The sequence below is a fragment of the Lytechinus pictus genome, chromosome 16, assembly GCF_037042905.1.
Source record: "Lytechinus pictus isolate F3 Inbred chromosome 16, Lp3.0, whole genome shotgun sequence".
NCBI lineage: Eukaryota > Metazoa > Echinodermata > Echinoidea > Temnopleuroida > Toxopneustidae > Lytechinus > Lytechinus pictus.
In genome coordinates this window covers 13815101-13871837 of record NC_087260.1, presented here as the reverse complement: position 1 = coordinate 13871837, position 56737 = coordinate 13815101, and the positions used below count along the sequence as shown (strand labels likewise).

At 36.2% G+C, this 56737-nt stretch overlaps 1 protein-coding gene across 2 annotated transcripts; it reads left to right on the top strand.

Moving 5' to 3' along the window:
• The first annotated feature begins 1213 nt into the window (after nucleotides 1-1213).
• On the top strand, nucleotides 1214-27416 carry LOC129278789 (renin receptor-like). 2 transcript variants are annotated; one of them, XM_064111658.1, is made up of 9 exons: nucleotides 1214-1336; nucleotides 9665-9795; nucleotides 12470-12604; nucleotides 13718-13819; nucleotides 14360-14554; nucleotides 15298-15447; nucleotides 16903-17007; nucleotides 21602-21661; nucleotides 23448-27416. In XM_064111658.1, the coding sequence occupies exons 1-9, from the start codon at nucleotides 1276-1278 to the stop codon at nucleotides 23673-23675; spliced, it is 1167 nt and encodes a 388-aa protein (XP_063967728.1). In that variant the 5' UTR covers nucleotides 1214-1275; the 3' UTR covers nucleotides 23676-27416. The 2 variants fall into 2 exon arrangements, with proteins under 2 accessions (XP_063967728.1, XP_063967729.1); XM_064111659.1 differs by lacking the exon at nucleotides 21602-21661 and having other exon boundaries at nucleotides 1226-1336.
• The last annotated feature ends 29321 nt before the right edge of the window (nucleotides 27417-56737 follow it).

Below are 56737 nucleotides of genomic sequence, written 5' to 3'. Positions count from 1 at the left end.
TGAAAACATAACTTTCTTATTTTACATCCGATTTTAATGAAATTTTCAGTGTTATGCTTGTTGGATTTTTCTCTTCTTAATCAAATCAATATTTTGTTGGGGTGGACTTGTCCTTTAACAAGTTTTGGAAACAAAACGATACTCTTGCCAAGTATTTCCTGAATTGACCATCTAAAAAAGTACAGCGATATTTGTATTGCTATGTCACGGACGTCGGTCATCGGTTTTACTTTTACCTACATCTTAGGGTTTAGTACAGCCCCACCTCCCACATCTCGCGCAAATCTTACTCTCAACACGTAATGATAACTCTTGGGGAAAAAAGTACATCCTTTATTCCTTTATAAAACATTTTAGTCTTAATTTTTTCACCCTCGCAAATTTGACCCTAATTAAACACTTAATAATAATAATATTCCGCATTTATATAGCGCCTAATACATGGGAACGACATCTCTAAGCGCTTTACAGACATTACCCCGGTCATCGGATCCTTGCATGCCCGCATACAATGTATGCACCTTCTCCACTCCCTGGGGAGCGTTCCAACAAGAGTTCCAAGACTCAATTGCTAGCTGGCATACTACATATAGGCTTTCACATCCTACCGGATACCCATTTAACACCTGGGTGGAGAGTGGCAAAGTGTGGATTAACGCCTTGCCAAGGGGCGCTAGGCCATGGTGGGATTCGAATACACGACCCTCTGATTACAAGCCGAGAGTCACTTGAACTGCTACACCACGACGCTTCAACGCGTAGCTTTCCTAGCGTAAATAGATACCTTTTTTCATTATTTTAGCATTTTTGAAATCTTATTACGTTACGTACGTAACGTGCCCTATCTTGAAAAAGACATCTTTTATACGTTTTTTTTTTTGGTCGCGCATGGTATCCACTCGTCAATGTAACTGCCCCCCCCCCCGGGTTTTTTTTTTTTTTTGCTTTTGTTTTTATTTCCGATCCACACAATAGGCCCTGACGGTGTTGCATTTGCAAAAAAAAAGAAAGAATAATAGGGCCTAAGTAAAAGAAAAAAGAAAAAGGGACTCCACCGAATCTTCCGTTCCAGCCCCGTTCCAGCACGTACACGACCCTCCATGAAAATGAGGAAGGGAGGGGGAGGGGGTAGGGGTATTACATCCGGGCCGCTGTGATAAGGCCTGAACGGATGCGTACGGGTCCGCAGGGGTCCCGTGATTTAGTTAATGGGGATTCTCTGTGTTGTTACTGCGCGTGCTGCACTGCATTTGAGATCTCATTTGCACAGTCAAGATGGCGACTTCCATGAGTGTATTTATTTTTGTGACTTGTTTGTCATTGCTTTGCACCTATGGTAAGTAAAACATGGTTCGTTACACTTGCAATAAAATTTTTCATTCATTCGCTTTTTGAAATTAACATTTTTAAAGGAAGTACTAAATTTTCTTCGTTCACTCGCTGCAGCCGGAGGAGTCGAGTTGCTCCACCGGCACCGACTACGGTACCGTACCCCGAAGCTGCGGGGCGGGGGCGCGGCCGGTGAGGCTTTGGATATGGATCCGACGAATTTTCGCGGGGCCACGGCCAGCCTCCCTCATTTTTTACTTAATTATTTTAAATAAAACAATTAGATCTACTTACATCGATTCTCTTCTCTGTCATTTTGAGAAATGGAACCAGGCATCATCACTTTGTTTTTCCAACTTCCAAGCTCTTTTTTTCATGAAAAATTAAAGAAATTTGTCAGTCATCAGACATCACATTGTCAATTGTCAAATTATCCGCTGTTTTTTTCAGAGGAGTTTTTCAACATTTTCTGATTCTTTTTGTTCTTCTCCTATGTTACCTCCTACACAGACGGATGACTGCCATTGGGCTCGTACTCGTAATGGTGGAGCAAACAAAGGCCGCTTAACTAGGCCTAGGCCAGCGCTAGAGTCCCTAGACCAAGGCTCAGCTCCACATTAACTTTTTTTGGTGGTGGCCCGTTCGGGCCACCAAAACCTTCAAATAATTTTTTTTGGTGGCCCGATATTGAAGTTTGGTGGCCCGGAAAATATAAAGAAAAACATTAAACATTCTGAAATATTAATTCTGCAGCCACTACCACGTACCACTAAGTTACTTTCACTTTGTACATCTTGTGTGTAAACCTTGTTTGCTGTTTTTTACTTTGCTAATTGATTTGTGGTAAAATAGAAATTGTTCTATCATTGTAAATATGTAATGATTGAAAGAGAATAAATGAATTGTGTGGACTTTTTTTTTAATCTCCCTATAGACACAGACTCAAAATGGTAAAGTAAATAAACAGTGCATAACAAACTCAGATAGATGTACAAAACAATGATTTTTCCTTTCTTCCTCTTTGAATCCTAAAACCTAGATTATGCAGGCCCCAAATCCAGTTTATTTTTTTTCTCTTTTGCAGCATATTATAGCAGGAGAAAATCACAGAAATATATGCTGCAATATTAGAACAATGCATAAAATGGGGAAACAAACCAAAATAATTTTCAAAAAGTATATTACAAAAAGAAAACAAAAATAATAAAAGAAATAAGTGAAATAAAACAAAAGAAAGAAAATGAAAAAGAAAAATAGATTTAGACTAAAGAAACAAAAGTAAATGAAAGAAAAATGAATAAAACAAAATTAATTTAAAAATGGGGAAAGGGGGAAAATTAAGAAGCCATTACAAATATTTTTTAAAGTCTATTCTGACTGGAATATAATTAAAAGCCAAGCAAATAATTTTCACTTATCTTTTGGGAATGGCGCATTTCTATTTTTATATCCTTTAGTTTGTATTATTTTTTTTTAGTAGAAACATATTCTTTAATCAGGCATATTCAATGGGAAGGGGTATAAAAAAAAAAGAAAAAAAAAAAAACTGCAAAAGTTATATAGATCTGGAAAAAAAAGTGTGAAAAAAATCATTCCCTATATTTGCCAAAATGTTGGAAAAATTCACATTTCATATCAATAAAATGCCTTCCCAAAGTATAAACTTTCTCAACAGTGGTTTAAGAAGTCATTTATAAACAAGAAAGAAAGAAACTGTTTATTTTTGGCTAGAAAAGACACAGCTCCGAAAGAAACAAAGTATCAACATACATACAAATGCACACATGGGACTGTGATGTACTCACCTATGGGTTTTTATGTGTATTAATTCATTTAGAAATCGGTCTTTTTGAGTCAAAAGAGAGGTCATAATTCCTCTTTTTAATGCTTGCAAATAATCAGGGTACACCAGATTTTTAGTAATATGGACTGTAGAAGGGCATTTCATTGGCGTAAAATGTGGCTTTGACTTAAATTTTCAGAGTTCTGTGGAAGATTTCTTAGCAGCAACATTTCATATCGCAGCTCCCTGAGTCTGAATACCGGTAGGCTGCCAGCGCACAGCTAGCTGCGCATGGCTTCATGCAAAGCTAGCTCATTCCAGCCTGCCGGCGCGGCCGGCTGGATAACAGCTACTGTATGCTGTAGCGGTAGTACTGTCATGACTATGCAAAATTTGTGTGTGTGTATTTGTGTGTAGATCAACAAAAAAGGCGCATGACAACTGGCTTGCAATTTGAGTTGTAGAAAGTTGATAAATGCGTGCAAAATCGGGAGAAAAATTGTGCTACTTTAAAAACTATTGGTTGCCCGATTCGGGCCACCAAGACTTAACATTTTTTCAATAATGGTTGCCCGAGGTGAATTTCTGGTGGCCCCGGGCCACCGGGCCACCGCTAATGTCGAGCCTTGGCTAGACCAAAAGCTTCAGTCTCTGTAAATCTGTAATTTTGGTTGTTCCGCTGAACTGCGTTGGCTCACTCACCAATGATACATGATTGTAAAATGTCAGAAATTGTTGAATAAATCCCCAGAAACGATGGTTATTCCTGTCTAGGCCAGCGCTAGCCTTGACTTGAGGACTCCATGTCTGATATTTTTAATATTTTGACATAGGCCTAGATCTAAACTTCTTCAGACATGGAGCCTTGGCTTGACACTCTTTCCATAGACGCTGCAGCGAGACCTACATGTACACACCCGGATGGATTTCCCTAGGAAATCCATAGTTAGAGGGTGAAATCGGTTTGTAGGGGTGAATTTTATATATCTATGAACCTTCATGCGTATAAAGGTATAAAAATTATTTCACTATAAATGGTGAAAGTGAGACGTTTCTTACCAGACCAATCTCATGTAGATCCCTCGATCCGTTTGTTAACAAAGCGAATACAATAGACCTGACCCTTGAACCGCTTCGTTATGACGTACATCCGATTAGCGATGCCGTTTTGAAGAACAATTTATAGGTAAAAATTATTACTTTACAAATACTGAAATTTAATGCGTTATTTTAATTAGTAGTATTATACTAATTATTTATGATCACGTATTAAATTTTTGTATTTGTGAAATCACAGAGTCCTCAAGGCTAGGTATCAGCAAAGTTCTTCTTCGATCGCCGTCACGTATGCTCAACTGTACATACTACATGTACATGTAGTTGCATTGACAGTGATTGAAGAAGAACTCGGCGGATCCTGATCTGTTTGTCATAAAAATTCGTTTTTTTCCAGCATAATTTTCGCAAAGGTGGTAAGCTGAAATTTGATATAAATTTATCTTTATTATTTCTTCCCTTTTACCCTGTCAAAAAGCAAAAGATTTAGGATTAGGAGTAATCGAGGGTGCAAAAGTGCCCCCTTTCTCCATAGACGCCTTAGTTAAGCGGCGGTTGTTTGCTCCACCATTATGAAATAAAGCAATTGCTGAAGTGTGATCTTTTGCTTGGCTAGCTACACGTATTGCTTGTGCTTGAAGCAATTGAATGCTAGCAATTGCTACTTTTTATACATCTGACCCAGTATCAATGTTCTAGTCTAATAACATACTTCTAGAATAGTTAAGGCCTAGTTTTAGACTAGAACAGTATGTGATACTCTGTAGTTTTCTATACTAGTAGTAGTATTCTACAAACTTACTCCTCCTCTCCACTCTAGTGGCCAGCCTGGATGTGCTGCTGATATGTGGATGTTTTTTTTTCAATTTTCAGTCAACTGCAAATTCTCAGTTGTCTTGCTTTGACTGCGAATGCTGTGTTGGTGCAGGGTCAAAGGGGAAGTTAACCTTAGCTGAGGCCTGACACAAAGTTTATTGTGAAAATAGCAAGAATAAAAATGATAAAAAAATCACTTGTGAAGCTTTGAGGAAAATGCATCAAAGATTTAAAAAGATATTAAATTAGAATTTTTATAATTGGATTTGTGACATAATATACTAGCAGCTACATGTATGTAGCTTCTCAATATATTGTGTAGTAAAAAAATTAAATGAATGTAACTCATGTCATTGATTTTCTCAAAAAATGGAATTGCTTTTTATTGTACCTCCAGTGAAAGAATTTTTATTTAGTCATGAAGACATGTCATGAACCATGACAAAATGGAAACTTAATTTCCAAATTTTATGTTACATGTACATGGGGCAACTGCTTGTCTTATATCGTCACAAATCAAAAACATGAAATTCTGATATTTGATGATTTTCCTCAAACCTTCACTAGTAGTTTTCATTATTTTTCTCTGCAATGCCTGTCATTTGAAATGCTTTGCAATGCAGTGGCCCCCATAATAATAACGGTAAATTTACCCATGGTAGCCACTTCAGTTCCGTAAACTGTTCTCCCAGCGGGCCCTGTAATTATTATTATCCGTCTAAGCTACACATGTAGGCTACCGATTCAGGTGCGCATAGCTTTTTGAGGAATTATTTCCTACCCGTACTCATTTACCTGTGGAGTGTGGAGCGTTGTGGCCCAGTGGATTAGTCTCCGGACTTTGAAACAGAGGGTCGTGGGTTCGAATCCCAGCCATGGCGTAATTTCCTTCGGCAAGAAATTTATCCACATTGTGCTGCACTCAACCCAGGTGAGGTGAATGGGTACCTGGCAGGAATTTATTCCTTGAAATGCATGTGCGCTGTAATCTTAGTAATTACGGCTGCCAAGCTACAGCTGGGGTAATAATATCCAAGTCCTTTGGAAGCGCATAGAGACATTATTCATAATCGTGATATGCGCTATACAAGAACTGTTTATTATTATTATTATTATTATTATTACCTCACCTGGGTTGAGTGCGGCACAGTGTGGATAAATTTATTGCTGAATGAAAACACGCCACGGCTAGGATTCGAACCCACGACCCTCTGAAAGGCAAGAGTCAGAACCACTCGACCACGACATGCCCATGCAGACATATGTACATGTATCTGTATCTATCAAACATGCATTGTGCAATTGTCATAAAGGGCTGTCAAATCAAGGCCATAACACTGTGACACATTTAAGACTTTGAGAGACATTGAGAAACATGTAAGTTGGTATTAAACATTGTCATGGCAATTAAAACAGAAAAATTTAGAAACATATTGATAATGTAAGTAGGAGAGGGCAAATGTCTGGATTCTTTATACTGGTAATGCAGATAAAAACATCTTTTGCTCTGGATTTTCTCAAAAGTCATGCATTAAATAGCAAAAATTATGGTGAGTATTTGTGCTCTGTAGTATTGTCTGATATTCGATCAAAGTATTGATTGTACATGTAAGTTCTTGAAATTGCCATCTAAGTACAGTGTAGGCCTATGTATAGTCAAACAACCCATTCTGACATACATTGGTCGGGTGTACAATATTTTGTGAAAGGAAGCTTTGAGACAAATTTAGATATTGCAGAAAAACTTTTAACATTAAAATGTAGCTTTATACTCAAGATTATGATTTTTGCTTCATCATTGCCATGTGCTTTATTAGTGTACACTGTAGACCTGTACATTTTCTATTCAAAAGCAACTTGTTCAAAGAATCTAAATATGGGTAATGTTGTTACATTACATATACTTTGAATAAAAGTTGTTCAATATTTGTTTATTTGATAATAACCTCATTTTTTGCCATCATAATAATTTGTACGCGTGTAGACCCCCTAAGACCAAAGTACATGTACACGTATGCATTACCAGTCCATAGCAAATTCATTCAGCATCATTGTCGTTGCTAATTGTTCTTGTATATTTCAAATCTCTCCATGGCCTGATCAAAAACACCTTTCTAAATTACAAATTAATTTGTATGCGTGTAGACCCCTTAAGACCAAAGTACATGATGTACATGTAATTGTATTTCCTCACAGAACACATCCAGACATTTCATAGAATTTATTGAGTTTATGCTCAATTAATTATGCATAAAACAACCCCAATTTGAGGGGGAAAATAATGAATTGTACATTATTACTGTTTGCATGCGCTTATGACTGCTTGTACATGTATTACCAGTCCATAACACATTCATTCAGCATCAATGTCGTTGCTAATTGTTCTTGTAACTTTCTTAATCTCTCCTTGGCCTGATCAAAAGCACCTTTCTAAATTAATCCAGGCATACGGTACATGTACTCTCCATCCTGTAGTTCCCTTAATTCTACAAATCAAAAGTTATTTTTAACTGTCAAAAAAGAGAAGAAAAATTTTTTTTTGGGGGGTGAAACATCTACATTGTACATCTGTAGGCCCTTTCAAGCTCTACCCCACATCTTTAGAATTCTCTTCCAGCTTCCATTCCCAATACCACATTGTACTGTACAGATCATAATGAAACGCCTACAGTGTACATGTATCTAATGGGAAAAAGTAGTGCTGGAACTGAACCGCCGAACCGAACGCAAGTTCGCCAAACTTGTCACTTCCAAACTGAACCAAACACGAAGGCTTGGTTCAGTGGTTTGGTATAAAATGTCATGCTCATTAATTTTGCCAAGTGTCAACGAACAATTTCAAGATTAGTAGGGAACACAATGAATTTGAATATAAAATAAACAAAAAATAGTAAACATGTTCCTTGGTTAGTGATAATTGCAAAAATAAGAATTCCACACAAAATATTTTTTTAAATCCACTTAGAAAACTTCTGCCATGTTTTTTATTCAGTTATAGATTTTAGGATATTTCTAACTACCGGGATGAATTTATTATTTATTTTTCATAAAATGGGAGGACATTTGAAGCTACATGTAAACTTTGTGTTAAAGATCTAGTGAATAATGATATGACAGTAATAAGTTCTTTCCTCACAACTGAGAAAGTAGGCCTATTGGTATTTGTTTTTCACCTTCTGAAATATTGATATTTATATTAGAAAGTATAAATAAGAATTGAAAGAATAAGGTTAGAATTTTTTTCATAACCTATGTTTTGTTCATATTTATAAATGTCTTAGCATTGAATGAGTGTACTATACAGTACAGTTTAAATCCAGGAAAATGTAATGAAATCCTAAAAAAACATTTGATTTTGATTTGCGTAATTTACGTTACAGTATTTTGTGCCCCCTTCCCCAAACTTTATCATTTACTTGATCAGAAATTTACGACTGAGAAATTTTGAGGGAATTCATATTCAAACTCCGAACTATATTGTTTGAATACGGTTAAGATCAAGTCCACATGTTTTCACAGCATTCAGTTGGAGTTGGTAAATGTGTAGTCAATGTGAAACTAGCACTATTTCCTGTATTATTCATTTACCGCTGCAGTAGAATTCACTGTGCATCCAGTGGCATTGGTCTTTGACTGGAGCTGGATCTTTGTCATATCTGTAGGAAATGACACCAAGCAAAAGAATGTTCAGTTTCCTTTTGAATAATAGTTTTGTAATACTGTATACTAATACTGAATGTTAAACATCCGTATGGTTACATTCATGTGTAGTTAATATGTACATGAACATTGACTAAAATTTTCTCCTTCTCCTGTTTCATCATCTTTTGAATAATAAAATTGAAATGAAAATTTCAAATTATCTAAAAATAAATCCAAACATTTTGGGCACAACATTTTTTCAGTAAAAGTACATGTAAATGCTAAATACATTTATTATTTCTATGTGTGTGTCCATCCCATAAAAAAAGGTTGATTTGACTCAAGACAAGAAAATCACTGATTAGTATAGTTAACGCTGAAAATTTCATCAAAATGGGATGTCAAATAAGAAAGTTATGAAATAATACATTTGTACTTATTTTAAAAAAAATGGTCACATGTGTATGCATAACTCAGTATTATGCTAATGGGAGAGTTGATGATGCCACTCACTCATTATTTATTTTGTTTTTGTTTGTTTTTTATTATACAATATTTCAATTTTTACAGAACTGATTATAAATACCTTCTCGATTGAACCACTAAATGTTAATAAAGAATTGTAATTTCACATGTTCAGGGTGGAATAAACCTTTTTTTTTCACATGACAATGAGGATAAAATTGAAATATTTCATATAGGCCATATAGTCCTAAAAAAGAGATAGTGAGTGGGTGATGTCATCAATCCCCTTTGCATACCGACCAGGATGTGCATACAGCAGTATAACTGTTTATGAAATTAAGCAAAACTTATGTCATAACTCTCTTATTTTGCATCCAATTATGATGAAACTTTCAGTATTATGCTTGTTTGATTTTTCTCTTTATTAAAATCAACTTGTTTTTTTGGGGGGATGGACTTTTTAGACTTTGATCTACACTCAATACTTTACCTTTTTGTGCAATGTAGTACTATACATGTACCTGTACAGTTTGTTTTAATGACATTTTTTTTCCCTCTTTTTTTTTTCTCCAGTATTAGGTGAAGGAAGGTTTCTACTAGCCCATGTTCCAGAATACCTCAAGGTTCAAACAGATGAAGGTCCTATCAATGCCAATGAAATCCCAGATTTATTCCAATTAGCTTTAGGATTTTCAAGTTCAAAGGTGAGATGATGAAATTTTGTCTTTTTCAAATCATATTTATTTCATATCTTTTGATCATAAAACATAACATAAAATACTATATCTCTATACAGCATAAATAATACAACAAATGTATGATTTGAATAAAACATGATGAAACTATTACACCTAAATTATTTCTCCCATCTACATGTACAGTAGGGGAGACCGGGGTTAGTTGGAACATTTTTGACAAAAATAGCGGTAAAATCCAAATAGACTTTACTCGAGAAACAATCAGTATATCAGCTTGAAGCATATATCGCAGGGCTTCAAATGTACCCCATAAAATTTTTAACTCTATTATGGTTACTGAAAAAATCCACCTTTAACAAGACCATCGCAAACGTTCCAACTTACCCCCATATCGGGGTAAGTTGGAACATGGTATGGGGTAAGTTGGAACACTGCATGGTCAATTAAGAATTATACTATAACTACTTAAAACTGTAATATTACATGGTTTTAGCCTATTTGCTTTATCTTATTCAAGTTCAAAATATTAAAGTGTGGGTTCATTGAACTTTATGTTTCCTTTTATACCGCCACTCACACAAGCAGACTGTGTAGTAGAATTCTGAATATTTGGGTGCATCTGAGTTTACATACAATTAAGTGTACTATCAGCAATTTTATGTACTTCTGCATCAAATTTATAAGACAAAAATTAATTGTTTATATTGTTTTCATAATTAATTATACAAATAAGCATATAAAATTTTCCCTAAATTTGTTTTTTTAAAAAGTTTTTACCTTTAACTCTATATATCAAGCTAGTAGAATGCTAATTTTTGGTGAGAGTATCGATTTTCACAAAACAAATATCCACCAAAAAATGCAAAAAATACAATTTCTTATGTATTTTTTGTCTTTTATTTGTTTTTTTTGTTTTTTTAAACCTTTGTTTTTTCCGATGGACTTTGTCAGGAGGCTTTTGCGATCATAAATAGCATAAGATTAATCTATTTGTACCACCAAAAGTAAAATAATTAATCATACATTTATGACTTTTGGTTGAAAAACACAATTTGCATTGACCTTGTACATGGAATCACGTTTTTGAACAATTTTGGGTCCGAACATGCACATACAATTTGTTGCGTAATTTTGAAATCGCGCACACAGGCATCGCAAATTTGGTCTCAAATGATGCGCAAGACTTGAAAGTAAAAAGTCAGCGAGCAGTGTAGTAAAAAATTTTGTGCGACAGCGTAGTGACGAAATTTCTTGAGGGGGGGGGGGCTCAAATTGACACCCCCTATTTTGATAAGGGTTAATATTGCATTAGGTGCCTACAATAGGCCTTAAATGCACACTCAGACCCAACTGATAAACAAAACAAGCATGGTATACAATACATGTTCAAAAGAGTGTGAAATACTTTATATAATTTTTCATCAAATCCAATGTTTTTATTCATAATTATGTTTGGGGTAAGTTGGAACATGTTCCAACTAGCCCCTTCAACTTTGTTCCAACTAACCCCGGAGGCCCATTAGACGTTTATAAGCTTACAGCACAAAAAAGGGACTTCACCATGGCATATCAATAACCTCATTTTGTAGCTTGGTATAAGTGTCTATTATACCCCCAAACTGGCCAACTTGATCTATAAACTTCTCCGAGATAATCGAACATTTCTGAACAAGAAAAAAATTACTCAGAAGGTAAAAAAACTAAAATTTGTTTCTAACTTCACCAGGCTTGTTGCATATGTGTTGTCTGTAATATGGTGGATGGCTGTTGATAATGACAATAAATTGAGGGCAGTATTGCAGAAATTTATTTAAAGACGTTAGAGAAAATTACAATGTTTCAACTTACCCCATGTTCCAACTAACCCCGGTCTCCCCTACTATCAAATGATAACAAATTTATTATTTTTAAATGATGTATTAATATCATTAATTTCATGCACACTTCCTGATGTGCTCATGACAGAGAACATTGATAAATTCTACTTTCATTTATTTTCTTGTATCTGCACTATTGTACATGTATTTTTTTTTCATGGTATGTGCTGCAAATATCATTTATTACATTTATATGAAAAATGTTAGTTCACTTTTCTTTATTTATTTGAATTGCCTACAGTTTATAAATGAATAATGCTTGGCATCATGGGAGATACTTGTAATAATACATTTTGGGATAAAAATATATAACCCTTCATATTTTTCATTTACCTCAATTTTTGTTCACATTACAATGTTTAAGAAGTTAGAGCAAACCTGTTACATGTAAGAAGGTATACCTCATATTTTTTGTATTAATCCTAAAACCCTCTTTGCTTACTAACGCGCACATGTTATTTAGTGGGAATTAGTGCACGTCCTTGCCACATGCAATAAAATCTTAAGTGTAACTCTAAGTTGCACTTAAATGTTTGTGAAATACCCCCCCCCCTCCAGTAATGTTCTGTGATTATCAGCTCACTGCCCTGTTGCTTGAAAGCGACATAAAATCGGAACTTTGCTGTCCAATATTAACTATATGGTAACAATGCTCAACAAGTAATCAAGATCAAAGTTTTGTTGAAATTTAACCTTGAATGGAAAAGACACTATATGCTACATACCCAGGTGTAAGATAAAGATTAGCACTTTGATTAAACTAAACTTTCAATTACATGTATCTGTATCTCTTTCTGTATTAGCCTTTATCATGGCATGGGATGTCAGCCGGAAGTATCTTCAGAAGACCCAAAGCTGGTGTTCTAATCACTGTAGAAGAGATTCAAGGCACAGATGCTCTCAAACCATCAGCTCTTCAATCCATTCCTATAAAACAGGTATGCTACTAACTACTAAGGACTCGTATCAACCCGTTCAGCAACATGTGTTATCACTTTTTCATTGGTAACGCAATCAGAAGCCAGTGGCGATCAGTAAAACTTTATTCACAGGTTATCGCCACTTGTGATAGTTACACTAGCATATTTTACATGTAAACACCTCATCGAGTGTTACAAACCACAATGTGTATTTTCCATTGTGACATATGATTACCATGCATTGTGCATTTTAAAAAATTGCTTGCAATGTACATGTAACATCTTGCCCACTTACTGTAACTCACTATTGATTACCCATTCAATTGGCACTCTATATGCCGGGGCGAACATCCGGGCATTTTTAATCTCGAGCCCTAACAACTGACTGGCAGATAAAAACAATACTGTAGCGGCCCGTACAGCAGCACAGCGTTTGGCATGCCTACATGTACAATGCATAATACACAAACATCGCATTCATACTCGTGATAATCGAGTTTACCCATTTCATTATCTGGAAGTTTACAAATCTTTCTCAAATTTTCAGTGCTGTTTCTGACATTATTTCATCGTGTTTCTGATACTTTGTTTTCATCGTACTAATCTCAGTGCTGTTGTCGTAAAGCAGATGTGACGTCACTCCGCCCTTGCCTATAGCATAATTGTAGTCTGAATATTCATTAACTGTGTGTGGCAATCTACTCATGATAAACAAGCTGTCAGACATTTGTAACCTTTGATGATCTATTGCCAATGACCAGTCACTTGTGGTGATAACATGTAAAATGGAACATAGTAGTGCCTCTCTCTGTTTCAGAACACCCACTCTTCTTGCTAACCTAGATGGTCTGATGGGAAGAAAAGTCAAAATCTGACTATTTCTTCTTCAGAAAATCAAATTTTCTTGCACACAAATTTATCTACAGCTGTATTACATGTATATTGTGTTCTTTTCTGCTTGAAAATACACTTCCTATCCCCCCCCCCATACCTTTGAATGTTTTTGTTTTGTTTTGTTCCACAGAAAATCATTTCCCCAACCATCCAATATCTTTGCTTCATGTTTTTTACCACAATTGATCTGTTTATAATGGTATTTACTGTATTATTTTTTTCTTATCATTTTTTCAGGTGCAACCTGGTAGTCTAACTCTAGACTCTGTAAAGGATAATATTATCAACATGTATGGAAAAAGCAAGCCTGTTTCAGTAGAACTAGTAGCAGGTGCTGAGGTATGGTCATGTACATTGACATTAAATACAGTGCATCCCATAAAAAAGGAAATCCATTTTCAGGGATACATATCAAGATTATTAACTATGTTTTGGTTTCATATGTGGTATTGTTATTGGTGAAATCTCTTCTGTGATTAGAGACCAAATATTTTATGGGTAAGTCACATAAGTCAGATTAAAACTAATGAAAATTGAGACCTAACAAAAAGAATTTTCTCAGAAATTTTTGTGTGAATCTGCATCCATTCTCAATAATGTTGAAAGAAACGACAAAACGTAACAAAGATCAGCACACTATAGAAATGCTAATGAGCCGTCCATTTTGGATAAATGTGTGTGCATCCGAAACAAATCGTGACCAACTTTTCTGTGCAGCTTGATGTTGACATTTCAAAACTCTTCTTGCTCAGCGATTCATTAAATCTTTTATCATATTTGGTATTAAAATGAAGAAGAAAAGCTGAACTACTTACCGTAATGATGTATTTCCTAGCTCATTTGAATTTGAAAGCAAATTTCTGCCTGTAATCATTGCAGTTCATTCGGTCACCAGAAGAGTTCCCAAAGCTTTTTGAGGGTCTTCCTCCACTCAGGCTCGACAGGATGATGCCCCTGCTGAAAGGAAGTACATCGGTGACCCTCCAACTTTCACCTTTGACCCTAAACCTGACCCACCAGTCTGATGTCAACTTCTTCAGTGAGCTTCAGATAATGCAGGAAGTCCTACTAAAGGTACAGCAAATATGCATTAGATCCTGATAACGCTGGACGATATTTTGATATTATCAAAATTATGCTCTATTGAAAAAATATTGACTAGACAATAATGGTTTTATGATTATTTTGATATATCGCGGTAACGTGATTGCAGTTATGGAGAGTTAATCACTATTTATTGACCACAATGCTGCTTTGTATTGATGTAAACCAACTGCCGAACTTTGTGAGTTGGTACCCAAATGCCTGCTTTTCATGGACTAGCACTAATGGACACCTTGCTTTCATTTCCCCTTTCCCCGCTCTCACAGAATTGCAAATCATAATGAACGTATATAATGAATTTTCAGACTCTGTAATATATATATCATGTTATCAGCGATAATCGTCAAACATTAAAATACACATGTAAGATATCCAATAGATGTCTTTCGTGTTATTGTTTTCCTTCTGTGATAATTTCTTTGTCATTCCCTGGTCTTTATTTTCATCATTTCAATTGAGCACTTCTCTGTGTTACAAGATTCTATTCATGGTAAAATTTGTAATGGATGTGATATCAGCCAACAATGATTTGTACATTTTATGTTTCAAGATGTGTATAGATGAAATAAGTGTAATTAAACCAGGTTCACACACACAACCACGTGTTCATCATTTAGATTGAAATATATGCGAATATCCTTGCACATCTGTACACCCTCTTGCAAGCACCCTAAAATTTCAATCTCTTATTTCTCTTGCTTTCTTTCTCATAGCTGAAGGCAAACAGGGCTGTTGTTGATGATAATGTGCCAGACGTCTACTCCTTTGAGCTGTCAGGGTTCAGGGCTCTGCAGTCCGAGTATGGCCCAGACTCGGCTCAGGTCGCTGACGCTATGAACGTTCTAGCTGACTTTATCCAACAGGTAACTTACCAAGGGATCTCACTTTCGGGTTCCATGGGGGGAGGGGTATCCCAATGTTTGGATGGAAGATCAGTTATTTAAACCAGAAAAACAGTGGGGATGTAAAATGTTCATATACATACTCATTTGAGCTGTCAGGGTTCAGGGCTCTGTATTCTGAGTATGGACCAGACTCGGCTCAGGTCATTGAAGCTATGAACGTTCTAGCTGACTTTATCCAGCAGGTATTTTACCTCTAGATCTCAGTTTGAGGTTCCAGAGGGGGGGGGGTGCCCAGATACCTACTTCTTTGAGCTGTCAGGATTCAGTTCTCTGCAGTCTGAGTATGGACCTTTGATAGGTCATTGATACTATGAACGTTCTAGCTGACTTTATCCAGCAGGTAATTTACCTTTAGATCTCAGTTTGAGGTTCCAGAGGGGGAGGGAGGGGGGGATGCCCAGATACTTACTTCTTTGAGCTGTCAGGATTCAGTTCTCAGGTTTCAATCTCAGGATTCAGGTCTGAGTATGGACCTTGTAGGTGGTTGATGCTATGAATGTTCTAGCAGACTTTATCCAGCAGGTAACTTACCTTTAGATCTCAGTTTGAGGTTCCAGAGGGGGGGGGGGTGCCCAGATACCTACTTCTTTGAGCTGTCAGGATTCAGTTCTCTGCAGTCTGAGTATGGACCTTGTAGGTCATTGATGCTATGAACGTTCTAGCTGACTTTATCCAACAGGTATTAAACTCACATACATGTAGAGATCTTAATAGTTTGGGGTACCAGAGAGAGGGGGGAGGGAAATCATGATAATATTTAGCTGGAAGGAGAGTGATATTACGGTAAACCAGAAAAACAGTTTGGCGAGAGGGAATGTTCAGATGTACCTGAATATTCATTTGAGCTGTTAGGGTTTAGGGTTCTGCACACTGAAATATAAACCAGACTCGGCATTGATGCAATGAACGTTCTAGTTGACTTTATCCAACAGCTAAATCACAAAGAGATCTTAGTTTGGGGTTCCAGAAATGGGGGGGGGGGGGCATCCTAATATTTCATTGATACTATGAATTACAGTGCTTAAAGTGATATTTTACCAGATACATGTATCTTCCTGTAGAAGTTCAGGACACCCAAATAATGTATCTTCTAATTTATGCAGTTCTATATTACATGTACAGCTCTGTGATACCAACACCACAATATTACTGTCATATTTATAGATACCTGTTCATAAAAGACGCCGAAAGGAATGTATCTGTAATATTTACATTTGCAGCCTGTTTGTGGACAAGTTGCTTATATGAAAGGTTAGATGAATCGTCTGTGTATGACATTTTCAATTTGTTTATGACTTTAGTGTGCATATGAACTTTCTTTTAAAAGCTAGGAAGCATATTGAAATACAGTTTGAATTTGTTTATGATGTATTAGAAACATTCAATTGCTTTTCTGTGGTGAATTTCAAACAGTGGGGACGTGATATGATAGAGCTTTACGGTGAGGATCTGTTTATGGGCGTGGCTACCGTTCCCATGGAAGCGTTCATGCACAGACAGGGACGATCCCTCATGCAGGTAAGGTCAATCAAGTTCATTGGTGATTGGTCAGATACACTGGTTTATTATTGACGGGTCTGAATATCACTTGCTATGCGTTGTCATAATCTGCAAACCTAAATTGATCTCTTTTTTTTTACTGGCACTATAAAGAGCATGTACATGTATAGCAACCTTCATAATTGACTGTCTTAGGAGTGTTTCATAAAATTGTCCGAAAGCAACACATAACTTTGTGCACAATAGGGATCATATTCTTGTGCTAAATGAGTTACCCCAATATTTTTTTCTTGTTTTATCATTGTGGAAGTGGATTTGCTTTGACCCTTTCCAGTTTTTGACAGATCATTAACTTCATTCAGATGGGTTTTTTTACTACAATAATTTTAGTCAAAAAGATCTGCGGAGGTGTCTCACAGTGACTCTTGAGTCACTCTTAAATTTCAGTTGCGTTCAGTTTATATCAAATCACCACATTGGTCAGATCATGCGCATATCCGTCAATCAAATTATGTGTTAAGAATCATGTGCAAATTGGTAGCTGGCAAGAGTCACAGTGATTAAGAATGTGATTTGGCCTCCCAGAGTAGGCCACCAGAAGTTGTGTGTGACACATTTCTAGGCACGATAAACAACACACTGATGTAGCACACATAGGCCCACATTTGATTACACAGAAAGGAGGAATATGGATCTATAGAACTGTTGCGTGTCTTTCAAAGATAAGACATGGGATAAGCTCAAATACTCAACCTCTCATACATGTAAATGTGTGCATCCTATCAAAGCTTATCATTAGATACAGGATCTTGAAGTGATTTGTTTGATATATTGAACAGTGTCAGTTCCCACTCGGTTTAAAGAACATTGTTCCAATTTCTGATGCATAGTGTGCATCCGCTCAAAGCTTATCATCTGATTAGGATCTTGAAGTAAATTGTTTATATTTTGATGTACAGTACAGTTTCCACTCGGTTTTTGATACAGAATATTGTTTCAAGCCTTGATGCATAGTGCATCAATGGGTGATTTCATTTTCATGTTCAGTGTTTACCTTTTGGTGTTGGTGTTAGGTCAACTTTTACATGAGTATTACACCAAAATAAAATGAAGATGGTGCTGAAAAAATTAGTCACTAGGTGTTGGGCTGTCAATATTTTGATCCGGGGCCTGTTTCTTAAAGGACTTGCAACTGTTGTAACTTTGCCATAATGGCAACTACCATGGTAACATGGCTAAGCAGCCAATCAGAATCAATTTTTTCATGATAGTTGCCATAATGGCAAAGTTACAACAGTTGCAAGTCCTGCAAGAAATGAAAATGGGTACCGGTAGGAAGTAATTCCTTAAAAAGCTGTGTGCGCTATGAACGCCTAGCTTAGCCGGGTAATATAGGAGCGCCTTGAGCACCTAACAAGGTGGATATGTGCGCAATATAAATACCCTATATTATTATTATTATTTATGAAACGGGCCCCAGGATTATTTGTGTAAACTCAGAATAGGTTTTCAAGCTATGAAACACTATCCAAATTGTGCTTCTAACACCAACACTGGACTTGAAATCACCCAGTGTGCTTTCTAAAAGTTTTCATTCAGTAATTCCACAGCACCACCACATTAAACCATTTATACACTTCTCTTATTGTTTTATATGATTTTTGTTTTCACATACGTACTTACCGGTACCATTATTTTCATTTATATTCCTGCATGACACATCTCTTTCGGCTACTTTGCATAATATAGATTTTCTATACATTTTTAAATTTGTGATTTCTTCTTCTCTTTGATCAGTTTTTTGTTGTTGATAATTTAGCTTTTCATCAATTCTGATTTGTTTGCATGGTCTTTTTTAATCACATCCATATTTCTTTTTTTTAATTCTTATATATCTGGTTGGAGTTCATTGTGCAGTTTCAACCCACGATGATTGTTTTTATTTCCGCATGTGTTACTTTGTTTGTGTCTTACATTAATGCATTCCATTAAACTGCAATTTTAGTACAATTTATTCCTATTTTTTTTTGTTTCCATAATTCACCTTTTCATGCATTTTTTCACAGATTATAAATTGGAAATCAGCATGTATTTTTTTCAGTCTGCATATTTATTCCTGTCTTCTTATTTCATTCATATACATGTATGTACATTATAACTTGTTTTAACTTTATTGGAGCCAATTTAGCTCTTCTCCAAATAATCTTTTATAAAATTTTACAAATTTAACCTAGATGTACATATTTGAATGTACAGATCTTCAATCATTGCATACACCAATCGAAATATTGAATGTTGAAATAGTTTGTTGTCAATCTGTATATATAAAGTTCCAATAAATGTAGGGTTGTCACTTATATTGCATGCAGTGAGCTGAAGCACCATCTACTCTTAGATATTACATGGGATGTAAATACAAAACGACTTACATGCATCAAATACATTTTATCAATAATCATCCTTCTCCATAAACAATCTCTATTCTAAATTGTTCTTTTTTCATATACCTTTTCCATGTCAATATGAGTGTAAGTGCTTTATTTTACTATCATGGCATATTGGCATTCATACCAATTCATATAGGATTATTCTACATTCATAATGGTTTTTTTTTTCAATCCAAGTGATGGTAATATCTAAGAGTAGATGGTGCTTCAGCTCACTGCATGCAATATAAGTGACAACCCTTGAAAGAGTTCTCTACAAGAATAAGGGGACTGTTTTCAGACAGTATGAGGTTGCCACGATTGCCATAAATATTTCTAACATACAGTCTTAAGTCACCGTTCAAATGTCATTTATGGTCAATGAACGTGGTATTATGTCATTATATGAATGGTGTTTTTGTGAATGATTATTTTATAGTAGTTTTCAAAGTAAGCACTGCTGCTATATTAAATCACGTAATGCAGGCGAGACTGCCAGAGGCGTTCCACTTGTTTTTTTAATCCATCACTTCATTCTTCCTAATTTTTTCAACCATTTTCCATATGATTGCTGAGTGCTAGATCATTGCTAGTGTGTTAAAACGTCATTTCCCCAAATTTGAATATTTTATGGTACAGAGGCGTCGGAGCAAAGGATTATCTGTTGTTATTGGGGGATGCAACAATATACAAATAGCAAATAGGCATGAGTGCGATGGTGCGAGATTTCGCATGAGGTGAAAGAAAGATGCTCTATTCAACGAGGCGTGAGCCGAGTTGAATAGAGCGTTTCTTTCTTTCACCGAATGCGAAATCTCGCACCATTGCACGAATAAGAATATTAGCTATTTGTGTTGTACAACGCCCCGGAATTTAGCGAAAATATGAAAAAACAAAGAGTTTATCCCTATAGTAGTCTATGAAAAGGGAGCAAAAATACCGAAAGCAGAAAGCAAAATCCCACAAGCGCACATGACCTTGGGCAGCCTTGCGCATTTAGCCAGCTGGCTTATACGCGTATTGTTCATTTTTACCGAGCGCAATGAATTAATATAACTTCTGAAGGTTTCCATGGCGAAGAAGAATAGTGTAGTAGGTTTCACGGTACACCATGTATCTTTCTTGGGCATATGTTGGTCCTGAAAAGGACCACCCAATCTCGACGTTTCGACAAGTGTGTTCTTGTCGTCCTCAGGAGAATGAGCAAAGTTTGTAAAAGCAGGCCTTATATACTCTGTCGAAGTGCCGTATGCACGGTATCTCGCAGGGTACATGTCTCTGATTGGCTAGATAGGTCACACGACATTCACATATGCGGACGTGGGTGACAACACACAAATTGGGCGCGCAAAACCAGCGATGACCGGAAATGCTGTCAGTTATTATTCCCGCTAGGATTAGCATGAATGACAATAGTCACCACTTCCGCCCATGCACTGCAGTGCTCACACGTGTGTGGAACGTCCGGGTAGGCTAATTAGGCAAATTAGCCTCTTTGTCTAGAACGGTAAGCCAGATATTGTTGAGTTGGAGGCCGCTGTCTTGAGGAACAGTGTTATGTTCCTCAATATCCAACGCTTCTCTGACTCTCCGCTGATGCCAGTAGGGGACACGGGTGACCAGTCTACTCTCATCCCAAAAAGCAATGAATTAAATCGTATTGTGACGTCACCTCCTAAAGCCGTGCAACGGTACATTTTGGATGGTACGTCTTTTGTGCAACGGTACGAATGTTTGACATTCAGCCTCCCATTTGCTCACGTACAACAAGCTAAGTAGGCGTTGTACAATATATGCCCCCCCCCCCCCATGAACAAAGGATGATCCTCTGCTGATGCGCATGTCAGGTTAGCTTCGGAAAACTGTATGTTAGAAATATTTATGGCAATCGTGGCAACCTCATACTGTCTGAAAACAGTCCCCTTATTCTTGTAGAGAACTCTTTCAAGGCAAAATAATTTATATATGTCATAACTCAAAATCCAGCTTATTCTGAGCTGTCTTTAAACCTTCCTCATTTTGATATTAAAACTTTAACATCCCAGCGATGATACAGGTACATGTACTTTCTACTATAACTGCACGCATTCAATTACATGCTAATAATTCACAATTAAGATTGAATTTTGGACCATTCACACACCAACCCATACAAATACCCACAAGATTTCTCAATGATCTTACAGGCTACAAGCACAACAACAGCAGCACCTACAAATGCTCCAACAACCACCAAGGTTAATCCAGTAAGTATTGTTTTGAAAAAAAATGTTAATTTAAAGAAAGTGTTGTAAAAAAAAAAAAAAATTGTCAACCATGGCTTCACCTTTTGACATGGATGCCATATTTCAGACAGATTCGGATTAGAAATTCCAACTATATAAAAGTGGAATCAATGTTTAAACAAATTTCAATACATGCATTTGCTTATCTGGCTTTGCTGAGTTTGGTGCCATCTATTGTAATGATATGAAATTACAGGTACAGATGCATGTACTACAGTAACACTATTGCTGTACACAAATTATAGGATTCATGGGTCTTTTTTATGTGAAAACACTGACATGTATTTCCTTGGTATTTTGTAATTATTTTTCCATTTAAATAAATTCATTTATTTATTCATTCATTTATTCATTTATTTATTTTGGTTTTATTTTATTTATTTATTTGATTTTAATGATGTGAAATAGAAATGGAAATTACATGAAAATGATATCAATAGTGTGAATGTGGATGAATTAAGGATGGATGCTGACTGTGACTTTAACCAGTTCAAAAAGAAGTTAAGGTAATTTATGGTGGGGTATTATTAATGCAGGGTTGGTCAGAAAGAGAGTAACGTTGGTATTTCAGATATGAATATTTTTACCCGACTGCAACAGTGATGGTGCAAGAGACAAATCAAATAAATAACCAGAATACAGGATTGCTTTTATAAGTTCTCTAAAAGGCATGTTAATAGTAAGGATATTAGACATCTTCCAAAGGGCACTTGCACGTCAACTAGAAGTCAAACCAGGCTGACTGGACTTCGAGACCACCCTGTCGATGACCTGACCTGCATCAGCACGTGATGGGGAAATCAAGTCTTCAGCAATAATATCAATCAGGAATTTTATGACATTCTTTCCTCTTCCTTTTCATTTATCAATATTGCAGAAACCGACCACTATTGTGCATATCGTGGTACCTGTATAAAGTATTCAGTATTCAACTTTAACTTTTTTGTTTTTTCTCCCATTTTGCCCATCTGTTGTGATACCCCCCAGCTTGCCTGCCCACCTCCCTACATATATAGCAGGACCAGACTCTGCAGAAGGGAAATAAAGATCAAAATGTTGATACTTATATAAACAACATAATACCCTAATATAGAGGGGAAATGCTTGCATCTGACAGAAATGTATGTGATGCTAAGACACGGCTCTATTGTATTACAAGATGTTTGTCAAAGGTTTTTTATCAGTGCTGCAAGATTTCCGTCTATTACACCCTTATAGATATATCCGACTCCAATGAGCAACTGAAAAAAAATAGATGATAATTGAAGAAACATCAGACTCACTATTGGTGATGAGATTCCATATGAGGATTCCATTATGTGATATGTTCCTGATGAGCATGATTAATTCATATTTACTGACTTGACTGACTTAGGTGCATAGGACGGTGTGTCCCTTCGCTCTCCTACGGGTGATCCTTTTCCATTCAGTTCTACCCTGGGCTAGGTCTTCAGCATCCAGTAGAGGGAGACCCACATCACATCTGACTTGGTCCTTCCATCTGGAAGGGGGACGTCCTGGTGGTCTCCCCTCGTCAAAGTCATTTCTGTACGCCTGAACTGGAAAGCGGTTTTGTGACATACGGCATATGTGCCCGAACCACCTCAGGCGTTTTTCTGTAGCTTCCTCACATATTGTGTTCGTGATATGTAATCTCCTCCTGATGTCCGCATTCCTGACTTTGCATATTTCCTTATTTACATCTATAGTTAATTCATCTTTTTCATCTTCATGTATATCTCAACAGGCTACCACTGCTGAGCCAACCCAAGCCCCAGCCACCAACATCACACCGTCGGCGCTGAACGTGGCACCATACTACGACGAGACCTTCCCCGTCTTCTTCAACATTTTCCTCTGGATGGGCATCATCCTGGTGATCGCAGTCGTGGTCGTCGCCATGATGCTGGGTAACATGGATCCTGGTGACTCCATCATCTACAGAATGACCAGTCAAAGGATCAAGATTGACTAATTAATCTAGATTGTTGAAATAGATAGGCTTATGTATTATCATATAGGGGGTATTGTTATTAGTTAAATTGGAAGGGTTTCTGGTAGATTTTGTTTACATGTTATCCCTGGGGTTCAGTCTGTTATACATATATGTTTAAAATGCCAAAGAGATTCACCTTTGTAATAAACAATGGATTAACTCCCATTGGACTGACTAAAAAGAGAGAAGTTATTACCCGATTAAAGATGCTTGCCTGACATTGCAAGTGAAAATCGGTGGTAGAAAATTCACAGGGGCATACATGTATGCAAGTGGAGAGTGCATGCTTCACACACTGAAGTCTAATTTATATCATGTCTTGTTGAGGAATCTTGTTCAGGCAATCTGGTAGAGTACATTACCCTATTTTGTAGTACATTACTCTTAAGTACGAGAGGCATCTGACCAGACTGTACATGTAGGAGAATCACATTAATTTTTCAATGAAAAGTATACATGTAGTAATTAAAATGTGCAATTCTGTCAATTTTTTTTGTTATCAAGCACTTTCCTGCAGTGATGCAGGAATTTATTCATTATTTAGCTACAATGTTGACTTTGTTCATTCTCTCAACTTCTCCAGTATTATGAATAAAAACATGTGCATTTGTGCTGGTAAAGAGATGATTTATATTGCCAGAATCAGAATTTATTACTAGTTGCTTAGCATCAGAAAGGGGTAAAATACAAATATTGAGGACAGAATGTTTAAGTCATTGCTCATTCATTGTATCCATATTAATCCATATCCATATTAATCATGATTGAGTAACAGGTGTCTCCGGCTACTAGAATATTGGACGAATGCAATAATAGGACAGGTAAATAAAAAAAAATATTTTGTACTATGTACTATACTATAGATGGGATGCTTTTAAAAACAAAAGTTTGTGCGTGCCGCATCCTCTTTCAAGAAACCTGTAAAGTGTCTTTCACTACAGCTTTCTCATTCATGTATTCTCCGTTGGGTTGTTTTTGTTGAATTGAAGGAAAAAAAGCGGGATTCCCTCAGAAAGATGGGGTCAGCTTTTTGCTGGAGCACCTGATAGGTATTCCAACCATGCTCTAGTATTGATATGCATTTCATGGCTCGGCCGATTAAACCTCATATCTCCAAATTTGAATGAAGCTTAGAAGAGGCTGTATTTTAAAATATAGCGATGTTGGCAGTCTCATATGAAAACGGTCTCCTGATTTCTGTGAAGAACTCTTTCGAGGCAATAAAAGGTTGCTACCCATGTTAAAGTATAGGTTACACTTCGTAATTCCGAAGGTTCTTTATTCCGAAGGTTCGTAATTCCGAAACACGTAAATTGCCTATACCTCAATGTTCGTTAATCCGGAAACGTAAAAGGGTTCGTTAATCCGAACATTTGTGGCGTTATTCCGAAGGTTCCTTATTCCGAAGGTTCGATAATCCGAAAACGAAATAAGGTTCGTTGTTCCGAAGGTTCGTTAATCCGAAAACAAAATAAGGTTCGTTAGTCCGAAAACGAAATAAGGTTCGTTAGTCCGAAAACGAAATAAGGTTCGTTAATCATTTCGTTTTCGGACTAACGAAGCTTCGGAATTTCGAACCTCATTTCGTTTTCGGATTAACGAACCTTCGGAATTACGAACCTCACTTCGTTTTTCGGACTAAGGAACCTTCGGAATTACGAACCTTCGGAAATATGAACCTTCGGAATAACGAACCTTCGGAATATCCGAACCTTCGGAATAACGAAACTTCGGAATTACGAATGTATGCGAAAGTATAACCCTAAAACTAGCTTTTTCTGAGCTGTCATCAAAACATTTACATTTTTAGGTACGAGGTTTTATCAGGGTATTGTGGATAAATTTTTATGGCTGTCATAGCTCTCTTTTCAAAACAGATTTGATTTGGTCTGAAAGTTGATATCCCCTAACATCTTATACTATATCTACTCTGTCAAACTACCATTTCTAGGTTACACTACCAGTATATTTGAATTCATTGCATATAATGGAATTGTACTGAGAAGGATATTTCTATCATATCATATTTTGACATTTGATACCATATATACATTAAGTTGTGTGTAATAATTTTTAGTTAGGTATAAATTATTAGGATATATGATCACAGACATGTACACTGAATGATAAGACATGTCTGTGAGGTTTTGTTTTTCTTATTTTTTTTTCTTTTTGCATGCATTCTAATTAAAGAAATAAGTGATGATATTTGAATGGTTCTCAGTGGATAGTTAAATCAATGTTTTTATGCAAGTATTTTTGTTAACAGTTAAACCTTATATAAGATTCACACAATATATATGAGGATAAATATGTGTATATCTGTGGTATATGTACAATATATATATACCCATACATCCATCACTGGCCTAGCAAATGAAGTTTGAGCACCCATATCAGGCTTTTGTAATTTACGTCTTGTGCAATTCTTTGAAAAATATATATTTTAGTGTAAATGGTTGGCCCAAGTAAAAAAAAAAACATGCTTACAGTATGTGACACATTCATATTTCCATTCTTTATTATTTAAAAAATCTTATTGTATGAGGTGTAGTCTTTATTGTTGATTCCTTTGTAATTTCTAGTAAAAAAATGTTGAAGCAATACACTATTATGTACTTGTGTACATTTGTTGATTCTTTACGTACACAGATTTAAAGCCAATTGATACATATGTCAATATTTGTAAGTGTGTATGTTAATGCAAACATGAATCGAAAATTCATTATTGGAAGGTAAATTTCATGTTTGAAGCTATATATATATACTAGTCAGCATTCCATTTCTCTGTACATGTTTATCAGTTGTCATCATAAACAAAAGTAATTTTTGGTGGAATGTAATCATCACGTACATGTATCTAGGTATTATGTCTTAATATTTGAAAACACATGGAAAGTACTATGATATTATTCGCCCCTGTCACATATTACCATGTAATGATACATTCTGGTAGATAAAAAGATTCATTAACTTTGATAATTATTTCCTACACTAGTTTATGGATGTATTGGGATCCTGGGAGATGGTGCTAGATTTGATAAGTCCACCCCACATCTTACGACTGGTGTACAATCTAATTTGGAAGAAACATAAATTTGCAAATTCTGATTATGAGAAAATGGAATGAACTCAATTATTTCTGATTTGAGGTTCTGATTATCTATGAGAAAACAAATACATGTATCAACATTTTGATTAATTTCAAACCTGAAGTTCGGAGAAATGGCTGAACTGGCGTTGAATCCTAGCTCATCCTACGATTTGTGTAACATCATAATGATTAGTATTCTGATTTGCTCCATACCTCTTTGTCGAAGAAGGAATTATGTAGTCATATATTTTCATTTAAGCATCAATATGTTCCATGCTCTAATCTTTGCATAAAATGTTACACTGTCTTTTAAGAACAAAGAGAAATCGGTCATAAACCATACTTGGTGTGTAGCCATGATTAATTAAACTTGCAGACATGCAACTCTGATGAAAATTGTTTAGATTATATCATTCCATGGCAATATGTGACAGGGCCTTAATATAGAGGTTACCTCTGTATAGCTCTTGTGAATATAATAATATATGTCAAGTATCATAGAAGAGTATGATTGTCATGTTATTTGATGACATTGGTTATTTCATTGTTTGCATGTTTGAGTCTTTGAGATATGGAATAATATATATTATATGGACAAAAAATAATAATTATGTGATGTCACAATATCTTTCTTGTATTTGTTTGGAGTTCTTGCTGCTTTTAATGGCTTATTGCAGAAATAGTTGCAATCAAACGCATTTAAATTGAATTCATCTTGATTTTCAGCTAATCAGTAAAGTACATTTAAGAATTGCTTATTTTTATACTTCTCTGAACATTAGGTCCAAAGTCAGTAGTTACTCATTTGATAAAGTTTAGTTTGTTAGCATGTTGCAAATAAATTATACAGCTTAGGCCTATATATATCAGGGACCCATTTCATGAAACTAGTTATAATGACAAGTTTGCAATAACATTTTAAAGTTACTGAAATCTGTGGTAAGAGCTCAAACTGTCAGGATCTTTGTGCCTTTCAAAATAATATCCAATTACTATGTAAAGTCGAGGATTACCCTTATGTTTATGTTTCATGAACTTACTACATTCATTAACTTTTTAAGTTATGATGTCAATTCAACGAATGCCCCCAACACGGCCAGAGTTCATTGACCTTAGGTAACCTTTGATCATGATCCAGAGACCTGAAACAGCACAGGATATCCAGGTATACATGCTTGCTCTTATGTCCAAGTTTCATGAACAAATCCATAAATTTTTTAAGTTATGATGACAAATACCCCCAACATTACCACAGTTCGTTGACCCTAAATGACATTTGACCTTGGTTTATGTGACATGTAACTCGCGTAAGATGTTTAGGGATATACTTGATTGCTCTTATGTCCAAGTTTCATGAACTAGATCCATAAAATTTTCATCATAAAAGTTATGAAAACTCCACAAATACCTAAACATGGCCAAAGTTCGTTAGCCCTAAATGACCTTTGACCTTGGTCATGTGACGTGAAACTCATGCAGGATGTTCAGTGATACTTGATTAATCTTATGTCCAAGTTTCATGAACTAGGTCCATATACTTTCTAAGTGATGATGACATTTCAAAAACTTAACCTTGGTTATATAGATTTCAATGTTGACGCCGCCGCCATCGGAAAAAGCGGCGTTTACAGTCTCGCTCTGCTATGCGCAGGCGAGACGAAAATCTTATTCTAACGGCTGAAAACATTCAATGACCACTGTACACTTTTGTAGTAGTTGATGGTATATCGAGTATGATTCACATTATTGACCCTTCACCAAATATTTAGACGCGCTTTAACCACCAAACCTCACCATAAAGATGAATGGCGATGGTCATTTTGATTATACATAGGCCTACCATGCCTACTACAGGTTTCCAGTCCAATTTCATATAGGAGTCACCTAGATTTATCAATGTGCATTTAAATTCACGCGTTATCGTTTTCCCGGAGATATTGGTCATTCAAAATTTGAAATCAGACAATGTGATTTATTTAAAGACACTAGAGTTAATTTATAATCATTCAAATCAATTTATGGTCAAGACTTTCAAATTTGAACATTTCAATATTTTTCATGTGCTTTTGATTTCGTTCTAAGGCAAAGAGGTTCGTTAATAGTGTTAGAAGATAACATATGTACTTTTTATCATAGGCGGCGGAAGCGGGGGGGACGATCCCCCCCCCCCCTAAATTCTTAGTTGATAACCTTTTTTTTCTTTTTTTTTGCTTGTCAAAATTTTTTCGTGGTCCCCCCTAAAATTTTGCTTGATAACATATATAACCTTTTTTGTTGTTGCTTGTCAAAATATATTTTCGTGGTCCCCCCCCCCCCATTTGTTGGCTTCCGCCGCCAATGCTTTTTATTCTAAATTTTGGGCAAATTCAGGAATTGCGCATTCAAATTAATCAACAATGACCGATAGGATTCCTTGAGCAACCATTTTCATTTTTGAGAGTTCAAATTAATGATATATAATTCGTTTGTAATGCATGAAAGGTATAAACATATTGATAACAAAATTAGAATTGTTATCCATTATGGTTTATTAGATATATTTAAGCCCTAATTGGAATTTTCACAATTTCCCTTAGTTTTCATCATAATCTGTTCTTTTTTTGCATCGTTTGCAAAGTGTTTTGCGGTTCGTCTACAAAGGTGTTAAGGACAATTCTATAATCTTGCTTCCTTTTCACCCGCCAACGCTGAATATGTGGAAATTTTCTTTAATGTTTATACTTTCTTCTTTCTTGTTCTTTTCAACTTAATTACAAGCTAAGGGCGGATCTAGGAATTTCCAAACGGGGGAGGGGAGTATTTTGTACAGGGGGATATTTGACACCAAAAACAGACCTTCGTTAAAAACAAAATCGAGGTCATTTTTTCAAGGAAACATTTGACAAGTAAAAAAAAGGTCCCCAATCGCCTATGCATGACACATTCCAGTAAAAAGAATTGTGCGTCCTGAAAGTGGATCCGCTTCTGTTTCTTTTCATGCATATTTTATTCAACTTTATTTAATTTCATGAGTGATCCTCTGTATGTCAAGCATCGCGGATTTTTCAAGGGGCGGCTCCATAACATCAACTGGTGCCTTTATTCTGCCTTTATTTTAGACCAAAAAAAACATTGTTATTCTAGTACATTTCATAACATTATTTCAAAATATTTCAAAATATTACAAACAGGAAAGTATGCCTAAACATAAAAGAGAATTGCCGAATAATCAACACTAATTGAAACCGTGCTTGCCTATACGTGTATTCGTTTGACTTAACAGCTGCTAGAATATGCAACATCTAATTCTTAATGCCCATTTCTTAGTTTCCATGCAAATACTCAACATACAAATAACACATTTTAAATGAATTCACATGAGAAAAAATGCCCAGTCCTCAAATTGTTTGCTCTTTATAAAAAAATCAAGGTCATTCATTTTGAAGAATGTTTTTTTCAGAAATAATGGACCCACATGCGAAAAAACTGTTATGCTTGCGTATTCATTTAATCGCATGATGTTTGTTTACATTCTAGTGACTTGTTTGATAATTATTTTGCGCGGGAAATACATTCAAGTAACAAATAACTACCGAGGCGATTACGCCTATCTTCAAATTATGTAGTCATAACATAAAATTATTTGAATGTGAAATTGAGCGAGAAAAGCTATATTTAATCAAGGTAATAATTTGCTTTATTTATGATAATTATGATTTATTTTATTTTATGCACTCCTAATTGTTTTCCATTGCACATATGTTTCAACCTATTTGATTTTGAATGAATTGAATTGAACTGAAATGAATGGAATTTAAAACTCATTTATATCCTTGAATAGTAGTGCAAAGTATAATACACATCAAAAGGTATCATATAGGCTGGAAGTCGGCATGATCAACATGATAATAAAAGTCAATTATTGAGATAGTTTTGACGTACAATCTTCGAGCGTTGGTGTCGTAAAAAAAATCATATTTCATCAGACGAGACGAAAGTCTATTTCATCACGTAGCCTACATCTCACTCTCGGTTTTATCCTTAATTACTTCCGTTTTACGTTTGAAAGCATGTGATGGTATGTTTTAAAAATCTATTTTCTATTTCACTCTTTATTGACTGTTATATCATCGTCGATTAATGTATAATGATATATATATTAGATACACCCTTTATTCTGTCTGTCCTCCCCCCCCCCTCTCTCTCCCTCTCTGATTCTCTCCCCATCCATCCTCTCTGATTCTCTCTACTCTACCCCCTCACTCTGTCTCCCTCTCTCCTCCCATCTCTCCCTGCCTCTCCGATTCTCCCCCTCTCTCTCCTTACCACCTCTCTCTCTTTTCTATTTCACTCTTTATTGACTGTTTTATCATCGTCGATTAATGTATAATGATATATATATTAGATACACCTCCCCCTCTAATTCTCTCCCCATCCATCCTCTCTCACCCTCTCTGATTCTCTCCACTCTACCCCCTCACTCTCCTTTATTATGTCTGTCCCCCCCCCCTCTCTCCCTCCCTCTCTCCTCCCATCCCTCCCTCTCTCTCCGATTCCCCCCCCCCCCCCTCTCTCCTTACCACCTCTCTCTCATGTCCAATCATAGTTATCCCCATTCTCTCCCTTATATTGAGCCATTCGTTTTTTATACTGTTCTTCCATACTAGTAACTGGCAATGTTGACAAAACTTTAATTACTACATGCACGTACATTGGATCTTTCGTAGGTGTTATTTCAACCATTGAAATACAATGGGCAAGAACAAAACAAATGTATTGGTCATAATGATAATGATAATAACATTTAGCATTTATGAGGCGCCGATTATCTAGTTTCCTATTCAATCATGTCAATAGCGCGGCTGTAGCTCCAGCTGCTATTGGGGCTTGGTGCATTCAACATGTTTTAGGAATAAATCCTACCGGGTGCCATAATTTCATGAACCATAACGACAACTTTACATCAACAAAGGTGAAGGACGTCAACATTTATTGTGGAAATCACTAGTATTTCATGGCATAGAAGAAATGCATGAATGGAAAAAAATATCGTTTACGTTCAATATGAATTTTGTATACAGTGGAACAATCAATGTTTTTGGGGTGAACAAAGCATACATCGCAACCGATATTCGCAAGTATGCCATTAAAGTCTCCTCTTCAAAAGAACCTTCTTGTTCTTACAAGCTAAAATCTTTAGTGTTTGGTCATGAACAATGTAACAAAATAGCAACTAACTACTAAAATGATATAAAGTTACATGCGGGGGCGTTCTGGTATAGTGGTTACGAATCTAGTCTTTCAATCAAAGGGAAGTGGGTTCAAATCCCAGCCAAGGCGTGTTTTCCTTCAGCAAGAAGTTTACCAACATTGTGCTGCACTCAACCCAGGTTGAGGTGAATAGGTACCCAGCAGGATTAATTCCAAGTCCAAGGATCCATGGAATGAGATTACAGTGATTTGCCATTTACCTGTATTTACTAAAATATCACCTGACAACAATAGCGTACACAGGATTTTTAAAGGAGGGGGAGGGGGGGTTTCAAGTTGAATGAAATTTTGATATTAACACCCCCCCCCCCCCTCCAAAAAAAGGTCTTATCAAAAATTTTACGTCGTTTCGTACCTAAAAAAATATGACAAGCAAAAAGGTTTTAGGTTTTTCTTAAAATTCTTAGGAGGGTTGGGTATCAAAAAAATCGAAGGGGGGGGGTTGAACGCCTGTTATACCCCGCGTACGCTGTTGTGTATCGCAATCGGCCGGGTTGATGACGTAGATATTAGACTGATTTGACTGAGAAGCTAAGATCATCCCATCCCTTTCGACATCAATGTTCTTTTAAAAAGAGGTGTGTGATATTAGATTAAAAATTTTGTAGCACTCATGAAATGTTGTCATTTTTTATTATTAGAGGTGGGCTATGGTTAAAAAAGATTTATTTTTCAAATTCCTTAGCGCACTGGCTTATTTGATGTAGTGTCATCACATTTTCCTCATGGTGAACTTCCCCCATTAACTGTGCAGGAAAATGAGAGGACATGGTAAGAAAAATATTAGTGGCGCATGGTTGTTGTTATTTATTTATCTATTCTTTTTGGGGGGATGAGCTCCTCGTTGACTAACTATAACAAATGGAATGCCTCTGGCGGTCTCACCTGCATCACGCGATTTAATATAGCAGCAGTGCTGACTTTCAAAACTACTATCAAATAATTATTCACAAAAAAGACCATTCATATAATGATACAATACTACGTTCATTGACATTTGACCTTAATCATGTGACCTAAAACTTGTCAGTGACCCCTATATCCATATTTTGTACACTATATCTATAAACTTTGAAAGTTATGACAGCAATATAATAATTACCTCTAAAATGGCCAAAGTTCAATGAACTTTGACTTTGGTCATGTGACCTGAAACTCGGACGAAATGTTCAAAGATACTTCATTACTCTAATGTCCAAGTTTCATGAATCAGATCAATAAACTTTCAAAGTTATAATGGTAATTCAACAGATTTGGCCAAAGTTCATTGACCCTAAATGACCTTTGACCTTGATCATGTGACGTGAAACTCAAGCAAGATTTTTAGTAATACTTGATTGACCATATGTCCAAGTTTCATAAACTAGGTCCATATATTTTCTACGCTATGATGACATTTCAAAAACTCAACCTTAGGTTAAGATTTAAATTTGATGTTGATTCCCCAATATGATCTAAGTTCATTGACCCTAAATGGCCTTTGACCTTAGTCATGTGACCTGAAACTCAGGCAGGATGTTCAGTTATACTTGATTAACCTTATGTCTAAGTTTCATGAACTAGGTCCATATACTTTATAAGTTATGCTGTCATTTCAAAAACTTAACCTTATATGTTAAGATTTGGTGTTGACGCCGCCGCCGCCGTCGGAAAAACGGCGCCTACAGTCTCACTCTGCTATGCAGGTGAGACAAAAATGAACTCAAAGGTCCGTTTCATAAAGACTTCAAATTATTATGCTTTTGATTAGCCCTGGTGCCACCATCACGGGCGTCGCAAAGTTGGTTTGAAAAGTTCAATGCGCAAAAAGCGTCAATAAACATCGTGGTGCGAGCTTTTAACATTTTTCATTTATCGCGAGCAACATCGATAAGTAGGGGCATAATACCTCTCCACACACACGCACACCCACTCCCCACTGAACTATAAGGGTTAAAGCAATCTGCATGTCGTTAATTATCCCTACAGGGAAGGTCGATCATCCACTCTGCACCTCGAGCAGATTGTGATCTTATCCGAATAGCATTCAACACCTCGTTCTTTCGTCCAAGAATCTTTGCAATCGGAGTTGAGTTACCGCTTAGACCAAGCTGAAAGACGCCATCTGTATTAAATTCAATCCAGTAGGAATCAAATCCTGATGGACCACAATGAACGTTGAGATGGCCAGACTTAGCGGTGCGGAGGAGATGCTTTTTTTCGTGAATGGCTAACGTAGCAAAGTAAAATCCTTGTTTACTGCGATGACAAAACCCTGTATGATGCAGAAGAGAAAGAAATGATCGTTAGAGTAAGACATTTTATTCTTTGATTCAATTTATTCATTTTCTACAGTTTAATACAAATTACATCAAAACTGCTCGATATTCAATACAGAAAACAATAAAAGGAAATAAGCAATAAATATGTATAGAACTGCCTACAATTTACAAAATGTATAAGAGTGAGGGACAAACAGAGGCCCGGGCCTACAATGGCCTGTCCCCAACAAATAAAGATAACTTTAAACTGATTATAACAAACTTTTAGTTTGTAATTCTTAAAAGTATTGCCCCATGCAACATTGCACTAGGTCAGGTAGGGAAGCACAATACTGGTCACAATGCTGGTATATAAAGTTCTTAAAATAGCCTCAGGTAAAACACATCTTAATCTACATATAAAAAACACCAACACCTCGAGAAACCTTTGTCCACGACTCTAAGTATGGTTTCCAAGTCAAACGCTCATCGATAATTACCCCTAGAAATTGAACATGTTCACTACGAGCAACATATTGTGGCCTCCAACATCAAGATTATCCACAGTTTCTGGAATAATTTTCCCTCTTGATCGAAATACAATTCATTTAGTTTTTTAACATTCAGCAAAAGTTTATTACAACAGAACCAAGCTAGTAACTTTCGTATTTCTATATTCGCGACCGACATAAGAGTAACAACATTTTTATGAGACAATAACAAACTAGTGTCATAAGCAAACAAAGAATACAAAAATAGATTTGATGAGTTAATGATATCATTGATATAGATTAAAAATGATAAAGGACCGAGTACCGAACCCTGGTGCACACCGAAGTGAGTATTACCAGATTGTTATTTTACACCATCTTTTAATGACAAATTGAGTATGATCATGACTTGTAGTTAGCTATATTATGGACCCAAGCAAATGCTACTCCGCGTACTCCATAGTGCTCAAGTTTACCGAGAAGGGTGGCATGGTCAATCGTATCAAATGCCTTGGGCAAATCAAGGAAAATTCCAAGGCAAAAATTACCATTATCAAATGATTCTATGATAATATTTAATAAGTTGAAAACACCCATGCTAGTAGAGAAGTGTTTACGGAAACCAAATTGCTGAGGGATCAAAATGATTCAGAACCACTAGACCACGACGCGTCCACCACAATTATGAATACAGTTAGTGAAAATATTGTCTATCAATGTAGCTGCATCCTGTGATATTCGAGTGGGCTTTGAGATAAGAGAAAATAAACCAAAAGAAATCATCAGGTCAGCAAAATCTTTCACCTTAGCATCAGAATTATAGTTAAGTAGGTCATGTAGGTTAAGATTAAAATCACCAAAAATATAAACATCTTTATTTTCTCCGCTAATGGATTGTAGCTGCATGTGATTCAAAATTTCCCTAAAATGACGGTACTATCGTTATTTGGTGCTGTTTACACACAACCTACTATTGACTTCCTATTACTACCAGACAATTCAACAAAAATAGATTCATAACCTTGATGATTGTGCACAAGATAAATCTGAACGAATTTTACTACCTAGCCCTTCCTTAACATACAGGGCTACTCCATCTTCTGACTTTATCAGGGGCCGTGGAACAGTTTTGAAAGTGTGTGTTTGTGTGTGCGTGGGTGGGGGTGGGGGGTTGAACAAGCAAAATCACAATCAGGTGCATTTTTACGTTTTTGTACACGGTTTTGGAACAAAAAGTGGGGAGGGGGAGGCTGCCTGGTTCCGCGGCCCCTGCTTATGAAGCAGACCCCTAGACTGTACATTTCTGGGATTTATCCGTATCTCTCTCATGACTGTAGATCGCAGACAGGTGGTAGACCCGGAACCATTCTCAGGCTTGTATCCTGGGAACTGTTGCAGAAAGAGTTGCAATTGAATGCAACTCAAAATATCAACATGATCAATCGCAAGTCCCTCATTCATATAGTCGCATTTCATTGGTGTGAAAATCAAGTTGCGTTTGATTTTTGTGGTCGCGTTTGATCGTACCTCTTTCTTCAACGGTCAGGACGATCACCCAACCTTCCCGACAACATTGCTAACCGAATATTTCACGACAAGCGATAGCTCAGTCGGTAGAGCGGGGGTTTCGGATTCCGGTGACCCGGGTTCGATTCCCAAGTGGTGCGCTAGCGCCCTTTGGAAAGGCATTTATCCTCATTACCAGGTCCCTCGGAGAGGACCTTAAGCCGTTGGTCCCCTGGTTGCTTGCTCACAGGCATTCGTGCTTTCTTCGCAGTCAGGTAAAACAACCTCGGTATAACATGACGATGTATTATTACCGTTAGCATGACGGCAGCCGTTCACTACCAATATTTTTTTTGAAACGTTTAATACGTTTGCACTCGACACGCGAGAGGGCTGTTTTGGAGACTTGTGAAACAGACTTCTTAACCTGAATTGCCTGAATTTTTAATTAAAAAAAATAGAAAATCGTTCTCGGCATGTCTGTGTCAATGAACTCGACTGCAGGATTGGCTTTCCAATTGATCGATATATACGGTTGGGTTGGAAATTTCGCCGTATCCCAACGTTTCATGTCGCCATGAATATTCATGATGCGTGGTATGACTAAATAAACCCTACATTACTGACATAACACCCCCCCCCCCCCGCTGACCACCTCTGTGGCACTGCCCCTGACGATATCGTTAGAAAGAGAACATGAAAAAGAAACAGGCACAGGCAGAATTGTGTGACTACATCATTACCGTAGTTATACCACCTCTGGCCGTCTCCTAGACTCGGCCTGGCTCCAAACGTCAAGTAAGTCCTACCTCCACGCATACTGAACCAAAATCGGGTTTTCCCTTCGATGTATTTCACATTAGCATACTGCGTGAAATCGGATTTTGGTGTAAAATCCTTGCAAGCTATGTAGAAAAAAAGTGATTAAAATTAGATTAAAAAATCATGATTTTACAACCTTCTTTTGTTTTGATTTCAAGGGCCGTTTACTGAAAAAATATGTGATTAATGATTCTTATTTCAATTATTCTTTAATCAAAATTTTCACTATCACTGCCATCGATTAAACTACAGTTATCATTAGGATTGACATTGACTTATAATTATTTTTATCAGAAAGTTTATTTGAATAATAATAACCATAATATATTCTGTGCAACGCATTCTGCATAGCGCGTAACATATAACACGCGTGTACAGATGTGTTTGACTTTCTGGCATCTGGCTTTCATCATAGTCATAATAATTATTAGTAATATCATGAACATTATGTTTGCTACTACTACTACTTTTATTATTGTTATCATAATCAACATTTTAAATATCATCATCGTCATCATCTTACTCTTCTTTAGACTCATCCTCATTATCATTCTCCTATTCTTGATTTTATTGCATCAGATAAGGATGTTCTGTCAGAACATATAAACACAACATCAAAAGTAAGTCCCCCCAAAGAACCCCATCAAATCTGCCAGTGTAACAAATTATTCAAGTTGAAACTCAAGCATGGGATATATAGCTAGGGCTGTTAGGAATCATTTTCTCGATAATTAGAGAAATATGCGACTTAACGGCTGAATGAGCACAACACATATACAGAAAATGACGGATAAAAAAACCCAGCAAAATCTGTGCTTTATTGCCTCGTTCGCTAACAGACAATATACTGACGGTTTAATTATGTGTGTAGCCGCCACGTTTGTCAATTACTTCTTGGCACCGTCACCTCATGGTGTTCATGAGTCTTGTGGCTCTTTGCTGGGGAATGGCATTCCATTCTTCTTCCGACATCTGGGCCAGGTCAGCAAGGTTGGTGTTGGCGTCAATGCGTATAGATACAGCTCGCTTTAGCTGCATGGTCCCGCAGATGTTCAAGTGGGTTAAGGTCAGGTGAGTTGGCGGGCCACACCATCCTTTGAATACCCTCGTGTGCCAAGAACGCATCCACAATTCTTGCTCGATGTGTGCAGGCATTGTCATCCACAGTTCAAAGTCATCACCAATGGCAGCGGCGACTGGTACGACATTATGGATGCAGGATTTCATCCACGTATCTGTTGGCATTCAGGTGTCCATGGTGTCCATTGATCAGGATGAGCGGTGTCTCGGTCGTTGCAGCCATTCCGGCCCTCACCATAACGCTTCCACCACCAAACGCTGTGATTGGTTGAACACAGCACTCCTCATGCTGTTTGCCACTTCGTCTCCAAAGCATGACTTTGAAAGAAAAGGGAATGTGACAAGATGGCACATGGTGCAACCTTGGCAATGCTTTTAAACTACATTCCACTTCATGTTTGATCACATTGAAAATGAACTGAAATGAATTAAAATCACTTTTGCGAATTTGAAAATTACTCATATCGTCTTTAATTTGTGATTCTTAAGCCGTGAAAGCAAGCATTACTGTAATTTTTACAAAAACAAATAATTAAAGCGCAGATTTGCTGTTTTTGAAAAGTGTCATTTTTCGTTCATGTTGTGCTCATTCAGCCGTTAAGTCACGGATGTCGCTAATTTTCGAGAAAAAAAAAACACTTCTTAACAGCCCTAGCTATATCCCATGCTTGGTTTCAACTTAAATGATTTGTTATACCGGACGATTTGATGGGGTTCTTTGGGGGAACTTACTTTTGATGTTGTGTTTATAATTTAAGCCCGGCGCACACTACATGTATGCTATTCGTTGCGATAAGAATTGTTAAAGAAAATGTAATAACATTTGAGATGAACATTCCAGCAAATAAAATCTTAGTGAATTTCAAATCGTAATGACGTCATCATCGGCTGGGACTTGAATCCGATTTGGATTTTACTCCGACCACAGGGCTTACCGCAAAGCAAAATTATGATTTTATTATCCATAACATAATGCCGAATTTCTTGACAGAATAAACAATAAAAAAATCCCCCATACCTATGGACACACACACACACACACACATCGATATACACCATCTTCATAGAGCAAGCCCTACCTTGACAGAATTCCCCCCCATATCTGTTTGGGCACACACATCGATAAACACCGTCTTGAGCAATGCGAGTCCCTCCATTCAGACAGGGATCTAGGTGGAAACAGTATTTAAAATGTTCATTACAGTGATGCTTGGCATGCTTGAGGATCTAACTAAAACTATTCAAACCGAAGGGTACTATCATGTTCCTGAGTGTGAATAGTCTTAGCTTGTTCCGAACATGGACCTATTAGTAGGCCCATGTTCTGAGAATTGCATGTTTGTATCATATTCCTTCCGCCTGTAATATCTTCGTCATAATAAAGAAAACAAGTTTCAACTTAATGAACAATTCTATTTAACTTTTCGGATTTTCTGCTAGCAAGTTTAGCAGGCAGCCCAATGACGATGACAATGGATTTTATTTATACCCATGTCGACTATTGCACGGGTGTCATGATTTGGAGTACTATGGCTGATAAATATACCAAATATCATAGATCCTCTTGCTTTTCCACATCAATATCATAAAATTAATGTAGTATTTACTTAATACCTGGTGTTACACAAGCAGTGGCTCTGTCTGCAAATGAAAGAGAGGGAAATACATCTGAACCTGAGATTCGATTGGTGATATCTTCTAAGGTATACTTCTCCGAAGGGTGCAACTCATCTCCTTCTGTCTCTTTGTCGCAGACTATCCGCATTGATGCTGATACAGCATGGGTACCTTAGGTTTAGTTATGGTTGTAAGATTTAATTGTGGAAGAAATCGATTTGGTGGAAGCAATATTGTCTCAAAATAGTTGAGGGTAAATATAGGCCATATTACCACAAAAAAATGGGGGGGGGGGAGAAATTACTAATTTTGGCCGGGTGTCTCAATCGATGAACATTGACAAAAAGTGTAAGAAAAAAAAATGAATCGGACACCCCCCCCCCCCCCTTCTGCAAGAATCCTAGAGAATGACCCATTTTTAGCTCTTTGTTGATTATGTTGTACATAAATATATATATTCTAATTTTTGAATTGCCGTTTGGAATCTAAATAATGCTCATCGCCGAGCCGCAGGATATTTAAATGCTTTGAGGTATTACAAAACGAGCGACCGCCATTATTCGTAAATACCCCCCTTCTAGTCTAATCTCTTAATTTTAAAGGATTCCATTTTTACTTTGAGCAATAGTAATTAGGTAGCCCATTCTCGTCCAAACGGAATTTGACCAAAGTGTCATTGCTAGTCACCTCGTCCATTTTCGTTTGGTCCAAAAATGCATTTTCTACTAATAGCAGAGGGGGTGTGGGTTAAGGGGGGATTGAATGTGAGGAGAGGAACGGAATAAGTGAGTAGTTATTATGACATTTGGGACGTTGTGGCTCAGTGGATAAGTCACAGGATTTTGGACCACATGGTCTGGGGTTCGAATCCCACCATGGTACTCGCGTCCTTTGGCAAGGAGTTTATCTACATTTGCCACTCTCCACCATGGTGTAGTAAATGGGTACCCAGTAAGAAGGAATTCAATGGATGCTCAAGCACCTGATCAGAGTAGCAGTGCTTAAGCGGGGTAATGCAGTGCTTACAAACATCGCTTCGAGCGCTAAATTTGCATATTATTATTATTATTATTATTATTATTGACAGGCTTATTAGAATGGAGAAGTGTCATAATTCTAAAAGAACAGTTCATGATAACTTAAATGTCTAATCATATGGCAAATTCTTTTTAGTCTCCTCCTGCTGCTCCCCTTCCTTCATCTTCTTCTTGTTATCATCATTATACACATTATCAATATTATCATTGGTAGTAGTTGTAGTACTAGTAATAGCAGTAGCACTAGTTACTAGTACTACTACTAGACTACTACTACTACTACTACTACTACTACTACTACTACTCCTACTACTCCTACTTCTTCTACTACTACTACTACTACTACTACTACCACCACTACTACCACCACCACAACCACTACTACTACTACTACTTCTCCTACTACTACTACTACTACTACCACCACCACTACTACCACCACCACCACTACTACTACTACTACTACTACTACTATACTACACTGTAAAAAATGAAGTGCTAATTTAGCACTTACGGTGCTTTTATAGTAACTGCACTACGAGTGCTGATTTTCTAGTTTAAATTGGAACTAGAAAATCAACACTCGTAGTGCAGTCACTATACAAGCACTTTAAGTGCTGAATTAGCACTTCAAATTTTTTACAGTGTACTACTACTACTACTACCACCACCACTACTACTACTACTACTACTACTACTACTACTACTACTACTACTACTACTACTACTACTACTACTACTACTACTACTACTACTACTACCACTACTACTACTACTACTACTACCACCACTCTCACCACCACCACCACTATACGTATGGAAAGAAATAACTTACCAATATAGCAAATTACAAACCACAACAAACAAATCCCCTTCATGACGATGGTGACAAGTATATCTTAACAAAATTGTCAAACTAAAGCCCATTACATTGCTTTTAATACAGAGGAAGATATTACCTTTCCCATAATCGATGCAGAACATGCTAAAGTATTTTAATTTTTGAATCACATTTGATTTTATTACATTTCACTCTAATAAAGATAAAAGAGAAAAGGGAGAGAGACGGGGAAACAAATCGTGGTGAGATTTTTTTTTATTTCTGCAATAGTGCCCATTATGAGCACTTTTCAGAATATTTAAAGCATTCCAGATTATATAGATCTCATTAAACGGAAGAAATAAAAAAAATAAACTGTAACCTATAATGTAAAAAAGTCATATAATTTCCGAACTAATGCGATGATAAACATGATAAAGCGACTTGAAAGAAATGTTAATGTAATGTGAGAGTGTGTACATGTTAGAGTGAGAGAGAGAGGGAGAGAGAGAAGCTAAGATGATCGGAGAGGGAGTGACAGTGAGAGAGAATCAGGGAGGGAGAGGTGATTATATTGATGATGTCACACTATGGGGAGGTAGGTACTGTTCTTCCAGTTGCTCCAATACACGAAATGCCTAAAATGTAATTCCCCCCCCCCCCAAAAAAAAAAAAAAAAAACGTTTTACTTCAAATTATATTTTTTTCATGAGGATTTTAAGATTTAATTCAATATGATTCATGCATTGCATTTCGAGTACTGCCCCATAGGAATGGGTAGCCTACTCAAAAGAAAGCTGTCAAAATACATTTCTCTACCGCGTCATCTTTGACGCGGGCATAATTCATATTGGAAAAATCCATTGTATTAATATATTCACGGAGACTATTCATGATTCTAAAGTTGATACTACTAGTATGGTCAAAGTTCATTGAACCTAAATGACCTTTGACATTATTTATGTGACCTGATCAAACTCAAGCAAGATGATCAGTGAGTATTGCTTATAAGGTACCATGGGAACGGTGACCCCATCAATCCTGCGAAGGAACATTTTGTTTAAAGCTAAGCTTTAAATAACCATGGAGTGTCAGTTCCATGGTCAATTTCTTTATTGAGTTGTCATATTTAAAAGAATGGAATGAACCTTCAAGACATGTGATTTTCATTCAATATCTTACCCATTCTTCAAATTGGGTTTGAGCAGATAAAAAGGGAAAGTCTAAGTTTTATGTGCCTTTTTCATTCCCATTTTAGATAAAGATTAGGATCAGTGCTTCCACTTGCAAGGAAATTTCCTTGTTTTAGGGAATTTAAGGATTTTTTTTTACTCCACATGGATTTTTTAAAGGAATTTTGACAATTCAAGGAATTACAAGGAAAAATGAAAAAAGTCAATGAATATTTAAGTAAATCCAAGGAAATCTGAGAATTCAAGGAAATTGATTGAATTTCGAGGAAAATAAAGAAAAAATAATGATGAATCTTAAAAATCTTGAATTTCTCACACAATAAACGACTGGATGTCAGACTACTAAATCCACATTTATTCAAATTTTCTCATATGCTGGCTGGTGTGCTATACTTTCTTTTTCCTTGGCATGCTATGTGCGCACACAGTGATGTCATACAGCAACTATTAAAGGCTTAGCATTGATCTGTTGATACATGTATGCAACATTCTACATGATCAGTGAAACAACTAGGCTTGAAACGCAAAAATATAGACAGGTTTTCTCCAGACTCTAATTCAAGGAATTTTGTCAAAATGTAAGGAAATTTTGGAGCTCAAATAAGGAATTCCAGTTTTAAGTTGTGGAAGCACTGATTATGATCCAATATCGATATCAAATTCTCAGAGAGCAGTCCGAATTCGCACAGGTAGTCACTACCTTGCCCATCATTGCCCACCATTATTTCAAATAAGTATATTGAATGTTTATGACTTGTATAATTACATGTACTATACAGCTGCATTAGGATTCTTTTATTTTCGAAACGTGTTACCATTGAATGTTTTACAGATTGTTCAGATAAACAACAATATTCACAGTTAAAGGTCAAGTCCACCCCGGAAAACTGTTGATTTGAATAAATAGAGAAAAATCAAACTAGCATAACGCTGAAAATTTCATCACAATCGAATGTAAAATAAGAAAGTTATGACATTTTTAAGTTTTGCTTATTTTTCACAAAACAGTGATATGTACAACTAAGTGACATGCAAATGAGACAGTCGATCTGTCCCTCACTCACTATTTCTTTTGTTATTATTGTTTGAATTATACAACATGTCATTTTTTACAGATTTGACAATAAGGACCAACTTGACTGAACCATTTAGTATTAAACAATGTTAGTTCCACATGTTCAGGGACGAATTAATCGCTGTTTCACTTGACAATGAGGAGAAAATTAGAATATTTCACATGTCATATAATAAAACACAAAAGAAATATTGAGTGGATGGTGTCATCAGTCTCCTCATTTGTATACCAACCAGGATGTGCATATAACTGTTTTGTGAAATTAAGTGAAATTTTAAAATGTCATAAATTTCTTATTTTACATCCGATTTTGATGAAATTTTCAGTGTTATGCTTGTTGGATTTTTCTCTTTTTATTCAAATCAACTTTTTGTTGGGTTGGACTTGTCCTTTAATGAACTCGAACAAACAAAGATTTCATTTATTTAAAGTTTCTTCAACCTTCACAAAAAAAAAAAATTCCGCCCTTAGTTTTCCAACTGTTCGGAATTCAATACCACATAACACTGAAGACTCTCACACACAAATCAAAATTTATTTTAGAGATGCCTCAAAAGTTCATATTATTAATTATTTGTTCTCCTTATTGTATGTTTCGATTAGTCTTATTGCATGATTCTCTAGTGGCGGAGATATGCTTGTGTATATTTTTTTAGAACTAAGTCTTATTCTCACAGGGCATCTTTTGTGCTTTTTAATCGAGTTCTGTTTCATTAATCAAGGCAATGTTTTGTTAAGATGCTTTGTTGTATATATTATTTTATGCTCTCCTAATTTGTTCTATAGTAATATGTTTTTATTTTAAACTATATGAATTTAATGAAGAAAGAATTGAATTGAATGAATTAAAATTTTTAACTCATTTGTATCCTTGAATAGCAGTGCAAAGTGCTATGGTAGCCAGTATGATAATGGAAGTCAATTATTGAAACAGTCTATATAGAGTTTACGGTCTTGGAGCGGTGGTGTCGTAAAAAAACCCATAATTTGCCAGACGAGACAAAAGTCTAATTCATCATACATCTCACTCTCTTCTCCTTATCTTTGTTTTACGTTTGAAAGCTTGTGGTAGTACGTTTTAAAATTTATTTTCTATATCAAATTTTATTGACTGTTATATCTCATCGTCGAGTATATATAATGACAAATATATAAGATACATCCTTATCCTCTCTCTTTCTCTCTCACACACAGACACACACACGCACTCTTCTTAACAAACTTTAACATTTCTTTCAAGTCGCTTTATCATCTTTATAATTAGTTCGAAATTAAATTCATTTTTCCATTAAAGTTTACAGTTCATTTTTATTTCTTCCTTTTATTGAAATCTATATAATCTATGGCATGCAATAAAATATTCTAAAGCGTATTCATTATGGGCAATATCTCAGATATAAAAAGTCTTAACACGATCTGTTTCCCCGTCTCTTTCCCCTTTCTCTCTTATTTTCATTAAATTGAAATGTAATCAAGACAAATATAAATAAAAGTTAAAATACTTTTACCTGTTTTGTATCGATTATGGGAAAGGTGATTTCTTCTTCTTCTGTATTTAAAGCAATGTAATGGGCTTTAGTTTGACAATTGTATTATGTTCTTGCCACCATCGTCATGGAGGGGAATTGTTTGCTGTGGTTTGTAATTTGCTATGTTGGTAAGTAATTTGTTACTACTACTACTGCTGCTACTACTACTACTATTACTATACTACTACTACTCCTACTTCTACTCCTCCTCCTTCTCCTCCTCCTCCTCCTCCTCCTCCTACTACTACTACTACTACTACTACTACCACCACCACGACTATTACTACTACTTCTTCTACTACTACTACTACTACTACTACTACCACCACTATTACTACTACTTCTACTACTACTACTACTACCCCCCCTACTACTACTACTACTACCACCACCACCACCACCACTACTACTACTAATAATAATAATAAAAAGAAGAAGAATGATAAGTATAAGATGAAGTACAAAAAGAAAAAAAAAAGAAAAGAAGAAAGAAAAGGAGGAGGCAAAGAAGAAAAAATACCAGGAGTAGACATTAAAGTTCTTACGAACTGTTCTTTTAGAATTATGACCCTTCTCGGTTCTCATATATAAACCGCCTGTCAACCGGGAATCGAACCTATAATCCATCGTTCGTGAGAGGGTAGTCATTACGCTAAGGAATGCATGTCCGGTTTCAATATACGTTTAACTAAAACGAAAAACAAAAGTATAGATTTTTTCCTTTCCGTTAGTAATTCAAAGAAATCGAAATGACCTGCAAACAATAATGATAATATTTAATATCAACTATATTTGTATATTGCTTAATGTTCTAAAGCGCTCTAGATAATAGGTAAAATATATGAATCTAACATTGAATGGATTGAATATTAATTAAGCGACATAGAAAGAAGGTAAATAGAAATGTGATGAAATACTAAATTAATATTGTTGTGAAGGCATGGCAGTTATAGTAGTAGTAGTAGTATTAGAAGTAGTAGAAGTAGTAGTAGAAGTAGTAGTAGTAGTAGTAGTAGTAGTAGTAGTAGTAGTAGTAGTAGTAGTATTTGTAATAATTATAATAATGATAATAATAGCAACAATAATAACAGTGATAATAATAGTAATAATAATAGTAATAATAATAACAATAATAATGATATGCCAATATATAGCGCTAAGTTCAGATATAATATTGACACTGATGACATGGTATACAGTTCATTTATCCATATTTTTTAAAATCTTTTTTGTGTTTTTCATTTACATCCACACAAAAAAATAGCAATACGTCCACGAACGACTGGTATTTCACAGTTTGCCAAGTACATTGTACAGCATGCTGTAATAAAATTATGCATTCAAAGTAGAAATGCAACAAAAACCTTCATAGAGTGTTCATTGATGTGCAGCTATTCTAGACACCGTAACACAAACGTTTGCGATGAATTGCCATTATGAAAGAACCGCACTGATTGGTTCCCATGTCAGCGTTATAAGCAGAGCGCACATGCAACAATGATCTTGATTGGTCATTGGTATTTAGCGACTGATTGCAAACCTTTGTGTTACGGAGCCCTGGGGGGGTGTTTCATCAACATTTTCGTCCGACAAGTTGTCAGATCTGACAACTTTCCTTGATAATGATTGGCTGAGAGTCACTGTTACCATAGTAGCTGTCGGATAAAACAGTACTTGTCGGATAAAACGTCCGACAAGTCCTTTCATGAAACGCTCCCCTGGTCTATTCAAATTCTTCATCCTGCTTACGCAATATCTTGCTTTGGGATCTGCCTATCATAATGAAAGAAATGGAAGGTCATTTGACCAAAATTGTCCATGAAGTAACTACGAACTGGTCTATTCCTTGTCAAATAGTGGCTGAGATGGGACTAGCGGTCGGCGGAGAAAATTAGCGATACCCGAGTGAGCGCGAGATCGAGCGACCTTAGTCGAAATCCTCGCACTCACTGTGTATGTGTATTTGAGTTTTGCCAGAAGTGTATCAATCAGATATGATTATTTACGTCTGGGACCGACCTTTAACGTCACCATCCGAAAGACGTGACCAGGGCTCGAACCTCGAACCTTTGCATTAATTTGTAACTTCCCCCACAAAGCTTGGATTATTGTGATTACAGGCGCACGCGACAACGCCCAGTCACTCGGCTTGTTGCAAATAGTCTTTTCCCAGTCGGTAGATATGTGATATAAATATCACAACAGACAGGGCCTTGTTTAAAGGCTACTAGAGATGGCACTTTGGACAAACGCATGTTTGGACGAGATAGTGCTTGCATCCTTTTAAATTGAAAGATTACACTCGGAGGAGGTGGAAGGGGATATTATGGAATAATGGCGGTCGCTCATACACACATACATACACGCATACACATACACGCATACACACATACATACACCCCTACATACACACATACACACAAGGAAAACATCGACGACGCCGAAGAGCTGAAAACGGGTTATATTCTAAGATTCTTGTCCATCTAGCGACACTCGGCCAAATTAGTAAATGTTTTTTTGTGGTAATAGGGCTTATATTTACCCTCTCATATTTTGAGACAATTTATTGTTTTTTCTTTCACAATTAAATCTTACAACCATAACTAAACCTAAGGTACCCATGCTGTATCAGCATCAATGCGGATAATCTGCGACAAAGATACAGAAGGAGATGAGTGGCACCCCTCGGAGAAGTATACCTTAGAAGAAATCAACAATCGAATCCCAGGTTCAGATGTATTTCCCTATCTTTCATTCGGAGACAGAACAACGGCTTGTGTCACACCTGGTAAATACTACATTTTATGTAACTGTGGCAAAGCAAGCGGATCTGTGATATCTTGTTATTTACAAAATATAACAGATCCGCTTGCTTTGCCACAGTTATTAAAACGACAGCTGGTTGGATGAATGCGCGTCACACATTCAGAGGAATGCAGCTATACCACTCCATAACATGACACCCGTGCAATAGTCGAATATGGCATGCTCGAGCAAGAGAGCCAGGCATGATCCCAAACACAATAAATCAATTTTCATTGTCAGTGGGCGCCTGCCAAGCTTGCTGGCAGAAAATCTGACAAGTTAGATAACATTATTTTTTCATCGAGTTGATCATTTTTTGTTCATTATAAATATTATAATAATGATGACACAGGCTGAAGGGATAGAATACAAAAATGCGATGACCCATTCTCGGAAGATGGACCTACTAATAGGTCCAAGGGAAGACTATTCACACTCAGGAATATCATTAGTACCCTCCTATGTGAATAGTTTTAGCCAGATCCTCAAGCGTCATTGTATATTTTGAATACCATTGCCAACCTAGATCCCTGTCTGAATGGAGGGACTCGCATTGCTCAAGACGGTGTTTATCGATGTGCGTGCACAGGAAGACATGGCGGAGAATTCTGTCAAGGTAAGCTTTGCTCTAGATCGCGTTATATCGGTTTGTTTTCCATTGGTCTAATGTCAATTCGTCCAATAACCAACTCGTCTACTATCATTTGGTCTACCTCAGTTCTTCCACTATTCACACGGTATAATTGCCATATCGTCATCATTTCGTCCCCTAATCAATTGGTCCAATAGCAATTTAGTCCATAAACCATTCGGTCTAATTGGACTAAGTGTTAATTGGGCAAAATGAATGAAAATATAATTGATATTAGACAAACTGGTTATGAGAAAAAATGGTCATAGACGAATTGACGACAAGACGAAGTGATGATTGGACCAAATGATTGTTAGACGAAATGCTGACGGACGGAATATCCTGAGTTGACGAGTTGGAAATTTATATGTGTATATCGATCTGTGTGTCTAGAGAGATATGGGAGACTTTTATAGATGTTTATTCCGTCAAGGTAATCGTTGAATAAATCCATATTGCAATTATTATATATCGTTCTGACAGAACACCCTTATCTGATATTTAATGCAAGAATAGGATAATAATACAAATGATGATGAGTCTGAAAAGGATCAAGATGGTGATCATGATGAGTGATATTTAAATAAATTGATTATTATAATAGCAAAAATAATAGTGGTAGAAATTATAATGAAGTTTAATGATAGTTGTGATTATGATGAAAGCCAGGGTCCCGTTGCATAAAAGTTATTATTATGGTAACTTTGCCATCCAATGGTAACTACCATGGTAACGATGCTCAACATCCAATCAAAATCAAGTGTTTCAGGGAAGTTACCACTGGATAGCAGAGTTACCATTATAGTAACTATTATGCAACGGGGGGCCAAGGCGGATTAATATATCCAAACACATCATTATGCGCTATACAGAGTGCGATGTACAGAATATGATATCATTATTATCATATGAATAAACTTAATAATGGAAAGTTATTATAAGTCATTATCAATCCAAATAATAAATGTAGTGGTAATCAATAATGACAGTGATAGTGATAAAAAATAGATTTTGAAAGAAAAATTACGATACGATGGATACAATATGAATCATTCATCACATTTTTTGTCAGTTATTGGCCACAAAATCACCACAGAAAAAGATTATATAATCCTATTTAAATCACTTTTAATCACTTTTTTCTTGTCGTTTTTTACGTAGCTTGCACGAATTTTGCACAAGGATCCGGTGGTATGCAGTATCTTAATGTGAAATACATCGAAGGAAAAACCCGATTTTGGTTCAGCATGCGTGGAGGTAGGACTTACTTGTCGTTTGGTGCCAGGCAAAGTCTAAGAGAAGACCTGAGGTGGTATAACTACGGTAATGATAAGCCACATTGGGTGATTTCAAGTACGGTGTCCGGTGTTGGTGTTGTCACAACACCAACACCAGATTTCAACACCGTACTTGAAATCACCCATTATTCTGCATGAGTTTTTTTTTAAATTCCAGACGCGCATCCAGCGTCAGATCCTACAATGCATTTTAGAGGCCCAATTGTCTGAGGACAATATTCTAGTGATTCTATATGCTTGTCCGGGGGGGGGGGGGGCACTTACATTGACGAGTGCATACCATGCGCGACCAAAAAAACACGTAAAAAGGATGTCTTTTTCAAGACAGGGCACGTTACAGGTTACATACGTTACGTAACGTAATAAAGGTGTCACATAGGCGGATCCAGCTTTTGGCGAAAGGGGGGGGGGCGCACTGCCGAGCGGCGCACATATTTTTGCACTTCACCGGCGCCATAAAAGAAAATGTTGAAAAAGGGGTAAAGTCTGACCCTGTCAAATGCTCTTTTCAAACTGTAGGATTTCCAGTCATGCCATTTTGCATGACCACACGCAGATAATATTTCCGGGGGGGGGGCAAGACTCGAACATATTTTTGAAAAAAAAATAAAAACGATAGAGTAAATGGACCGAGCTGCTCAATGGGGCGATTATTTTTTGTACAAGTGTAATTAAAGTATTTGGTGCACATCTCACATTTGCAAATTTTTCATAGTTTTCATGAAATGTTAACGAAAAAAATGTGTTTTCACAACAGCTGATCGGGCATTTGCCCCCCCCCCCCTGAATTCCACTTAAACATATCTCATTATGACAGAAATTATACATCAATTTAAACATATAATCTTTCTAAAACATATATAAAGAGAGATTGAAAAACTTATCAAAGAAAGAAACAAGCAAAAAGTAACACAAATTATGCATGTTATGTGCGATTTCAAAATCTCGTGTACAAACCCTTTTATTACGATGAGGCCAATACTTTTGTATATTAATTGAGATACAAGTTTTTTTTTACTATATATATATATACACAGAGGCGTCGATCCTTTTTTAAGATTGGGGGGGGGGCAAAATCATGAATCAACTTTCCAAAGGCGCTCGATCACACAAAACAAACAAATTCACACACACGAACACGCACACACACATATGCATATATATGTTTATTTATATGACTCATGAGATAGAGACACCTATCTCACCAACAAATTAATGCGAGCGCGAAGGTGCGAGCGCGAAGCGCGAGCCGAAATTTCTTAGTATACTGACCTGAAAACAGGAAAAAGGTGCCTGATTAGGACTGTTTGTAGTAACTCATGAGGAGGATACATATCTCCCTACACAGATAATGCGAGTGCCGAGGGCGAGCTGAAATTTCTTTATATTCTGACCAGAAAGCTTGATATTCTAAGCATTTTTGGCACCAATGATTAAGATGGGTATCTAAAAAAACAATAGATGCGAGCGCGAAGCGCGAGCTTAAAATTTTGATATTTCGATCTGAAAAAAAATGACAGTTTAATGGACGTTTTTAATAAAGAACAAGATTATTGCAAATCGAAGCGGGAGTTCTTTTGAGGTTTAGAACTGAAAACGGGACATTCTTTTCTATTTAATCATGAAAAGTATGAGGTTTTGCTACAGAAATGATGCGAGCGCGAAGCGCGAGCTGAAAATTTTTATATTCCAATCTGAAAAGCGGACAGTTTGAGCACGATTTTAAATAAAGAACGAGTTGTGTAGCTCAATCTCGTTTGCTGATTTCTCTGTAACATTACCATCTTATTTTATTTTTGCACATGCGGAATTATTGAGGGGGGCAAAACAATATGTTTGCCCCCCCCCCAATATTTTCATTGGCGATCGCCCCCCCCCGCCCCCCCCCCCCCCCCCCAGGATCGACGCCTCTGTATAATTTATACAATGATACTACAACATGAATCATTCGGAATACATCACCAATCCAGGTTTATATATTATCATTCAATTTTCATGTACATGATGTATAGGCCTATATACAGAATTTGGTATATATTGCGATGCTTTTCACTAAATCTAATGCAATTTGTAATGATGAGTAATTTTTATCTAATTACTTTGATGAAACTGGATATGATGCTTATGACCTGAATTCAGAAAGAGATCCTTCAAGACAGAGCTTTAAAAATAGATCTCCAGTTTTACAGGTATCGTTATCTTTGTTTTTAACTTCTTCCTGAGTGATCAGATGAATAATATTTAACTTAATGGAAGATGAAAATAAATCAAATTGTGGCGTAAACATTTAAACGTTAAATCGAAGGTATTGACAAACTGTTTTTATACATTGAAAATGATATTTAGTGGTTTAAGGTCTAACGAATATACGTCTGGTTGCGTAATTATACACTCCCGGTATTAGCAACGGGTTTTAGCAAAGTTTTGGACTAAAATATCGAATCATCTTCATAAACCACTATATAGTAGCTGTCTTACACTAAAGGCCATAGAGGTGGCACAATGTGGAATGTGTAAGGAAGTGACTTACCTTTTTTATTAAAGCATTGGAAATAAGATCAAAATTAAAGAATTTGCCCTACGCTTTTGTATGATTCTGGGATTTTTTGAATAACAAATTAAAGATTTCATGACATCTGTGGGCAACTGCCCCGCCCCAGTCCACTCTGTAAGGGCATGCGATAAGCTTTGTTATGACCATTCAACAATAAAATGTATAACCAGGTGCCGCTGATCATTCTTGACCGGCGCCGATCTATATAGATTTGGTTGGCAATAGGCCCTTCTTCATTATTCTACCGACGCCTATTTATTGGAACCAGGGGACGCTGATTATTCTTGACCGGCGCCAATTTAAATTTAGGTGTCGCCGGTTAAGACAAAGGCAGCGCCGATTTGTCTTGACCGGCGCCGATTTAGAACAAGTAGTGCTGATTATTTTTACCGACGTCACGTAAGATTCAGGCAGCGGCAATTCATAATCGACTGGCGCCGATTTAGAACCAGGTGGTGCTGATTATTCTTGAATGGTGCTAATTTAGATTTAGGTGGCGCTGAATATCCTTGATCGGCGCCGGTTAAGACTCTGGCAGTGCCGATTTTTCTTGACTGGCGCTGATTATTCTTGTCTGGCGCCGATTTAGATTTAGGTGGTGCTGATTATTCTTGATTGGCGCCAGTTATATGCAGGCAGCGCACTGCTGATTATTTTTAACCGGCGAAGTTGTTGGGAAAAGGGTAGTTAAAAGAAAAGATAAGGAAGATGATATGATTGTGCTTTGCTGGGGGATAGTCTTTCCTCTACTGTTGCTAATATTATATCAGTGTATATTTTTTTTAAGCGGCGCCTTTTCTTTTCTTTCCTTTATTTTTATTTTTTCAAGCAGCGCCTTTTCTTTCTTTTACTTTTTTTTTTGAGCGGCGCCTATTCTTTTCTTTTCTTTCCTTTATTTTTATTTTTTCAAACAGCGCCTTTTCTTTCTTTTACTTTTTCTTTTTGAGCGGCGCCTTCGCCGCCGCTCAAATATTAGGGGGGCGCGCGCCCCCTGTGCCCCCCTGGATCCGCCACTGTGTCAAAAACACTAAAATAATGAAAAAAAGTATTTATTTTCGCTAGGAAATCTATGTGTTTAAAGTCATTTTTGCGAGGGTACAAAAACTTAAGACTAAAATGTTTTATAAAGGATGTACTTTTTGCCCCAAGAGTCAACACTACGTGTTTAGAGTACAATTTGCGCGAGATGTGGGGGGTGGGGCTGTACTAAAGCCAATGATGTAGGTAAATGTAAAGATAAATCGACGACAGATTGAAATATCGCTGTACTTGTTTAGGGGTCTGTTGCACCCACAAATGTAATAACGCCCACAAATGTAATAACGCCCACAAATGTAATAACACTTTACCCACAAATGTAATAACGCCCACAAATGTAATAACACTTTACCCACAAATGTAATAATTTTTGATCGCCCACAAATGTAATAATGACTTTACCCACAAATGTAATAAATTTGAAGGGATTTTTGGCGAATCCGTTCTAAACTAAAATCCTATAGTAATGCGTTCATATAGCACAAAAGTGCAAAGTCTTTTTTCCAGACCCGATTAATTCAAAAATTATTATATAATTTAAAGTCTTTTTTCCAGACCCGGTTATTTCAAAAATTATAATATAAGTCCAAAGTCTTTTTTTTTCCAGACACGGTTATTGAAAAAAATATAAAATAAATCCAAACTAGGATACGATAATGATATTCCAGTGGAATGAAAATGAGAATCGAGCTTAGTCTTTTCTCCAGACCCAGTTAATTAAAACTGATGGAATTAATGTCTTTGTTGTTGTTTGAACTTACACGGTGCGTATTATGAATATATGCGCTAAGAGGAAATTGAGAATCAAGTGTAGTCTTTCTTCACACCCGGTTACTAAAAACTAAATCCTCATAGTGATGCGTTCATATAGCACAAAATTGCAAAGTCTTTTTTCCAGACCTGGTTAATTAAATATTTATGACATAAGTCTAAATTAAGTCTTTTTTCAAGACCCGGTTGTTTCAAAAATTACAATATAAGTCCAAAGTCTTTTTCCAGACCGGTTGTTTCAAACATTACAACATAAGTCCAAAGTCTTTTTTCCAGACCCAGTTATTTCAAAAATTATAATATAAGTCCAAATTAAGATACCATAATGATATTCCAGTGGAATAAATAAAAATCGAGCTTAGTCTTTTCTCCAAACCCTGTTATTCGAAAATTATAAATAACAATACAACAACAACAAAAACAGTATAAAGACCCCATAATCTTATTAATGCTGGATAACATGGACATATAGCATAGTCTTTCAGCCAGACCCAGTTATTTTTTTCAAAATAACGCTAACAGTAATAATAAGAAAATTCCAAATCTAAGACCAAACAATCCTTCAACCTAAGAACCTGTTTTAAAAAGAGGTTTAGAGCATTGTCTTTATTCCAGACCTAATCATTAAAAAAAATTACAAAAAAAAAATCTTCTAACGTAAGACTATATCATATTCTAATTTTTCTGGAATAACACGAGTTTTAAAACGTACTCTTTTCTCCAGACCCGGTTATTTAAAAAAAATGAATTAAAAAAACTTCAACAGTTCAAGTCTAAGACCAATCTTCAAAAGTTACACCCTTACTGGGTGTAAAAATATGTATTTACTCCGCACCCAGGCCAGTTTTTTTTTTATAAATAATACTAAGACCCCTAAAAAACATTGTAATAATGCATGGGTAAAGCAAACATCCTTTCTCCAGACTTGGTTATTATTCGAAAAAAAAGATAGTTTTTACAAATATTCTAAAACGAATACCCAATAATCTAATTACTGTGGATAACATGAAGTTCGATTGTAGACTTTCCTCCAGACACAGTTATTTCAAGAATAAAAAAGCAATAAAACCCAACCCCAACAACGAATCTAAGAACCAACAATCCTCCAAATTAAAACCATGTAGAAAAGCACATGTTTAGAGCGTTGTCTTTATTCCAGACCCAGTCATTTAAAAAATAATTCAAACAGTCTTAAAAACACAAGACTTTGTCATATTCTTATTCCTGTGGAATAACACGAGTATTATGCTTAGTCTTTCGTCTAGACCCGGTTATTTAAAAAATAAAGAAATATTGAAGAAAAAAAAAACTAAGACCAAATTTCAAATTAAGCCCAGTTAAAATGCTTGGGTTTAGAGTGTTGTCTGTACCCCACACCCAGTTCTCTGAAAAATACAAATTAAGCGAAACTTTAAACTTTGAACTTACAGTATAATTTTTTAAACAACCGGGTATGGAAAAAAGACATTGGACTTATAATAATTTTTTAATTAACTGGGTCTGGAAAAAAGACTTTGCACATTTGTGCTAAACAAACACATTACTATAGGGTTTTAGTTTTTAGTTACTGGGTCTGGAGAAAAGACTATGCTTGATTCTCAATTTACTCTTAGCGCATATATTCACAATATGCGCCGTATAAGTGAAAACAACAACAAAGACACAAATTCCACCAGTTTTAATTAACTGGGTCTGGAAAAAGACTAAGCTTGATTCTCATTATTATTCCACTGGAATATCATTATCATATCTTAGTTTGGATTTATATTATAATTTTTAAAATAACCGGGTCTGGAATAAAGACTTTGGACTTATATTATAATTTTTTTTTAAACAACCGGGTCTGGAAAAAAGACTTTGAACTTATATTATAATTTTTGAAACAACCGGGTCTGGAAAAAGACTTTGGACTTATATTATAATTTTTGAAACAACCGGGTCTTGAAAAAAAGACTTTGGACTTATATTATAATTTTTTAAACAACCAGGTCTGGAAAAAAGACTTTGAACTTATATTATAATTATTGAAACAACCGGGTCTGGAAGAAAAGACTTTGGATCATATTAGACTTTCTTTATTAACCGGGTCTGGAAAAAAAGACTTTGCACTTTTGTGCTATATGAACGAATTACTATAGGATTTCAGTTTAGAACGGATTCGCCAAAAATCCCTTCAAATTTATTACATTT

Coding starts and splice junctions, on each gene's coding strand:
- LOC129278789 (XM_064111658.1), top strand. CDS start 1,276: ATGGCGACTTCCATGAGTGTATTTATTTTTGTGACTTGTTTGTCATTG. Junction 12,605..13,717: donor AATCCATTCCTATAAAACAG/GTATGCTACTAA, acceptor TCATTTTTTCAG/GTGCAACCTGGTAGTCTAAC. Junction 14,555..15,297: donor TGCAGGAAGTCCTACTAAAG/GTACAGCAAATA, acceptor TCTTTCTCATAG/CTGAAGGCAAACAGGGCTGT.